General features: G+C 36.3%; 6 protein-coding genes across 10 annotated transcripts; 3 read left to right on the top strand and 3 right to left on the bottom strand.

Moving 5' to 3' along the window:
• Positions 1 to 11,272: 11,272 nt before the first annotated feature.
• On the bottom strand, positions 11,273 to 18,065 carry spata18 (spermatogenesis associated 18). 2 transcript variants are annotated; one of them, XM_016294294.1, is made up of 13 exons: positions 17,833 to 18,065; positions 16,398 to 16,503; positions 15,552 to 15,667; positions 15,241 to 15,359; positions 14,469 to 14,564; positions 14,213 to 14,347; positions 13,896 to 14,127; positions 13,505 to 13,663; positions 13,083 to 13,258; positions 12,796 to 12,919; positions 12,422 to 12,487; positions 11,835 to 11,841; positions 11,273 to 11,734 (listed from the first exon to the last, which is right to left on the bottom strand). In XM_016294294.1, exons 1-13 carry the CDS (start codon positions 17,917 to 17,919, stop codon positions 11,721 to 11,723), a joined length of 1,437 nt encoding a protein of 478 aa, XP_016149780.1. In that variant the 5' UTR covers positions 17,920 to 18,065; the 3' UTR covers positions 11,273 to 11,720. The 2 variants fall into 2 exon arrangements, with proteins under 2 accessions (XP_016149780.1, XP_016149779.1); XM_016294293.1 differs by lacking the exon at positions 11,835 to 11,841.
• A 1,110-nt stretch (positions 18,066 to 19,175) lies between these two features.
• On the top strand, positions 19,176 to 23,044 carry LOC107601954 (beta-sarcoglycan-like). 2 transcript variants are annotated; one of them, XM_016294326.1, is made up of 6 exons: positions 19,176 to 19,233; positions 20,577 to 20,786; positions 20,954 to 21,139; positions 21,242 to 21,433; positions 21,639 to 21,770; positions 22,700 to 23,044. In XM_016294326.1, the coding sequence occupies exons 1-6, from the start codon at positions 19,219 to 19,221 to the stop codon at positions 22,904 to 22,906; spliced, it is 942 nt and encodes a 313-aa protein (XP_016149812.1). In that variant the 5' UTR covers positions 19,176 to 19,218; the 3' UTR covers positions 22,907 to 23,044. The 2 variants fall into 2 exon arrangements, with proteins under 2 accessions (XP_016149812.1, XP_016149813.1); XM_016294327.1 differs by having other exon boundaries at positions 19,201 to 19,253.
• Positions 23,045 to 25,775: 2,731 nt separating this feature from the next.
• Positions 25,776 to 29,668, top strand: LOC107601925 (leucine-rich repeat-containing protein 66-like). The gene is made up of 5 exons (XM_016294285.1): positions 25,776 to 25,837; positions 26,199 to 26,630; positions 29,113 to 29,282; positions 29,520 to 29,597; positions 29,663 to 29,668. The coding sequence occupies exons 2-5, from the start codon at positions 26,210 to 26,212 to the stop codon at positions 29,666 to 29,668; spliced, it is 675 nt and encodes a 224-aa protein (XP_016149771.1). The 5' UTR covers positions 25,776 to 25,837; positions 26,199 to 26,209.
• Positions 29,669 to 36,782: 7,114 nt separating this feature from the next.
• dcun1d4 (DCN1, defective in cullin neddylation 1, domain containing 4 (S. cerevisiae)) lies at positions 36,783 to 44,948 on the bottom strand. 2 transcript variants are annotated; one of them, XM_016294324.1, is made up of 9 exons: positions 44,887 to 44,948; positions 44,457 to 44,544; positions 42,977 to 43,065; positions 42,155 to 42,228; positions 41,459 to 41,550; positions 41,249 to 41,357; positions 40,331 to 40,435; positions 39,112 to 39,214; positions 36,783 to 38,978 (listed from the first exon to the last, which is right to left on the bottom strand). In XM_016294324.1, the coding sequence occupies exons 2-9, from the start codon at positions 44,525 to 44,527 to the stop codon at positions 38,923 to 38,925; spliced, it is 699 nt and encodes a 232-aa protein (XP_016149810.1). In that variant the 5' UTR covers positions 44,528 to 44,544; positions 44,887 to 44,948; the 3' UTR covers positions 36,783 to 38,922. The 2 variants fall into 2 exon arrangements, with proteins under 2 accessions (XP_016149810.1, XP_016149811.1); XM_016294325.1 differs by having other exon boundaries at positions 42,155 to 42,225.
• Positions 44,949 to 49,733: 4,785 nt separating this feature from the next.
• Positions 49,734 to 53,197, top strand: LOC107601932 (OCIA domain-containing protein 2-like). Its single transcript, XM_016294292.1, has 3 exons — positions 49,734 to 50,095; positions 50,585 to 50,678; positions 53,010 to 53,197. Exons 1-3 carry the CDS (start codon positions 50,045 to 50,047, stop codon positions 53,159 to 53,161), a joined length of 297 nt encoding a protein of 98 aa, XP_016149778.1. The 5' UTR covers positions 49,734 to 50,044; the 3' UTR covers positions 53,162 to 53,197.
• Positions 53,198 to 58,242: 5,045 nt separating this feature from the next.
• On the bottom strand, positions 58,243 to 61,829 carry LOC107601931 (OCIA domain-containing protein 1-like). 2 transcript variants are annotated; one of them, XM_016294290.1, is made up of 8 exons: positions 61,599 to 61,829; positions 61,332 to 61,483; positions 61,076 to 61,129; positions 60,288 to 60,335; positions 60,029 to 60,161; positions 59,494 to 59,723; positions 58,740 to 58,895; positions 58,243 to 58,353 (listed from the first exon to the last, which is right to left on the bottom strand). In XM_016294290.1, the coding sequence occupies exons 1-8, from the start codon at positions 61,610 to 61,612 to the stop codon at positions 58,319 to 58,321; spliced, it is 822 nt and encodes a 273-aa protein (XP_016149776.1). In that variant the 5' UTR covers positions 61,613 to 61,829; the 3' UTR covers positions 58,243 to 58,318. The 2 variants fall into 2 exon arrangements, with proteins under 2 accessions (XP_016149776.1, XP_016149777.1); XM_016294291.1 differs by having other exon boundaries at positions 61,332 to 61,419.
• Positions 61,830 to 70,770: the final 8,941 nt, after the last annotated feature.

Genomic DNA, 70,770 nt, shown 5'->3' with positions numbered 1-70,770 from the left:
TACCTACCTCGATGTGCTCTGCTCATATCCCAATAAGCTGACAGCAGTCAACATGAAATCATTTAGAGCTACCAACATTTACCTTCTGTTTCTTTTCTTTTATTTGAATTTTAACATGCACATGAGACACTGCAAATATAGTGAGATACAAAACTCTGATACCACACTGAAACGTTTTCCGTTTCATTTTCATTTAAACTTGGATATTCCCTTTGAACAAAAAAGTTAAAAGAAGATATTTTGAAAGATGTTGGTAACCAAACAGTTGACGGTAGCCATTGTCTTCCATAGTATTTTTTTCCCATACTTTGTAAGTCAATGGCTACCATCAACTGTTTGGTTACCACCAACATTTTTCTAAATCTTCTGTTTTGTGCTCAACAGAAGAAAAAACTCCTACAGGTTTGAAATAAGTGCACGGAGAGTAAATAATGACAGAATTTCCATTTTGGGGTGAACTAATCCTTGAAGTTCAAAATAAATTTAAGTTTTAAAGTTTTTAAAAATTTCTTTTTTTTCTGATAATATATTAGTAATTAAATTAGTTAGTAAATTTAGTTTGTTTAAAACAGCTTGCTTACTTTTATACTGTTAAAGGTTTGTTAATTGAATAAAATACCCACAATTAATTTGATTAATACTGTATACAATGATAATTCCACCCAATCTATGAAATGCAGAATGAAAACTGAAACAAATTCATCAAAAATAAATGAAATAATAAAAAATGTAAACACAGTTAGTTTAAAAAATAAATCTTGATTAAAAAAGTAAATTTTGTATATACACAAATTACTAATTTATTGCAGTCCCCTGGGGACCTAAAAACTCTGGTCTAAAGCACTACACATGTAGCTTTCCCATTGAAGCATGCCCTGTCTGAGGCCTCATGCGGTGCTCTGAACATATTTTTTGTTTGTCTGTTACGAAACATTACTATTTCACCATTTTGACCTTTTTAACGATGTGCAAACAACACTTGTCTTGTAAGAAACATGGCCCCCTTCTCTGGCTTCACTATGCGGCATAAAATTCAACAATTTTAATTCAAATGATTTATTTTAGTGATTTCACAGCTCTTGTCCTGGAACTTTTTTACCTTTCCTTTTTTTCATTTGTCTCCACAGTTGAAGCCAAGCTTGTCGGTTCTCACCGTATCAGCTTATTTTAATTTAAGAACTGGGTGCTTTGAGGTGTGACTAATGGAAAGATGAAACATTCCTATAAAAGTCACAGCCCACTGACAGATCCCTTTTTTGTCACAGCCCCTTTTCAAGTTTTCAAGAAAGTCCAGCAGACTCAAAAGCTTTCAGCTGATGAGCAACTGGATGGACATTTCCAGAAGAAAAAAAAGGTGACTAAAACTAGCAGATGAGAAATGATTACAAAACATGACTAAGACTTTATTTGACCATGAGGACCAGAGTGGACTTAAGATTTTTATGAACTTAAGAACATTTTATGAAAGACTAGTAATTAAATTAGTTAGTAAATTTAGTTTGTTTAAAACAGCTTGCTTACTTTTATACTGTTAAAGGTTTGTTAATTGAATAAAATACCCACAATTCATTTGATTAATACTGTATACAATGATAATTCCACCCAATCTATGAAATGCAGAATGAAAACTGAAACAAATTCATCAAAAATAAATGAAATAATAAAAAATGTAAACACAGTTAGTTTAAAAAATAAATCTTGATTAAAAAAGTAAATTTTGTATATACACAAATTACTAATTTATTGCAGTCCCCTGGGGACCTAAAAACTCTGGTCTAAAGCACTACACATGTAGCTTTCCCATTGAAGCATGCCCTGTCTGAGGCCTCATGCGGTGCTCTGAACATATTTTTTGTTTGTCTGTTACGAAACATTACTATTTCACCATTTTGACCTTTTTAACGATGTGCAAACAACACTTGTCTTGTAAGAAACATGGCCCCCTTCTCTGGCTTCACTATGCGGCATAAAATTCAACAATTTTAATTCAAATGATTTATTTTAGTGATTTCACAGCTCTTGTCCTGGAACTTTTTTACCTTTCCTTTTTTTCATTTGTCTCCACAGTTGAAGCCAAGCTTGTCGGTTCTCACCGTATCAGCTTATTTTAATTTAAGAACTGGGTGCTTTGAGGTGTGACTAATGGAAAGATGAAACATTCCTATAAAAGTCACAGCCCACTGACAGATCCCTTTTTTGTCACAGCCCCTTTTCAAGTTTTCAAGAAAGTCCAGCAGACTCAAAAGCTTTCAGCTGATGAGCAACTGGATGGACATTTCCAGAAGAAAAAAAAGGTGACTAAAACTAGCAGATGAGAAATGATTACAAAACATGACTAAGACTTTATTTGACCATGAGGACCAGAGTGGACTTAAGATTTTTATGAACTTAAGAACATTTTATGAAAGACATATATATATATATGTCTTTATAAGATCTTTATAAGAACATTTTATGTTAAGAACATTTTAACATTCTTCTTTATAAGAACATTTTATGAAAGACATCGACCTTTGTTGAGAGGAAATAAGCTAATGTCTCAGTGGAAGGGTTGGACCATGACATCGCTGGACCGGACAGTTGTAATGTCATGGGTAATTGGGCTTTTGTTCACTGGGACAACTTGCCTTGCATTAATAATGTAAGCTAAAATATCTTGGCTGATGTTTGATATAACCTCATGACCTCATGATTGTCAATTCTCCTGCTAGTCATAAACTGCAGTTCAGTGGTCACTCAGTAGAACTGCAGCAGATGGATTTAACGGGCCTAAGGAGCTTGAGGGACTTTGCTCTGTGTTTGTGGGAATATGTATTTGTGATTCAGCTACACATTACCTCATTCAGGAATAGTATGCCAAGACATAGGTAACAGTCAAAAGTGTCTCATAAATGGCTCTCTCTATATTATTATGAGCCCATTACATTATACATGGGTATGTGCTTGTTTGTGAGTGTGAAAGAGGAGAAAGTGATTGTATGTGGGTGGGTACAGGGGACGTTCACACTGAATGCATTCTTGTATTGAAAAACTTGAGAAACAACACTAAAACGGAGGAACTTAATGCAGTGCAAAGGCCTGAGAGTATGGCAAAGCGCAATGACTGAAGACTCCCATCTAGTACAGGTTTACATAGAGGAAAGGAATTTATAATTTTATTCAGAGCCAATAGCCTCATGGGCAGCGTCCTTTCTGGTTGTCTCTTCCAATCCTGTCCCCCCTTTCACTCTCTAACGTGGCCCCATCTGCTTTTCATAATATGCCGTATAAATAAAAACAAAAACACTCAGGGAAAAAAAGAAATTACCAACCTAGTATTTGGCCATCATTGTGTGTTGCTACATTTACAATATTTCGCAGATAAGCACCATTTCTTTTAAAACAGCATTTTTTTAAATAGTTATATACTGTACATGCAATTGTCACTGCCATCTCTATTTTGTTTGTGATTTATATTTTTCTGTAATAATTAGCATATTGGTGAACAAAAGTGGTATCTTAGACATTACATATTTTTTTGGTTTATTATATAGCCTATTTCTGTCAGGACCACTATCATCAAAGATGATTTACAATTAGCATACAGTTTGGGTTGGTTGTATGGCTCTGTTCTGGGCAAGAACTCCCTGTGCAACCCCAGGATAACAGAACAGAACCAACATAAATGTATTCCAGAGATCATTAAAGGGTTAGTTCACCCTGGTGCCATTTTGGAGAGTATCCACTAAACGTAAACTGCGTATGCTAGTCTGTGTCAGCTGTGTCACTGTGCAGCATACTAGCATACGCTGTTTACATTCAGTGGATACTCTCCAAAATGGCACCAGGGTGATGTGGAGGAAACTAATTGTTGAATAACGTTGTTATTTTTGTTTTCTTGGCATACAAAATGTATTCTCGTAGCTTCGTAAAATTACGGTTGAACCCTGATATCACATGGATTATTTTACCGATCTCCTTGCTACGTTTCTGGACCTTGATCGTGGTAATTACATCGCTGTCTATGGGAGGGTCAGAGAGCTCTCAAAATTCATCAAAAATATCTTAATTTGTGAATTTTCATTTTTGGGTGAACTATCCCTTTAATGTTCAATGATTTAATATGCACATTTTAGAAATTAGCCTGATTCAAAATAGAATCAAAAGGCAGAATCCTGTCAAGACGAGAGGAGGAGCTGGGGATGGAGGAGGGTCATTAGCTGTTGACCAACGCAAAAGGTGCTGATAATACTGAAGGACCTTATATAGGAATGCTGAGATAGGCATCGTATTCCTATAGGTAGATGGGGATCAGCTGAGAGTCAGCTGATGCAAGCTTGACTAAACTTGAACTGCTAGAAATAAAGCTACGCTTGATATTTAAAACTATATTTAAATTCAAATAAAAAGAAGTCATAGGTCTGTCATTAGGATATCAGCTGGGCATTTTTATTATGTATTTTTATATACATTTGTATATATAATTGTATATATTTATTATGTTATTTTTTATTACCAACATGAAATCACTACTCTTTTAGTCATCACTTCTGTTTTTTTATTTTCTGTTCTTGTCCTCTTTTTTTCTCTCTCTCTGTATCATTCTGACTATCCACTCCTTTTTCCTCTCCTCCCTTCATGATTTTTATATCACTGGTGATTTATATTGTGTGGTGCGGTCACCTGTAACCCTGTCTGTGTGTATGTAGTGATATATGAATGTGTTAACGCTGGACTTCAGGGTTCAGCCCAGTTTTCAGACTCCCATTTCGAAAGAAAGAGCTCATAGCCAGCCAAAACACAACTCACAAAACACAACCGGGACACATCAAATGCCCCTTCATTGAGAGATTGAGAATTTGTCTGATAAAGTAGAAAATGGAGGGGGTTAGGTAGTGCGCAGAAATATTTTGGGTGAATGAAACACTGACGGAGTTCATAAAATGCTTTAAAATGAGAGAATATATCTAATTACGGGAGACAAGAGGGCCAATCCATCATGAGTATCAATGATATCATGCACTTTATTCTCATGCAAGCCAGAGAGGCCCTCTGCTTCATGAAGAAGTACGTTGTCACACCGAATCTAAGAGTAAATGTGTGTGAAAAATGTGTAAAAGGTTCTAGTGGCAGAGAGGCCACTCTAAAGGCTGGAAATTTGTCTCTAGTGGCCATTAGCTTGTGTTTTTAAGAGCTGACTGTAGATCTTTAAAGGCTTTGATGCTCTGAATGCTGCACTTGGCCTCAGGTCTAAATGGGTTTATCACATGCTGAACCACAAACATCCAACCTCTCAGGTTCAAACTGCGGCCCCTGTTAAGGCTGCTCACCACTGACCAGCCATGCACTACCAGTAACCTGTTACATAAGCTTCAACCATGAGGTCATGCTTGCCTTTGAGCATCTCACAGAATCAAAAATATATATTTATATTATATATATTATATTTGAAATTGTAATATGTTGTAGAGAACTGAAAGATTGAATATTATTTCTCTGTTTTTTTTTTTGTGTGTTTTGTGTGTGTGTGTTTTTTGTGTATAAGGCAAGCTAAACTTATCAAAGAAGTCAGATTGGATGTCATTTGGTTATTATTGGCATTTTGGTTTACATAATAAACAGGACAAATGTAATATGTAATATGCAACCTCTATGGGTCGGAAATAAATTATCATATTCATCAATGTATTGATTTGAAAAGGTATTGTCTCAAATGATTTATTGCAGTCAATCTATAGTATTGGACATTTGATTAAAGGCTGGTGCAGTGCCTTCATCCTTAAAGAAGGGCTTTGGTAGGAAGATTAGATGAAAGAGCTGTTGATGGATGCCCTGTTGAACTGATATATGCATGGCAGTGGGAGGACATCTCTAAACACACTTATATGTTTTACCCCCTCCTTCAACACAATGTCGGGAAAGTACAGTGAGATGCAGGCCCCTGCAGAGCTTACCTCCAGTGAACAAGCAGGAGGTCTCTGCGGTTACCTTTTCCTGTCTCTCAAACCACAGCACAACTGGATAAACATTCCACTGGATATGTAACGGAGCGTCCAGTCCTGATCAGCCCAGATGCCTCTGACCTACACCAAACCACACCAAGCTTTTCCAACCGACCCTTGTCGGAGCATTTCGCCCAGTCCAACCCGGCAGACCAGTTGGACGTTTGGGTGTAGGAACACTCTGGGCTGCTGTTTTCATCATGGAGATCCCAAACGTGTGCCCTGGATGGAAATTTCTATAGACCTCCAGGGAAAAGACAGGAACACAAACAGAGAAGATAAAAGGGGCAATTTCAGGTTGGCCCATGGGTGATCACCTGAGCAGCCCTCTAAAACAGAAGAGACTCCAGAGGAAGAATTGTCTGTTTATCTTGCCAAACACGGGATTGCAACATGTAACATTAAGAAATGTTCAACATTTTCAATCCGTTCCAAAATAAACTGTGGTTTGGAGCATCTAACAGCCACACTTCTCCACATCTCTTTGGCTTGTTTCAGCAGACATATTCATATTTCCAAATGTCTTGTAGGCTAAAGTATTTAGCCAAATGCATGATCCAGTACACGGCTTACGGAACACCTTCCAAGATAAACAACATAACATAAAATCAATCTCTGCTGGTGTTACAATACAAAATCCTAGTTAATAGGCATGAAACTGTTTTTCCAGCAACAGGCAAACACTGGATATAATGAATCTGTAAGACTAATGGATCTGCACATGCCTGCAGACATAACTACTGAAATCCATCAACAAAAGCCAGATGAGAGCGGATGATATGAACTCTGCCTTACTAAACTACACTTATTGGAGTTCAAGTTCCTTTTATCTTAAAATATTAAAACGTTTTAAAATAATAATAATAAGCTTATTATTATTATTATTAATTAATGTAATTAACAATTCATTTAATATTAATAATAAATTATAGTAATTATGGTTCTGAATATTGTTATTATTATTACATTAACTAGATTATTACTATTATTATCATTATTATTATTATTATTATTATAAAAGATACCCTTTGGCAGTCTGATCAAATAATGAATGATGTAAAAAAAAAAAAAAAAAAAAAAAACACAGGGCTTAAATACTCAAACTAAATGAGATAATTAACAAACACAGGTGGATACAAATGAACTAATAAAGAAACAATGAGAACAGGAGCAGGATCATAACCAAATATGGCCATAAGGAAACACATGGGGAGCAAAACACACACAAAACAAGGAACAGAGTCTGACACATACATGTTACTTCAGAAGAACACTAATATGCTATTATGTTATGACTATGCAATTTCAGTGTTGGGGAAAGTTACTTTTAAAATTAATGCATTACAACATTGCATTACTCCATAAAAAATAACTAATTGCATTACTTAGTTACTATTTATTTAAAGTAACTCACTACTTTTGCGATGCTGAGCTGGGCTTGCTTTGTTTTTTTTTTGTTTTTGTTTTTTACTAACAAAATAACCAAAAGTTATTTTCTTGTAACTGTAAAGGCCCTTATTTGAAAAAGTAGCCTAATTCAGATATTTCTTGTAAATTTCAAATGCATTAAGGAATGCATTACTTTACTAGTTACTTTAAGTAATTTAAATACATAATGCATTACCCCCAACACTGGCATTCGTCATTTGAATCTAAAAAGTGATTCTCCTGAAAGCTAGATTGATAATGCTGATGGTCTATATTATCTAAGGATGAACTCTTGTTTCTGCAGTAAACATGTGTTCTGTGCCCTCTTGCTCACCCTGAAGTGTTAGTTCATCTATCTTCCTGACGTTCTCTTTCTTTAAGTCTCTCTCCAGGCAAAAGCCCAAGAGATGCTGCCAAGCTTTGCTAATAAGCTTGACCGAACAATTCTGCTCATTAGCGTGTGGCAATTTCCCAGTGTTAATTAGCAGTTGTGAACAATGACTCCACACTATTGCTGGCATCACTATTGGGACTTAATGAACTCAGGCAAGCCAGCAATGAAAACTGTCCAGCATTCTAAAACACAACACTGTAATCAGCTACAACAATCTTCATGTGCAAAAACCTAATGGAATTTTGTAGTGCGACTATTACATATTATTCAAAAAATGACTATTTATCTTTCTTGAAGTCTCCTGCTCTCTGTCTTTCTCAGTCAGTTTGTGGATGAGACTCTAATTCAGTTACACACTCATATGCTTTCATTTCTGACTGAACTTGAACTTGGAGACTCAAGGAAAAGCCTCAAACTTTTATTCCCTCTCCACCCTTTCTCTCTCGTTCTATTTCTTTAAAGAGCACACAACCTATTATTTATCATAATTCTATGACTATTTCCGTCTCATTCTGTAAACTTCTGACTCTCGTGGTTCATGCAATGAGCTGATGAGTGTCTCAATCTTAACGCAAGATCGCCTTCTAGTGGCTCAACATGATTTACTGGAACTCGTAGAGTTTTTAGAGCATAATTTAAACCAATGTTTCCTCAATACAGCAAAAAATGCAATGATCTTCAGTTAAAATAAGAAACGGCTTTTGATAGTCTTCATACCCTGTCTGTGAAAAACTGTTTCAGGAAAAGGTATATGATGGAATTTCCAGAATTGTGGGTTACTTATGTTTCCTTACATATTTTGTGTATATGTATATATTCACAATGCAGTTTAGAAAAAATGTATGTGAACCCCAACATATCAGTTTTGTTTTATGACTAATTTATGTCCAGTTCCTCCAGCTGTATTAAACATTTTTGTATTTTTGTATTAAAAAATGTCCAGTGTTTATCCAAACCAATGAAACTTTGAATGATGAAGAGATTTTAGCATATACAGCTTTTTATGCATGCAGACTTTAGACTTCTCTAACCTTGGGAGGTAGAGCTGAGTCTGCTTCAAAGGACAGTCCAGGTTCGGCAGCAACTGCACTCAAAATAACAGCTGGTTGGGGTATTTCTAGGACACAGAGCAAAATACAGCATCTGTTTATTTCAGGAAAATTATAAAGTAGCCATTGAGCATGAGTTCATGCTGCGCCAGTCTGTATTACTGATCCCTGCTTTATCATTTGTTGGTATGACTTGGCCATGCAGTCATTCTACAATTACACCCCTCGCCATCCTCTCATCCTGTCTCATCCTTTAACAGCAGGAGTTTATCCGATGCCATAGCAACTATATAATGATGCAGGAAACAGGTGTGTGTGTGTGTGTGTTTATGTGGACACAAATTTGTGTAATAACATGGGTATGACATAGGTATTACAACGAGAAGGTGATTTATGAGGTCATTTTCAGTGTCCCTGTAATTCAAAAGGCTTATAAATAATTCAGAATTAGTTTTTTTGAAAATCTAAAAATGCAGAAAGTTTTCTGTGAGGGGTAGGTTTAGAGGTAGGGTTGGTGTAGGGCAATAGAAAATACGGTTTGTACAGTATACAAACCATTACGCCTATGCAGAGTCCCCATAAACTATAAAAACAAACCTGTGTGTGTGTATGTGTGTGTGTGACAGTGGATACTGTGTGGTTAAGACAAGAGGGTCTCAATGAATCCACTCTCCTCTAATCACGTACATGGCTTACCTAGCAATTTATTTTACTTCATGGTTCCACTCTTAAAAATCTCCTGTAATTTCTCCCTTTCTCTATTTTTATTACAGTTGAAAATCCATACTTTAAAAGAACACAAGTAATGTTTTATGTTGTTCTGTCTGTCTAGAAGTTACACTAAGTGTCATTGTAGAAATTTACAGTCAGTCAGCCATGATTCATTTATTCTGTGAAAAAAAATGTCCAATAACAGCGTTACAGAGATAAAGTGAGTAATATTTGGCTGGTCATGTGATCTCAACAGGGTAATCCGCATGTAAAATCAAACAGCTTTTGGTTTGAAAAAGCTGAAACTATTAAAAATAACTTTTGTTAATTGAAATAAAATTATATATATATATATATATATATATACTGTGTATTACTTGAAGAACATATACCAAAAAATGTTGCTTTGGCAACTAACTGAAACTAAATAAGTTGAAGTACAAAATCAGTCAAACTGAAATAAAAAGAAATTAAAGCAAAATACAAATATTCTGCTTTTGAACAACAAAAACAATTAATACAAATGAAAAAGCACATAATTGCTCTAAATAAATAAATAAATAAACATAAATAAATAAAAGCAAATTCAAAATATGAATAATATAACATTTAAATTATTTTAAGCTATTTATTTTATACTAAAATAACAACACTTTTATTAGGATGCTGAAGTTGCAGAGTGTACATTATTTTTAAAATGACTTTTCAGAAGAAATAAGAAAAACTTTTTTATTTATTGAGTGGACTTTTAATATTATCCCAGTTTCCATGGAATAATGGAAACGTAATAAATCTGTGTTCTCCTCAGTTTAGTAGGATGTGAGTGACTTCTAGTGGTGACGAGTGGAAGTGGGTACAGACAGAATAAGGTTTTTGGACTAGGTGACCTTTTGTGCTCACATTATATTGACGTTAGTAAAACCCATCTTTTATGTAACCTTGGCTTCCTTTATATATTCCATTATGACTCAAGGAAAACTAAATAATAGTATACATACATTAATGGTATGACCACTGTTGAGTAATTTTGTGTGTTTTATTATGTGCACTCAGATAAATTATTTTACTGTATGAAAATATCTGTTAACAATATAAAACCAAAAGTGTTAGGTCTGTTACTAATGATTCACACTCACACATATTTGTATGATTAGACAAATTTAATGAATGATTTGAGTAAACATGACAAAATTAGGAGAACAGACTGAGCACCTTAAACTTATACTGTAAGATTGAGATTTTGAACAGCTTAAAATCTCAAAACACTGCAGTCGGATTCTTTTGAACCAAAGTTTTAAAAAAAATAGCACCAGCATTAGGAAAAATTTTAATTGACATTAAAAGTGGCCTTAAAGGGAAAATACATTCAATGCATTCTGTAAAATATTTTTTTTAGTGTCTACAGATTATGTACTACATAGAAGAAACAAATTAATGACAGTTCAGTAGAAACACTTCACATGCAGCACTTATATTTAGAGTGATGACAGAAATACAGATCTCATTACAAAAGAGCCAATTAATATTCTTCAAGGAATCTGAATGACAAAAGTGCTGGTGTGCAGGTGTGACTTAGAAGACAACATATTTTCTATTTCCTACTGTGTAGATAAAAATCACATAAATATATGTATGAAAACACTACATACTAAAAAAAATAGAAAGAATAGCACCTCAAAGGACTTGTCCAGTTATCCCAGACAAACAGAGCACCTTAACAAGCACATACACCACCATTCAAAAGTTTATTAAAAATATTAATAAAAAAATGGTAGTGTAATGTGCAATGGTCCTGTTAGACTCACTGAGTAAAATGTTAACGTTTAGAGTGCTGTTACCTCACTTTGAGTCACAGATCAGTATAATGCATATTCATGGTGCTGATCAAATATAATTAAGGTTTAACTGGCCAATCAAATCAAGTGCAGTCAAGTTAAGTGCAGTCCACACAGAAAATATTCAGAGTCAGTAATAAAAGGTAATTGTTTTCCACTTAAGTTTCTAATTCATCCCACACATAGAAAAGAATGTTAAAACTGGGAAAATGTTTTTTTTTATTAATCTGCTTCTGTTTGGTTGTGTATCCAGCGTGAAGTGAGGTCAGGTATCAAACTTTAAAGTCGATTACTTGAGAGACGTCCAGGGGAAGGGCTCCGACTACGACTGGGCATCTGACAGAGAGAGAGAGTGAGACGACTTAAAAGACAGCAGAAATTATTTTGTAAGAATTTCACAGCAGAATAGAAGAATTTGCAGAGAAGTTGTACTAACCCACAGACTCGGGGAGGAAGCATGTGCAAGAAAATGAAGAAAACTTCATTTCTAAACGAATGCGCACAATGAATTGTGGACTGTATACTATATTGTGGACTATATAGTTTTTCTTGTGTACTTTTGGGAATGTTTAAGGAATAGTTCGCAACAAAATGAAAATTCTGACATAATTTATTCACCCTCATTCTAAACCTGTATGAAGCATAAAAGCAGAGGTTTAGCAGGAAGTCTAAACTGCTCTCTTTCATACAGTGAAAGTGGATGGGGACCAGGGGTTGTCAAGCTCCAAAACGCACCATAAATTAACTATAAAAATATGATAGCTTTGTGTGAGGTACAAGCTTACTTAAATCATTATTCACTGAAAATCTTGCTTGACAGCTTTGGTCACAAGTCACTTTCATTATAAAGAAAACGGCACCTTAGACACTGTGCTATAAAAAACTTTATGTCCCACAGAAACATGAAACTCATACAGGTTCCAAAAAATGTAAAGGTGTGTAAATAATGACAATTTAATATTTCCAGGTCAATTATTCCTTGAATTGGAAGACTAACTGTTGGAGTTGTCAGTAGAAACTCACAAATGTGCGGCTGGGGCTTCCTGAGCGAGAGCGAACAGGACTGGAGCTACGACTCCTGCTTCTCCACTAGAGAAAATATCCACACAAACAGCATTTCAGTTTCTTTAAAAATTTCAATTCAATTCCGTTTATTTAGTTTTATTCCGTTTCAAACTCCTAAACATTTTTAATATTCAATCATTTGTAATACTATTCATTTATATTTATTAATATTTACAAATGTAATAGTTCTTTAACAATAATGCATAAAACTTATTCAAAAGCATTAACAAAAATATCCACAAGTTAAGTTTTTTTCTCTTTTGAAGTATGGGTCAGTCGTGACTAGCATGAATGCTATTTAGATTGATTTTCTCTGAATAGCCTCCACATACCAGAGCTCCTCTCCTAGTGACCGCCTCTCCCTTCAGTATGACAGTGTCTCCCTCCAACAGTGCAGGCCACACGTGATACGCCACAAGCGGAGCGGTGAACTCCGAGTCAAAGCTGCGCCTGTACCTGAGAGGAAGAGAAAGTGTATGTGTTTTTTTTAAGTGTAATATACATCTTTAAAAAAGTTCTGCAAATTCTGTGTGAGGAGATAAAATATGCATCTCAAGACCCTTGCTATGTGTTGATGAGTATGTTTGAGTGTGTCTGATGTATTATTAGCTCCACTTACTTAACGTCACTGTAGAGTTCTCCATCTGAGCTGAAGGCCAGGTCCAGTGCTGGGTCCAGAGTCTGCATAGCAAATGCTATTCGACATGCTTCCCTAATGAAGCTACTGATCAGAACAAAGTCCACCTCGGGAGGGAAAGAGATGCGTGGGTTTACGTTCATCGCGTTGATCACATCCTGTAGATGGAAGTGAACAATGAGCAAATGAAATGTTATTCAACAACACTAAAGGGAACTACATTTACTGTATATGAACACAGCAGTGTTGCTACTAAAACTTTTAAAAATAAAATATACCGTTACAATAAAAAACTATTTTATAAATAGGCTTATAATAAATCACATGAAAAACATTTAGAATTTCAGAGCTACCATAATTAATCACAAAAATATTTCAGTGTTTGCAACCATGGTCAAACCTACATCAACGCTTGTCTGCACATCATACAGATCCAGATTTCTCACAATGTAATCCACCACTGCATCCTCCAGACTCTCAGGACCAATGTGAGTGGAGGAAAGTGTCTTCCTCACACGCGTTTTAAACTGCCGATAGGCCATCTTAGCAGCCTGAAATGATTCCTTTTGGACAACACAAATGATTATAACACAGCATATAATATAATATAATATAATAATTATAATAATATAATATAATATAATTTATCTTTCATTTTGGATCAGATTAGATCAAATTAAGTAACTGCTGTGTTCTTTACTATGTTCTATAATTTTAGAAAGCACCATAACATTATTACTAGCCTACACTGGTTATCTATTTCCATCCTGTGATAACCACTAGTGTTATTCTTACCACAACAGCGATAAAAAGGATCCTCTGGACTGTTTCCAGATCGTCAATGTATCTGCGCAGGAGACTCTGGGACTCCAGTCTCTCTGTGACGTACAGGTCTGAGAAACGGGACACCAGCCGTGCATGCCGAGAGGAACTGGTGAGCTGTGCGCGTGTAGGAGACTCACCCCTCACAGGGCTAACGGAGCGACTCCGGCGGGGAAGAGGACTAGGTGAACGGCTCCTGATCAATCTGGACCAACCAGTCAAGAGAGTAAGCTAGGCTTGCTTAAGTCTCATTTGCACTAAGCAACGAGGTGTTTTCATGTCAAACGTACCTCTCCTGTAGAACAGTTTTTTCAGCGGTGAGAAACGAGATCTCGTCTCGTAGGATTCTGACCTGCCTCTCAAAGTCATCAAGTACATCCAGCTTTCTCTTATACAGATCAACCTGATCTTGAGCAACTCGCAACCTGACACAAATACATAATTCAGTAATTTAACAAAAAATACATAAACATTTTTATGTAGTATGGTTTAATCCACAAAGAGAAAAACAGACATTTAGACTAAAGTTCACCATCTCTGACTCACTCTGCCTTTAGATGTAGTATTTCATCCTCTGTGGCCAACAGGGTGGTTGCAGATTTATTCTTTGTGGAGTCCAGTTCAATCTGGGTGTCAGCAAGCCTGGAATCGAATAAACAATACAACTGACTTTGATTGATTTGTATGGAGGAGTATAAAATGTAACATTGACTCTTAAGCATATCTGTATTACAATGCATTGTGTAGGATCAGGGTGCAATTTGTCGGGGGTTAGGGTTCTGTTTATACGAGCCCTTAACTTTGCAGTCCAATTCACACTTTTATTTACATGTGCATTTATGTATTATGAACAAAACTTGAGTACGTATGCAGTGCCTCAGTCACCGTGTTCAGAACTGGAGAAAGCCACAGCTATAATATTACCGGAGCTTAGTATAACTGTTGTTTTAACCTTGATGACAAAGCCAAAAAATCTGAAATATATGTCAGAAGCAAAAATATTAGTAAATATCCAGTCTCCTCAAAATTGACCAGTTTGTAAAACATAATATAAAAATTAGAAAGATGTTAGAAAGGTGTTTACATGAAGGCTTTTCAGTCCGATTACTGACTTTTTGGGTGCATGTAAATGTACTGTAGCTAGTCATTTTTAAATATTCCCCCATACCTCTGTTTTTCAACAAATTGCAACCTGATTAGGATGTTGGTAATAAAGGAATATAATTTTACGAAGAAATTCATACAGAATTCCATATCCCTACTGACACTCTTAGCACCAACTATCTCATTTAGACTTGCTACTAGAATTGATACCGACTCCTGTTTAAATGTATCCAACTCCATACGTGTAGAACACAGCTTGTCTTCTATTTTCTGCATGTCGCTCTCATGAACTGAGGATAGTTCACGAATCTTCCGATCTTTCTCCATAGATTCCTGATTGGCACACACAAAAGTATACAAGCGCCAACACACATAGATGCACACACATGCATGCAGGTATGGGTACTCAGAATAGTTATTTCACTCATGAACACCACCATTAAACACAAAACACATACTGGTGGTTGCTAACATGTGGAACAAATGTTAAAGACAGCAGCAGAGGATTCTGGATATCCATCTGACCTGAATGAGGCTAAGGCTGGTATCTGTGGAGACAGACGAAGCTGCAATGGTGAAGCAAGAGCCAAGCCATGGCAAAAGGCGAGATTTCAGTGTGTCAACACCTGAATAATGTCCCCCTGAGGAAGAAAGAGGACAGAGAATCTGCTCGAATGTTATTGTTAAACGGTCAGCTAGAGGAAATAACCATGTGACACGCTAAAGGTGAATGAGACTATACTGTATTGAAATACTGAAAGTCAAGATAGGGGCAGGTCCATTTGTTACCTTCTTGTGCTGTAAGGTTGAGTATGGTGAACAATTGACCCTGAATTTTAGAGGTGAGCTCCACTAGCTCACAGCACCTATTCAGGTTCTGGTCACAAGAGAACACCTGTGAGAAAATATGACCAAAGGATGTTATAAGATGAGGTATAGCAAGTGAAGTAGCATTTGTGGAAACACCCCCAAACTGCAACAATGGGCTGAATCGGATATCGCACTTCCTGATCAAGCAGTATGAAAGCAATACCTTTTCATTTTTGGCATTGCAATAATGCCTTGCTAATAGTGACAAATAGGTATAAAACAACTCATTCTGATATTCCAAATTCTTTATATGCAAACTTTGTATTCATGTTAAAAAAAAATAAAAAAATAAAAATAAATATCAAGAATCAGAAGTCATAAAGTTACTTCATTTGACCTGAACAAAATGTGCCTTTTTAATTTTTTTATTTTTATTTAAAACAATCAAACACCAAAACATTAACTTTTAATTTAAATTAACCATGTGACACGCTAAAGGTGAATGAGACTATACTGTATTGAAATACTGAAAGTCAAGATAGGGGCAGGTCCATTTGTTACCTTCTTGTGCTGTAAGGTTGAGTATGGTGAACAATTGACCCTGAATTTTAGAGGTGAGCTCCACTAGCTCACAGCACCTATTCAGGTTCTGGTCACAAGAGAACACCTGTGAGAAAATATGACCAAAGGATGTTATAAGATGAGGTATAGCAAGTGAAGTAGCATTTGTGGAAACACCCCCAAACTGCAACAATGGGCTGAATCGGATATCGCACTTCCTGATCAAGCAGTATGAAAGCAATACCTTTTAATTTTTGGCATTGCAATAATGCCTTGCTAATAGTGACAAATAGGTATAAAACAACTCATTCTGATACTTTATATGCAAACTTTGTATTCATGTTAAAAAAAATTTTTTAAATAAATATCAAGAATCAGAAGTCATAAAGTTACTTCATTTGACCTGAACAAAATGTGTCTTTTTATTTTTTTTATTTTTATTTAAAACAATCAAACACCAAAACATTAACTTTTAATTTAAATGTAATTTTTAACTTACAAATTAAAACAAAATGGCTTCTTGTCACACTTATTTTGACTTGGTGGACAAACTTACAAGTAAAATTGCTTAATATTTTAAAGAAATAGCAAAAGAGTATGTCAAACTTCTACATTTCTCTCTTTTTCTAGAATTAGGGTCCCTTATCAAGAGACGCCAACTAGACATTTTTGACCCCCAAAAATATCCAAATTCCTAAAAAAAACTAAAAACATGTTTAGCATATAAAAAATAAATTCGACTAATCTCTTCTCAACACACTCTATTTGACTTTCATTTCTTAACGTTTTTTTTTTTTTGAATACATGACTGATACATAAAATAAACTACGCTTCATTGACCCATGTGTGGTTAAAATCAAAGTCCCTATAGATTGTTAATTATGAAGATAAAATTGCATTACACAAGAAGAGAGTATAAACTCATATGACTCCCTCCATTCAAAAACACAAGCCTAACGGGAGCGCGCACGTTTGCTCTCAGCCAATCAGAAGTGCTCAGGAATGGAGTCCCAGTTGTCCTGACAACGAGCGTCCATAGAAACCAAACTCAGCCGCAAAAACAATGTAATAAAGCAAATATTCCAACTCAGGTCTGTTGTTATAAAAGCACAATGCAGGACACTACTGCGCATATTAATTCAGGATGCTTGGCAACTACTCCAGTATATTATGGCCATCTAACAACTGCAGGTTGCTGGGCATACTGAGTTGTGCAAAATTCCAACAGATGCATCTAAATGGTTTAAATACATGTGGTGTAAGCAGTCCCCAGACAGAATCTCAAATACCACAATCTGAAATCAGTGAATCCTAAATGTGTGCACTTGATATTATACACATACCTGACTAAACAGAACGTAAAGTCTGTGACTATAGTAAACTACTATTGTGGTTGATCACAGACTAAGTGCAGCTTGAATTATTGATGACTTACATGATAGTCTTTGTACCAAGCTTCCAGTTTGTCCTGCAAAACACCGTACGGAGATGAGTTGACCAGTCGTCGTAAAGTGTCAGCCATAGCTGCTGTAATCCTGCTTCAGGACGTCCCAGCGCACTTAATCCAGCAGCGCGGCTGCGCTCTTTGTATTTATACCGCTAAAAGCCCACCATTCACACCCTCGACTTTCACCGAAACCATGGACGCGCTTTTAGTTGTAGCAACGGTTTGCTAGACTTCACAGTTTGAGGAAATATAGCTGTATAAGCACAATGTGGACAGCCTAAACCATACGAGCTGTGTTTTTAACACGGCATCTTATGTTACTCTCTGTCTGAAGGTGAAGCTCAGTTCTCAGTGATGGAATCTCACACTGTTAAGTAGGTGTCAGATGTCAAGCGCAGGAGATCTTTATTTACATTCTCTTGAAGAACAGGTGAAATGCCCTAATTGATTTTCCATCATTTAACGTTATACCACGTGCCAAAGTTACAAGCCTCTGTCCTGATCTCAAATTTAATTAAAAAAAATTATTTAAAGTATTGCATTGTAACTGTTGCATGACTTAATTTAATTATCCAGCAAGTGTGACCTAGTAAAACAAAGAGGTAACACATTGGTAAACACTCAAATAATTCAACAAACGTTAAATAAATAGCATAACTGCAACACAAAACACCCAAATGCACACAGAACTGATCACTTTATATTTAAATAAATAAATAAACAGACTGTTTACGCAGGGAAATGTTACTTTTGCTATCAATAATGCTTTTGACTAATTAAAAACAATTTTAACAATATTTTACTGTAATCTCAGAAAATTCTGAGGTAATTCGTATACTTTTAAACTTGAAAAAAAAAATATTTAACAATATATTGTATATGTCTTAAAATATAGGTTGTCATATTCACCATTTGTTGTATTTATTTTATATTTGTAATTTATTTGTATTAAATTTTGTCAGTGTAAACTGAATTTTTAACTAAAAACAAAAAATGTTGGAAATAAAGACATAATAGAACAAATATCATAGCAGGCGTTTCTTGTCATTTTCATTTAATGATATGCTCTGTCTTTATTTGTACTTTCCTTATGCGGCGAGATGTGACTCAGTCACAACTGGCTCTTTATAGCGGAGGAACAAACCATCTTACATAGTTAGTGCTCCCTTAAAAGTAACTCATTTGTTCTTCAACACTGGCCTGTATTTATGGGAAATTTCATTCTAAATGTCATTTAGCCAGGTTTGAAGTGTTTAATCCATGTGAAGGTTTGGTGTTTGAAACGGTTGTTCGGATAACGGCTCTCTCGCGGTGGTTTCTCCTCAGGCTGTGTGTGAAGCTGTCAGTACAGCGGTCTGGAGAGGGAGGGTCAACATGGCGTCGGAGCAGGTCTGTTTTCAACGTGAATTGTAAATGTTTTCTCTTTTGCATTGCTTTTCAAGCGATTTTGAGCGTTAAAGCGAGCGATGTATAATAACTTTTAAATTGTAACTATGTCTATGGCGATGGCGATGTATGTGAATGAATAACGATCATCTGCGCGATTTATGCCCTGTCCGTTTATGGACAAATGGACTCATTATTGCAGGGTTAGAGTTTGCTGTGGTTATACTGGATGGTGATGCTTTGGAGCTTTAAAATAAAACCATTCGCTCGTGTTTATTACTGAGGAAAGGGCTGCGTGTCATTTATTTTTAGGCATACAGACACACGGACTCATCTACTGCATTCCTGAAGACAGCAACACTGCTTTCTTTTTTAGCCGTCACACTGTAATAGCACGAATGTACTTATTGTTAATTAATGTGTAGCGTTAGTTCATTCTAAAAGAATATGCATTTGGCTGGGGAAATAGAGAAATTGTTGTTATAGGCCGAGATTTATGTTATTTTTTTTTGCATATTCCCACATCAGACAATCAGACTCCCTTGTGCCGCAACTCAAAATCATTTGTCACTATTTAGTGCTCTATCCAAAATTATATATACTAAATAAATACTCCAAGAGATAAGATAGAACAAAATATTAAGTACTGAGAATATGAAGTATGATTATTACACACTGTAATACTGGTCCCAAAAGTATTACAGCATTTAAGACATGCATAAAACTAACATTGAGTTACATAATTAAATATAAATGATTAAATTATAAAATATTAAACTGAAATGATATTTATTGTAAGCATATTCAAAATAGATATGCTAGGAATTAAATGATACAAAGTGATCAAATGTTATTATATAAAAGATATGTGCTGTTTAAATTCAAATTAAAAAGTATTTTGACATTGTGTGGTTGTCAATCATTAGTGAACATGATAAAATGAACTATGCCGCTGGTTATTATGCTATTACACCTGTGTGAACTTGAGGATAACTGAGTTCATGTATCTGCTAAAAAATAACCTTGAAAACAGTTGCTGGAATGTATTTGGAAAATACATTCTCAGAAAAATGAAACATTTTAAGTGTATATGGGCTACCATAATAATTGAATACATACTGGCATAATTGAAATTTTACACCCAAATTCATCACTGAAGCCTAGGAAATATCTTAATTGCAATTTTGCAAATCATTTAAGTAAAGCTGAGTATTGCTATATTTTGAAGGGGTTCAAAATGTAATGGTAATCCTCTTGTAGCAGTAATGGAGTGTCTAGTAAATGTGCAGTAACAGACAATAATTGTACCAACTAATGTACCATCTTATTTTTCCTTATATCCACAGGAAATCCCAAATGCGCCGGTGAAGAAGTCTATGAGGGAGAAGGCTATCGAGCGCAGATCAGTTAATAAAGAGCACAACAGTAATTTTAAGGCTGGATATATTCCGATTGAAGAGGAGAGACTTCACAAAACAGGACTGAGGGGTCGCAAGGGCATCATTGCCATTGGCATAATCATCCTACTTTTTCTGCTTGCGCTCATCAACCTCATTGTGAGTTTATCGGCTCTTTGTTGGGTCTGTGATATTAATATGATAGGATATACTATAATTTTAAACTATAAATAAAATTAGCATCAAATAATTTTTCATTTAATTTGAGTTCCATCTCTACTGCTCACTGAATACAGAGACACTTATACATTATCTGTGATTTATAGATAACACTGGTGATATGGACAGTGATACGGATAGGTCCTGGAGGTTGTGAAAGTATGGAGTTTCATGAGAGTGGACTGCTACGCTTCAAACAGAAGGCCGATATGGGCGTGGTCCATCCACTACACAAAAGCACAGTGGGCGGCAGGAAGGACCAGGACCTTGTCATTACTGGCAACAATAACCCAGTCAGTCAGCATAGTATCTGACTTTCTTTCAACAAGTCTGTATGCTCTGAGTGATGACATGAGAAAGTGTATTGATTTAGGTGTTCTCTGTGTGAGTTACAGGTGGTGTTCCAGCAGGGCAACACCAAGCTGAGTGTAGAGGAAGATAAGACGTCTATCGTCAGCGACTTAGGCATTTCCTTCACTGACCCCCGCACTCAGACGACTTTCTTTAGCACTGACTTTGACACACATGAGTTCCACCTGCCCAAAGAGGTCAAGGTTCTCAACGTGAAGAAAGCCTCTACTGAGAGAGTAAGCAACAGACCTGACTCATAGTCTTATGAAACCTGAATAATTGAGTACAATTTTTATCACATGGCATACATCACTTATATGTCAGGACAAATCTTACATATGAAAAGTCTTGATATGAGATTTATGATCGTCTTAATCTACGTCTTTTGATTAGTCAAACATGAGGTGTGTTTGTACAGTGACTCACTGCCATCTTTTGCAGATCACCAGCAATGCATCATCTGACCTCACTATCAAAGGAGATGGTAAGGCCATTATTCGTGGCAACGAGGGAGTTTACATCATGGGCAAAACTGTGGAGTTCAGCATGGGTGGGGGCATTGAGCTAAAAGCAGTAAGTAGTTAAAAGCGTTGAAAAGTCTTCCTTGAATTTTTTGTAAGTCAAATAAATTTTTCTAGGGCTGTCAAACAATCGTGATTAATCACATCCAAAATAAAAGTTTGTGTTTACATAATACATGTGTTTACTGTGTATATTTATTTTGTATATGTGACCCTGGACCACAAAATAAATAATAATAATATAATAATAATCGCTGGGGTATATTTGTAGCAATAGCCAAAAATACATGGAATTTGTCAAAATTATTGATTTTTCTTTTATGCCAAAAATCATTAGGACATTAAGTAAAGATCATGTTCCATGAAGATATTTTGTAAATTTCCTACCATAAATATATCAAAACTTAATTTTTGATTAGTAATATGCATTGCTAAGAACTTCATTTGGACAACTTTTAAGGCGATTTTCTCAATATTTAGATTTTTTTTGCACCCTCAGATTCTAGATTTTCAAATAGTTGTATCTCGGCCAAATATTGTCCTATCCTAACAAACCATACATCAATGGAAAGCTTATTTATTCAGCATTCAGATGATGTATACATCTCAATTTCGAAAAATGTACCCTTATGACTGGTTTTGTGGTCCAGGGTCACATATATAAATACACACACATACATATATAAAATATATATATATATATATATATAAACGTTTATTTTGGATGTGATTAAATAGATGAAAAAAGATCGTCATCTATTAAGATATCAGTGATTACTCCAGTCTTCAGTGTCACATGATCCTTTAGAAATCATTCTAATATGCTTAACATTTCTAAAATAACATTTCTAATTACTATCAATGCTGAAAACATTTGTTCTGTTTACTGACCCCAAACTTTTAGTATATATACTGTATATATAAAATCTAAACATATAAATAGGAGTGTGTGAATGTTGTTTTTTTCTATTTTGTGTGCAGGAAAACAGCATTATTCTGAATGGCTCAGTGATGTTCAGTCCTTCACGTATACCGAACTCCTCTTTAGGGGGAGACCTGTACTTCAATGAAGGGCTGGAGAGGTATAAACTTTGCATGTGTGCAGACGGGACGCTATTCAGAGTGCAGGTCAAATACCCCAACATGGGCTGCCAAACATCCGACAATCCGTGTGGAGCAGCACACTAATGAAAGAGAAAGGAATACCACTGGAAAACACATACTTATGCTCATTAATGCCTTCATATGAATATGTAGTGTGAACTGCCAAAAGATACAAAGATGGTAATATTTAGTTGTTTATTTTCCGAAAAACTGGACAATAATTATAATCAGAGGCGTCATGCCCATTCTAAGTGATTTATGTATATGTAAATGTTCTTTGCTCTCTTTCTGTACAATGAAAGTGCTATGATAAGTAGCCTAACGTACAATGTTTTTATTCACATTAACTTTCAATGTTAAATTCACATTAAATATAAAGTCAGTCGTATTAAAACTATGTTATGGCATGACACCCATATCTCTTACTTAAAGGATTAGTTCACCCACAAATGAAAATTAGCCAATGAATTACTCACCCTCAAGTCATCCTAGGTGTATATGACTTTCTTCTTTCAGACGAATCCAGTCGGAGTTATATTAAAAATTGTCTTTGATCTTCCAGGCTGTTTAATGGCAGTCAGCAGGTGTTGCAGTTCATCAGTCCAAAAGAAGTTAAATAAAGCGCATCCATCCATAATAAAAAGTGCCTCACACAGCTCCGGGGGGTGAACAAAGGCCTCCTCTAGCGAATCGATGTGTTTTTGTAAGAAAAATAACCATATTTAAATTCTAGCTTGCGCTCACTGTTGTACACGGAAGCAGCTCCGGGCGGATGATGTAGGACGTCGGCGTTGCGCATGCGCCGCTCAGAAGTGACGAACGCGGAAGCGCAGGGGATCAAAACAAAACAACGGTCATGAATTAGAAGTACAAAACGAGGATTCATAAAGAAGAATGTCGGAGGATTTTAATATAAGCCAAGAGGAGACTGGTTTTTCTTTGCTAAATTAAGGAAACTTTGCTTCCTTTGCTCCTGTAAACAAACGTTGGTTTTCACGAGACTCACCAGCGCATGAGCAACGCCGTTGGCGCAAGCTAGATTAAAGTAATTATTAAGTTTTGAATATGGATATTTTTCGTACAAAAACGCATCGATTCGCTACAGGAGGCCTTTGTTCACCCCCCGGAGCTGTGTGAGGCACTTTTTATTATGGATGGGTGCGCTTTATTTCACTTCTTTTGGACTGATGAACTGCAACACCCGCTGACTGCCATTAAACAGCCTGGAAGATCAAAGACAATTTTTAATATAACTCCGATTGGATTCATCTGAAAGAAGGAAGTCGTATACGCCCCCCCCCCCACTCATGCCCCCTCAAAAATAATGAGTGCATGATTATAATATTAGTGTATACACATGCAATACACAAAAAATGCACACTATCCACCCTCACACTCCCACCCACTAGGACAGTTTTTCTACACACCCACTCAGCTTTATTAGAGTTCTAAGAACACACACACATACCTCTATGATGATAATGGCTCCCTTATAACCATAAATCCGACCCAGCACAAAGAGTACCGTTTTCTTTTATGGCCGAGAGCTCTCTGTGCATTGTCATTGGCTCACCTCAGTGTTTTACAGCCTTTAAGCTTCCTGCTTTCAGCCTTCACTGCATGTGATTTTTATATTGTATTGTAACAGAGTAATTGAGTCCAGTGATTTTCTGAGCAATATTATTACACTCTTTTACTATCCCCTCCTGTTATTAATAACCATCAAATGGGCACATAAAAAGAGGGGGGTTTGACTGATACAAGTGTTAAAATAGTTTGTCTATCATAAACCTTCGCCATCCTTTGGTCTGAAAAACTAGTTCTACATGGCCAATGTGGCTTTAGAAGAGGGGATTTAAAGTGGCCAATATTATTAAACAGCTCAGATGTCATTGAGATTTTTTCAGGGTTGGTTTTTATAACACAAATATATATTTTTTAATAACCTCTATCTTCACTGAAGCAGGATCAGCACAGCAACTGGCTTTATGCTGCATTTTATATAAGTAACACTGTAAGTCTGATCCTGAAACAGTGGATAGTGAGGCATCACTTCTGGAACATATTTTCAAGGCTTATATTATAGTGCCCAATCACCTTCTCTTGAGTGCTATGGACTAATGAGAAATTACTAATGAAATATTCAGAGGTGTGTACCAGTATGAGATCTTTTGATAAGAAAAAACAGGAAACTTCTATGATATATAATTGAGTTACCCGAGTGTGGTTTTGTGCAATATAACCTTCTTGGCCTGGTTCATCTGGGTATATGTGTGGTATTTATTGTTGTTTCTGAACATAGGATATTGTGATGTCCAAACTAAAAATCTTAAGAGACTGTCAGACCCTATAATGGATTAGTCGGTTAATCTGAAACCATCTGATCATCTATGGTTTTAGATCTTTTCAACATTGTCAGAAGGGAAGTCACAAATAAATGCTTTCATATTGCAGTGTTTTTGTTAATAAATGCAAATGCGGTTTTGATTGAAAAAAACTGTGTATTGTGATTGTTGGGACTGTTAGATGCATCCATCTCAACAATAACAAATATTAGAACTGCTAACTATATCATGTGACAACTGAGTTAAGATATTAATTTACTTGTCAATTATACATTTTGGTCAATGATCTAGTGGTAATTCACTAATATATCACTGCATAGTGCATACATTTGTAAAAGCTGTTTATTCTTATTTATTGAACAATAAATAGGATTTTTATTTATTTATGTATTTTCATTTATTTATTTTACTTTTTTATATTCTTAAAATGCTTGGGAGGGAGCAAACCTGAGTAAAACATTAACTCAGGCAAGTGAGTGATTGTAGAAAGATTGTTCTTTGTGTGTGTGTGTGTGTCTCTGGTGCCATAATGTTATTTAGACTTTGATCTTAGGAAAGTTGGAGTTAAAGTCAAAGAATTTCTCAGTTGGTCTCAGTGTTTTGTTGGTAATTATCCAGAGCTACAGACAGAACATCGCCTGAGCCGAGTGGAGAATTGCTACCCTAAACGGTTAGTTTTAAACAAATCTACTATGTATTTTTTCATACAGTCTATCTGAGAGTTGTATAAAAGTTTTACTTGAATTTTCCCTTAAGCTTAGGCAAAGGATTAGTGTTTAATAATTTAGACTCTCTTTAACTGTATATGTGTGTGTACATATGATTGATTTAATTGATTTTGTGGTGCAGCAATGGATTTCATGAGGGAGTATTTCTCTGCTTTCATCCTAACAGCTCAGTAAAAAGGAATAAATAAAAAAATGCATGTCTTTTCTATCTATATAGTACCCATACAAAGGTGAGTATACAATGTTCTGTCAGGATTATCTTTCCACTTCTCCAATTTGTTATTTGTTGTTTATATCATTCAGGGCTGACTATAATGTCAGCGTACATCTCAGTGCTTGGTGTGGCAGTGTTGCTCCTCCACCTCTGGGGGACACTTTCTTTCCCCACCCCTGCCTGTCCTGTTCCCTGCTTGTGCCAGCGCGGTCCTCTCCTGAACTGCTCTACTTTGGGTCTGACTGAGATTCCCACACGCATACCACCAACTGCGGTTTCCTTGAACATATCCAATAATGCCCTGCGTTCTCTGGCTCCTCTCAGCTTTGGTCATGTAAAATTGAAGGGACTTCTGCACCTTTGGGTGGGAAGTAATGCTCTGGAGAGCCTGTCTCTGATTTTGAAGAAGGACCGGTCAGGCACTAGGACCCTGTCAAGTGGAGAACAGAAATGCATGTCCTGGGCACCTGACCTTCAGTTGCTGTCTGCTGAAAGAAACCATCTAAAACATCTACCAAAAGGTATGTGCCACATGAGTATGTACCTTACAGCACATGAGTATTTACCTTACAGCAATAGTAATTTATTCAGCACTCTTACTGTAAAAAATAAACAGTATCTGGCCTTCCTTTGACCTGAAAAGCATATTAAAATAAAACAGGAAATGATAGATAGATATATACTAGGACCCTGTCAAGTGGAGAACAGAAATGCATGTCCTGGGCACCTGACCTTCAGTTGCTGTCTGCTGAAAGAAACCATCTAAAACATCTACCAAAAGGTATGTGCCACATGAGTATGTACCTTACAGCACATGAGTATTTACCTTACAGCAATAGTAATTTATTCAGCACTCTTACTGTAAAAAATAAACAGTATCTGGCCTTCCTTTGACCTGAAAAGCATATTAAAATAAAACAGGAAATGATAGATAGATAGATATATATTGACTGACTGACTGATTGATTGATTGATTGATTGATTGATTGATTAGGTGTCCAACTACTAAAAACAATTAAATTAGCTTAAAATAGAATCCTACTTAAACTCATTTTATTATGTAAAATTCATAAAAACATTCTCCACCCTGTGGTAAATGATTGTGGTAAGTGGAACTTTGATCTGTTGTAATTGCACACTCTTCTGACCTGTTAAATTCCTCTTAAACCAGTCACAGGATCCTCCCTCAGCATGAGGTGAAAATAAATCACCTGTGATCTAGTCACAAGGGTTGGGCGCTGGCATTCCTGTGCTTCATAACGGGCTGTAAAAGGGTAATAATGGTCTAAACACATTCCAGAGAATTAATTTCACTATGGCCTTGTATTTTGACCATCCTTCACATAAGTGTGTACATTGAGTCCTCATGTTTCCAAAGGTGTCTTACAGTGCAGGATGGCTATTTAAGGTTTTGTAAGCTTAAAGCGCTTCCCGATTTGTGTATTTATGCACTATTCTATGACATTTTGTAGTATAAATAGTGTGCGTATGTTCACACTCAAAATTCCAAAAAGGAAAAGTGCACTTCAAATACCCAGATGACTTAACCCAAAAAAAAAAAAAGGTATTGAACACTTCATGTACTCAACTATCGTAGTTTTCCTTATAAGGGCTATCAGACACAGATTTTGGATGACAAAATAACCTACATAAATAATGTACATAGTGTATAGTACTGTACACTATTTGGGACACAACTATAATGTGTTATATACAGTAGCCTACCTGCTGTAATACAATTTAATCAGTCTTGTTAGTTTGGATTATAATAAAAACACCATTAAAATAGACAGCAAAAAGCATTTTGTTCAAATGTTTAGAGAAATTTAACTGGAGGTGTTGAACGTTGGGGAATGGAAATCCAATTCAAACACTTACCATTCTCTTAGATTTGAATATTGTCTCTTATAGGGTTCTTAAATTTTGTTTCCAGTGCTATTCTAATGGGATGGCTAATTCTTTCATTTAATTTCTGAAATCCTGTTCCAGGATGTGATTAATAGCCAGCTGATAGGCAATTTTGGCAGGGTTTTAATGTTTCTGTGTCAGCCTTGAAACTTATTTTTTGTTTGAAATCCAAAGGGACTTGTTAACAAAGACCAAGAATCAGATTTTAAATTGTGCTCTTAGCCTTAGCAGATCCCAATCCAGCCAGCCTGTAAGCAATAAATAAATGGTGGCACCTCAATGTTTTTCAGCTCTTTGTGATTCAGAGCACAGCCTCAATGTTTCTCTCTGATAAACCCCTGTCCAGCAGACCCTCGTTTCAGCTCAGCAGTAAACATGGTTTTTAAAATAGGCAAAAGACTTCTCCATCTCTTCTCTGACAGAACCTTTGCAAGCCTTCCACTCTAAATCAACTCAATTCTGTTCCTGTGTGTACAAGGACCTTTGTTATATACTGGTTTGCATACTTTTTCATTATTATGAAGTTTTCATTTAAATATTAAGACAAAAAAATATTAGCCACTAAAATGCAAATAGTATTTGTTAATAATGAGAATACTATTACCAACATCTTGAGAGAAAAGTTCTGAAGTTATTCAAGCAGTGTTGCTGCAAGAACCTCCCTGATTTGAACAAGCGGTGATTCACGTGGCACTCCATAACTCCATAACTAATGCTAGGTTTTGAACTTACAGCCACAGATATTGGCACAAACAGATGGGGTCAAAGCAAGCTGTAACAGGTAGAGCTCAGATTTAAATCTGGGCGCAGCCAAACACTTAATTTATAGGACATCTATGAGCTACAGAGTTACTTTTCAGCCATCCACTGTTTTTCTCTGTTTAATGCATTATATTGCTTTGGATTTGAACTATTACAACAATGTATAACTGCAAAATGTCTGACTTTGCTAATTAATGATTTAAAAATGCAACGCCTGTCAGTGACTCAAAGAACGCACTGATATTTAACTAGAAACTAGTTTATCAGTGCATGGTTGTTAATCATTGCATTATGTTTACCTTTTGATATTCTGAATATACATATCGCTTTCAGGGCTGGTCTGCATGAAGTCTCTACAGATTCTTCAGCTGTCATATAACCAGATATCTAAGATAGGTCTTACTGACCTGGACAACTGCATTCATTTGAAAGAGCTACATCTCCAGCATAACAGCATCATAAGCATTCACCCACAAGCTTTTATAGACCTAAAACAGCTGCAGGTAACATCTCATAACTATTCAACTTATTTGAGTTTAATTTTAATACCTGCCACTGGCTATTGTAATCTTATCCTAAAGGGAAATCATTTTAAGAGCAATTTTACATGTTTGTGAGTGTGCTCCCCCTAGTGGCATGTCTTTTGACAGACTCTGTAGTTACTGCATAAATGAACTTATCTAACTCAGCATGCATTAAAACGTGGAAAACATTTTCACTGACTGACTAATTCCATCCAGGTCCTTGATCTGAGCTATAACCTGCTGGTCACCATTCCTGTTCCTGCTTACCAGTCCCTGCGAAACCTGAATGCCTTGGTAAATGTCTCCTTCAACAGATGGAAGTGTGACTGCAATTTGCAGACCTTGAGAAGATGGATTAGCTTTGATACTGAAATGGGAGATGCTTCCTGGCAAGTGGTATGTGTCTCTCCGCCACATCATGCTGGAAAAGATCTGCTTCACCTGAAGGATTCAGAGCTTACTTGTCCAACACATGAATCCAGCACATCTGGTCACTATCATAACATGATTGTCGACGAGGGGATGCAAATATCGATTCCTTGCAGCAATGACAGTCAAGGTGCTACTTCTGCTTACTTGTCTGTATCTTAACTGAAGTTATAAAACAACAGTCCAATTTACTGAACCAAGACCTATTATTCAAAATGTTTTATTCATAACTTGTTAAGCTATGTAACTCCTAAAATGCACATGTAATCAATGTAAATGCTAATGCACATTTAATGATGAAATTTCATGTTATTTTTATTCTAGATATCATGCAGGTTCATTGGTGGACTCCACATGGCCAAGTCACAGATAACCAACCAAAACTTCTAATTAGGGACATTACAGAGCAGCATGCAGGACTTTATGTATGCATTTCAGGTCTCCAAGGGGATCACATATCAGTATTTGATCTACATGTCTATAAAAAAGGCAGTGGCTCAAGACTACGTAGGGAAGCAGCAACCATCTTGGATCAGGAACAAAATAAAAACGCACCAAGGAATGATCCTGTTGTACGGCAAACAAGGAGCCAGTCAAATCTTGTCCTTGCCGTCTGCCTCTCTGTCATCATTACATTTATTGTAGCCTTTATCCTAGGTGTTCTTTTGAGACCACTCTTAGACAAATTATGGAGAAGGATACGATCCAAGAGACAATCTACACCACCACCAACAACAACCTCCTCCACTGGGCCCCAGCCGTATGTGAATGAAGGGTACTGTGATGTAGAAGACCAAGAACGAGAAGTAAGAGTAGGTTCAAGAGTTACATTTAGTGGAATCACAGAAGTGGAAGATCAAGAGCCTTACTACGTTACAGTAGAGAATGATCAAGCCGATGGCTCCTCTGAGAGCAACACAGAAGTTGAGGCTTATGAGACCATTGAAAAATATAAATCCTCAATAACTGGGATACAGCAGGCCCTTGAGATGGAGGTTCACAGAGGAAGAGCAGACAGCAGTAGTAGCAGCTCACTACAGGAAGGGGAAGTGAATTCTTTAGTCATAGATGGTAAGAAGCTACCACACTGCTCAACCGAAGACATGGAATTTGAGCCAATTCCAGATGCAGATGATATTACCCAGTTAAAGAGAAGGGGCAGTTCTTCAACATCATCTCAGTCAAGTCAGGAAGGTAACTTCTCAAGACAAACTGAACAAAGTGTTGACCCTCCAGCTGTCACTATACCGACAAACAAAAACACAATAGGTAGAATTCCAGGATTTAGTACAGAGCCGTTTTCAGAATGGTCAAGCAGACTGACAGAACAGAATGTTGATAGTTTGGACCCAGAGTTGTGGAATGACAGTGGAGAAAGCTTTTCTTTCACTGAAGGCTCTGAAAGGTCAAGTATCCGGGACCTCTCCAGCTCTGCTTTAGGACACCCACTGAAGGATGATGACACATGGAGGCAAAGCAAAGTAGAATCACCTTCAGACAAAATAAACCTGGATTCAGAGGTTCTTGATTTCGACAAACCTTTTGATAAAGAACTTCCTGTTAATGATGTAAAGCAGTTTGTGCTCTTTGACACAGTAAGCTCCTCTAATTCAAGTGAAAGTGGTGAAAGTGTAGGTGGACCAAACAATTATGTTGTAAACCCAGAGTTAATGGATGAATCCAACACAGAGAACTTGGCCACTTTAAAAAGATTTGAAGATGTCACCTTAAATAAAAGAATGCCTAGTGCTGGCATTCTTATAAGACAAGAGACTATCACTCTGGAGCCATCAGACAAACATTTGTCACTTACTCATGGAGACAGTGTTGATGAGAGTATGCATATTTATGACTTCCCAAGAAAGAGTGAAGATGACAAATTTGGGATATGTGTAGATGTGGGTCTTGATACAGTGCCAAAGATTAAAAGGTATGTTGAATTTAAACAGTTCAAACCTCATTTTGGACGTCCAACTCTGCCATCATTTTCTCCTACCTCAACAAAGAAGAACAACACCTTATCAGATATTGAAATGAAATCTGAAGCTAACACTGATGCATTCTCTGGAGACAACAAATGCTTAACACAAATAGAGGTTTCTCCTGATAGAATTCAAAAAGTGAAGAGATACATTCACTTCAAACAGCCTGAACCTCATTCCCCAACTCTGTCATCATCACCTTCCTTCACCAAAAAAGATGATATGCTGGAAGCAAAAAGTTATAGCTCATCCTCAGATGATGATGCTGAACTGACAACTAAAGGTGACAATTTTGATGTATCTTCTGATGGAGTTTCAAAAGTAAAAAGATATATTTTATTTAAACAGATTGAATCTTCTTCCCCAACTCTGTCAGTAGCCAGACCTAAAACTGAGACCACAACTGAGCAAGCAATAAAATCTTTGCAACCAAGCACCACACCTAAAGATACAAGTCAAGATGTGAAGAAATACCTGTATATTAATCAGCATAAACAGCATTCCTCATCTCTGCCATCATCACCTACTTCTACCACGAAAGGTTTATCAGGAAAAAAGTCTAAACGCAAAAAACAACAAGATCAATCATACTATGGAAGTTATGATAGTCTGCCACTATACCATGTCCATCCTGTCTATAGGTCAAGTATAAACAGACTCAATAGAGGCTATGATACTGACAGATCGTCTTCCAGTGAAGAAGAGGATCAATTTTTGGAGTACCCAACAAAGTTAGAGATTACAATAGCACCTGGGGTAAACAGAGGACCCATCATACCAGATAAGAACACAGACAAAGTCCTCAACATTGACTTTGATAACTCCTCCAGCAGCACAGATGTATTTGACAAGAAACGGTCTAAAGGTTTAATGAGATTAAGAGCATTAAGTGCACGACTGTTCAACAGACATGAACATGAACCAGATGAGGGGAATCTTCAATCACAAATTCAAACTAAGTCAAAAACTAAGGTGACCACTAATGAAGATAATCTCTTTGGAAAAGGTTTATCCCTTGATCATTTACCAAAAGTGAAGAGATACCTTCAGTTTTCACACTCCGATTCCTATCCTCAAGTCCAATTACCATCTCCTCCACTAACCACTGGGGTAGTCATGCCTGAATTTTTAGCGACAACTGAGTCCAGGAGATCTAGTTTCTCCTCTGAGGATGATGTCAAACAAACCACTGAAGATAAAAATTTTGTTGGACAAGTTGATGCATCTTATGACACTCTTCCAAAAGTAAAAAGATATATTCAATTCTCAAATGCTGAACCTTGTTCGACAACACTGCCCTTGAACAAAGAAAGTATATCACCTGAACTAGTGGCACAACCCGAATCAAGGAGATCAAGTACGTCATCTGATGATAATATCAAACTTACAACCAATGAAGACAGTTTCTTTAGGAAGATAGGTGTATCTCTCGATACAGTGCCAAATGTTAAAAGATACATTCAATTCAATCAGCCAAAACCTTACTCTCCAACTCTAACATCTTCACCTATTTCGACCAAGAGGCCTGAGGCAGTAGTGGAGACAAGTTCCAGCAAATCTGTCAAGTTGGATGACAAATCTGATGCTACAGAAAACATTTTTTTGGGGCAAATAAATCTTGATGCAGTATCAAAGGTTAAGCAATATGTTCAATTTACACAGTCCAAACATCATTCTCCAACTCCATCAGTTTCATACTCTACAAAAGTCACAATTGATATGGCAGTGAAACCTGAAGCTACAATTGACAGATCCTCTGGAGACCAGGGTTATTTAATGCAAAGAGAGGTATCTCCTGAAAATATTAAAAAAGTGAAAAGATACATTCCCTTCAAGCAGTCTGAACCTTATTCCCCAACTCTGCCATCACCACCTTCTTTAACTATGAAAGATGCTATACAGGAAACAAGGACATGTAGCTCATCATCAGGTGATGATCAACTTACAACCAAGGAAGACAATTTCTTCAGGAAAATAGATGCATCTTCTGATGGAGTATCAAAAGTAAAAAGATTCATCACATTTAAAGAGTCTAAACCTTCTTCCCCAACACTATCAGTATCCAGTCCTACTGTCACAACTGAGGCAGTAAAGTCTATGCTCACTAGCACCTCTAAAGATGATGTCAGATCTCAGAATGACAGTGATCATTTCTTTGGTAAAATAGATGTATCTTTCGATGGTGTGCCAAAAGTAAAGCAATATCTTAAGTTTAAGGAGACTGAACTTCCTCCACAACACATTCAGTCAACATCTTCACCTTCAACCTCAGGAGTAGTTAAACAAGGGAAAGTGGAAAGCGAATTCTTTGGAGAAATCGGTATTTCTCTTGATAGAGTACCACAAGTAAAGAGATATATTCAATTTAAACAGCCTGTATCTCATCTTCCAGTAGTGTCACCCACCACTTCAAATACACTGCAAGTCAAAACTGAGGTGAAAACCAAATCTGAAGCAAAGAGATTGAGTACTTCTTCTGAGGATGATGTCAAACAAACAGCCAATGTCTCTGGACAAACAGGTTCTCTTGATAGAGTACCAAGAGTTAAAAGATACATTCAGTTCACACATCCTGAAATTCAATCTCCAGCTCAGACAACAACTGGTCTCTCATCTGAAAGAGTCAATGTAACTATTGTAGCTAAAGAAACAAGGAGATGGAGCACTTTATCCGAGGAAGATGTTAAACCGACTAGTAAAACAGAGAATATCACTGAAGAAACGAGTGAATATCTTGCCAAAATCCCAAAAGTAAAGCGGTACATTAAGTTCACACAATCTAAACCATACTCCTCAAATCTGTCACAATTTCGTCCTTTAACCATGGAAAAATCCACAAAGTTTACGGAAACTGAACTGAAACAACCAGCCACTAGGGAGAGCACTTCATCTGAGGATGATGTTCAGGAAGACAATGGCTCTGGGAAAATAGGAGTGTCTCTTAACGTAGTACCAAGAGTTAAGAGATACATTCAATTCACACATCCTGAAAGTCAATCCCCTGCTCAGTCAACATCTGCTGTCTCAGCTCAAAGACTTGGAACATTGGGGGTAGTTCAAGACACAAGGAGATCAAGCACTTCATCTGAGGAAGATGTCACACTAAGTGCTAAGGAAGACAATGTCTTTGGACATACCGGAGCATCTCTTGACAAATTTCCAAAGGTAAAGAGATATATTCAATTCACAAAGCGTGTAAGTGAACCTCTTGTTCAGACAACAACTGCTCTCTCAGCTAATAGACTTGGAATATCTGGGGTTGTTCAAGAAACAAGGAAATCAATTACTTCATCTGATGATGATGTTGAGCTATCTACTCATAATGATGATGTGTTTAAACAAAGAGGTGAATCTTTTGATAAAATCCCTAAAGTAAAGAGGTACATTGAATTCACACAATATGAACCTTATTCCTCTGCACAGTCAAAACTTCCATCTTCAAGTGTTGCTAAATCCATAAAGGTGACAGCAACAGAATTAAGGGGATCCAGCACTTCAGTTAAAGATTATGTACAGCCATCTACTAATGCAAAAAAAACTGCATCAAAGACACAGATCACTTCATCTGAAAATCTTGACAGAGTACAGAGAGTTAAGAGATACATTCAATTCACACCTATTGAAAGTCTAAATCCTGCTCGGGCATCAACTGCTGTCTTAGCTGAAAGAGTTGGAATATCAGGGGTAGCTCAAGAAACAAAGATATTGAGCACTTCAGTTGTTAAACCATCTGCTAATATAATTGGAAATTCTGACAAAAATTTATTTCAAGAAACTGGTGTATCTCTTGATAAAATCCCAAAGGTAAAGAGGTACATTGCATTCACAAAGAGTGAACCATCTTCTGTACCAACCAAATTAATGAAAAGAGCTTTAACACCTTCAACAAATACAGACTTTGAAACCACATGGTCCAGTTTATCATCTGAGGTGTCACCTCCTGCCTCAATGAAAAAAGGTTCTGCATTAATAATAAAGACCCAATCAGAATCATGGACCTCTGAGTTTACTTCAAAGGACAACATGAAAGGAAAGCTTATGGACAGTTCAGTAGAACAGACTGGCCTGAAGTCAAAGGTAAAGAAGTCAAGTTCCTCATCCAGTGACGAACACTCTGTAGGACATGAGGTTGTGGATGTGGATGTAAACGCACCACAAGATGAGCCACCAGCAGTTTCACAGACATCGCCACCTCCCCTAGAACAGGAGGGTGCCAGAGAATATCTCAGAGAGAATTCTGAAATCCGTCAAAGGCAAGAACGCAGAAGATTACAGCAGCAAAGGAAAAGGGAAATGGATGAGTTCAACATTGTATCCCTATCCTCCATTCAACAAGGCGACCAGCAGGATAGCTCACCAGCAGATTATGGAGAAGTGCCACCATTCCAAACAGAACATATTTACAGCAGTGTTTCTACAAGGAACACATTAACTTCCAGACACGCAGGAGCCCAAGCCCCAGTTTTACAGAGCCTTAAAACTAAGAGTGCACCAACACTTGGTTCCAAGTCAACTCCAAAGTATAGGGAATATTTAATTTAGCTAGAGTTCATTTTGACTCACCCAGACAAACAATCTTGAGTGAGTTTTTGCTGCTGCTTTCAAAATCACAGCTTTTGAGGATGGGGATTTGCTTTTTACGAAGTATTGTAAATACTGTTATATAACTATGAACATAACCTAAACTTCAGTATTTCATAAGTTCTGTTCTTTTTGCATTGAAACAATGTATAACTGTACAAAATAATGTGTATTGTCTAAGAATATAAACACTGTATTTATTTTATCAGTCATGATGTGCAATACTAAAAAAAAATCCAGAGGCTATTAACTGCACTCAATGACAACACGTTATATCCATTAATGAGGCAATAAACTTTCTTCGTCCCTTTTATTAAATATTAATGTTTTTTGTTGAATACTAGCTTTCCTGCAAACAGGGGGAAGGTCTCAGCATGACTTCAGCATAGTTGTTAGTCTAAGTCTTCCATCCCTTTATCTAAAACAAATAAAAACGACTCCACATTTCGTTAATAAACCCCTTTATATATATTGAATGTAGAGAGGTTACAGTGAAAACAAACACATATACACACACATCCATACATATATACAGTCAGATGAGAATGCTCAGCCCTCTGCATTACATACTCCCCTAACAAAAGCAACAGTCATAACAACACAGGGAACTTGTCTATCTGTTGAAATAATGAATTTTGAAACAACTATTTCCCTCAGGCACAAACAGGTGCAGATGAATGGGATAATAACAAGTGTCTGTAGACATTTTTCAAATGGATTCTGGCGAGCATGCGCAGCATACATAGACTGTTGGCTTCTTAGATGCTGGGTGAATACTTGATAAATAATTTATGATGAGCAACCTTCATCTTTCAGAAAAAGTAGAAAACATTTTTTTAAATAAAACAAAAATATCTTGTAACCAGAAAATAAATTGTTACCGTAAGTAAGCTTTAATAAAGTTTAGGATTTTGTCTGTCTCTGTATGACATGACCATAAAATTAATATGTTTCCATGGAACTGCAGATACTGTATACTGAAATGCTGCAGTCAATTATGTACATGGTAGTTTAGCACTTGGAGATGGTGGAGAAGGCAATGCAGAGAAGAACATCTCAACAGATGAGGTTACAAGTGTGTTTAAGCTCTAAATACCATCACACAATCATGTTTTTCATAAAGCGTTAAGACTGCATGACCGCGAATACCCAAATTAAGCACAAAAAAGTCAATTTCTACAAATACCTGTACAAAAAAAAGAAAAAACCTCATTCATTCACAAAGACGGCTCTACTTGCAGAATGCATGCATGCATTTTTTTTTTCTTGTTCAGATGACAAGTTAGCTTCACGCCACAGCCATAGACAAAACTCAACAGTTTCACAAACATAACTAGAATGTTAAATAGTTGCTAGGCATTGGTCACTATGGGTTAAGGTGATCACATTTTACCACAAGATCTGTGGAAGAGGATGTGGCCAAAGGAGTGTCAGTGTTGAGGGCAGGATACCTGTTTTTATATTTTTGTGGCAATTCATCACAGAAATCAAAAGTGCACTTTAACAGCTTTCTCTTGTCGTCTCTCCCTTAGATCCACATCCTGTCATTTTAACCGTGACATGCACAGTATAGTTACATTGCAAAGGAATCAAATGATATAGTGAATGCATTCCACAGTCACTTTAACCTGCTTACACTCCTCTACAAGATGGCCATATCTTGCCATTGCAGTGCGAATACACAATGGTCATGCGAGCCAGGAAAAAGATTCCTGGCTCTACGCTCATAAGTATAACCCACTGTTCTTCATGTTGTGAACAGTAAAGCTGTTCTTGTTGATCTCATAATCAATATCAAGAATGTAAGTGATGAAAGGTATACTGATACAACACCACTGGAAGTACTTGCAGCAGAATGTCTATGATACTCTTGCATGTGGTGCGCTTTATTAAATGGCATCCAAGTGCAGTGAGACTGGTAAAAATAAAACTTATGGCAAAGGTCGCTGTGTATCTATGGTAACATGCTCTGACTGTCAGCATCCTCCAACATAAAAACCGTAGTAAACAGTGTTTGGACCACCATCAGCAGAGCGACACTGTAAGCTATTTCCATTTTGAACCTTAGTAATAAGTCACTGACCTTCAGTAAAAAGCCAAGCAGGTTCTTCTTTTTCCTTTCCTTCCAGGCCTAAATTACCTAAACTTCAGACAGTATAGGAGTTTTTACCTATCCTGCCTTGTGGAGAATCCAAATTCATCCTCCTTATAAGAGCCTATTGAAACATTCACAGCAATATGAAACATCACAGTGGGGTAGGAAGGCGGCACCAAGACTGGCCGTGTGCTTACCCACAATGCATTGTGGGCTATGGGGAACATTAGGTGGAGTCGGTGAGGTGCTGTTTCTCCAACACACAACCACCAGTGACCCTCCTATGGCCCCGGCTAAAAGGGCGACATACAAACATGTGCATTGATAATTACATTCTATGCAAACACTCACACACTCAAGCCCTCAGCACCAGGGGCCACCATCAGTCTGTCCCAAACACTTCAGCTTTGATTTGTACTTTGTTTTCTAGATGTTTGTATCAAAGCCGTTTCTGTCGTCATTGTCATGGTGATTGTTGGCGATTAGTTGGTCTATCTAGTTGGTGATGGTGGTAGGCATGGGGAAGCTGTCGCTACGACATCTCTCGGTCTTTATACCACTCCACAAACTCATCCAAAAGCACTGGCCCTGAGGAAAGAGGAAAAATGAGTCGAAAGACAAATCTGATGTACTTCCAGCTGCATTGTACAAAAGAATGATGGATGTCTAAATTGGGGTGTGATTAGAAGAAGTATGTTCAGGTGTGAGTGCTTGTACTCACAGGCCCCGTCCTCATCATAGTTACTGAGATCAAGGTTGATAGTCCTACTGAATTCTAGAACATTGCACCATTGATCTTTATTTATAACCTTATACTTAGATTGCTGTGGAAAAAAGGGGGAAATTTGTCAAATTTCACAGACTTGAAATTTAAGATAATATGTACTGATGCACATATATCTGTATAAACAACCAGTCAAATATTTGTACTCCCTAAATTAACTGAATGTGGTCATAAAAAACCTTTTGATTTGAAGATTTATGGTGAATTTGATTTTTCAGACAAACACAAAATTGTGGCTTCATGTTGAAATTTTATTTTTTTAAAGGAATAGTTCACCCAAAAATGAAAATTTTGTCATCATTTACTCACAATCATGTCGTTCCAAACCTGTATGAGCTTCTTTCTTATGTTAAACATAAAATAATATATTCTGAAGAATGCTGGTAATCAAACAGTTGATGGTCCCAGTTGACTTTCATGCTATTTATTTCCCTGCTATGGACATCAATGGGGACCAACAACTGTTTGGTTCTTCAAAATTCTACAAAATAACTTTGTGTTCAACATAAGAAAGAAACTTATACAGCTTTGGAACAACATGAGAGTGAGTAAATGACGATTTTCATTTTTGGGTGAACTAGCCTGTTCCTTTAAAGGATGAGTTGGAACAAAAAAAAAGCAGCCTTTACAAATGATCAGTATACATGTGAACTCTCTCTCAGTACTGCTTCAAAAGCATTGCATGATGTATCAAGTTGGAGGACCATCAAATATATGCGCAAATATTTTTTTTATGAGTTTTTCCATTGTTATTTGTATGACTTTAAAGGGATAAATTAAGTGAAATGTCATCATTTACTGAGCCTTGTGTTGTTCTAAAACTGTATGACTTTCTTGCTTTTTGGTAAAAGAAGTGTTTTTGTTGTTGGTTTTTTTTTTTGTCTATACAATGGAAGTCATTGGTAACCAAAACTGTTTGGTCACCAACATTCTTCAATATATCTTCTTTTATGTTCTACAAAGGTCATACAGTTTTGGAACAACATCAGGATGAGTAAGTGATGACAGAACGTTAATTTTTGATTCAACTTTCCCTTTAATAATAATAATAATAATAATGAGTAGAAATAATGGATATGAAGGTGTGTTCAATCATTTGACTGGTCATGTAAAATAATTGAAGTGACACTGATAGACTAAAGATTAAAGTATTTACTTCTAGAAACTGGTTAAACACTGGAAACAATGGCCAGGTCTTCCCAAGCAGAAGTCCCAGCATGCACTTGGCGGTATTCAAGTCTAAACTCCTCTGATCCTTCTCCTACAAAGGGGTGGAAGCATATTAAAGTTTAAAGAATTTGAATAAAAGTTCACACATCACAATAAAAATACTTAGTTGGCAATTATGGTGGTGACTGAGGTGACAATCTGTAAATGACCCATTATTGCCAAGGTACTTAAAACCAGGTTGCTTCGCTTTGGAATTAAGTGTACTGTGTACTCTATACTCAGAAGAACTTGAACATATGATAATACAAGCACCTGAGGGCAGACATGATTAATGTCCCTGCACCTTGATAAGCAAAAATAGATATTAATGTCTTTTAAAAAATCACTCTAACTGCCATAATATGTTACTAGTGCACAAGAAAGGACTAAATGCGCTATTCAAAATTAGTCCAGACATAAACAATTCTGTTTCATCTAGACAAGATGAATGTCATGTTATCCATTCAAGGTTGCCACAAGCTATTTATTTGTACTTCTCCACTTTATTGGCCCCTATCGAATGGCTCCAGTAAGAGCTTCACTCAGCAAAGGTTCAGTCGCTTTACAATTCATACCAAGGGAGTGAAAAAAACAACTACTGAACAAGAGATACTTCTGCTGAGCAGACAAAGAGGTAAAATAACCCAAAATAGCACCATTTCTCAGCAGTCTCAAGCCCTTGTCTGCTGTAACTGAAGGACTGTGATGTGCCCAGCATGCACCCACAGAAAGGTTCCAGATGCACAGCCACTGGCAAAACCAAATATAGTGTTGATGTATTAAAAGAAGACCAGAGCTTCTAAAGTGAACGGTGATTAATGTTCATCAATCATCTGTCCTAATGCATATACACAGTCACTCCTACCCTGGCAAAGTCGAAGGCATATCGGTAAATAAGCTTGAAACTGGTGGCATCATTGAGGACAGACCTCAGGTAGTCTAGAGAGTTCCTGAGTTTTTCAGTAGAGTCACATCTGCATATGACAGAAGAAGAGAAAAAGTGAAGGTTGGGATGAGAATAAGTGTAGTAGCATGGTAGTAGATGCATTTAAGTTCCATGTTTTGCCAGACATACTGCAATGAGCCCATTCCCTTGAGCCACTCCTGTAAAGTGAAGTAACCCATACTCTGGGCATCAAGCTTCCAGGCCAATACCAGCATCACTACCTGCGAACAAACATACATTAAAGGGTTAGTTCACCCAAAAATGTAAATTCTGTCATTAATTACTCACCCTCGTGTTGTTCGAAACCCGTATGACCTTCGTTCATCTTTGGAACACAATTTAAGATATTTTTGATGAAATCTGAGGGCTCTCTGACCCTCCCATAGACAGTAAAGAAACTACCATGTTCAAGGTCCAGAAAAGTACCAAGATGATCGACAAAGTAGTCCATGTGACATCAGTGGTTCAACTGTAAAGTTACGAAGCTACGAGAATACTTTTTTGTGCAAAGAAAACAAAAATAACGACTTTATTTTTTAAAATATATTTTTTATCATCTTGGTAATTTTCTGGACCTTGAACATGGTAGTTTCTTTACTGTCTATGGGAGGGTCAGAGAGCCCTCAGATTTCATCAAAAATATCTTAAATTGTGTTCCGAAGATGAACGAAGGTCTTACGGGTCTGGAACAACACGAGGGTGAGTAATTAATGACAGAATTTCCTTTTTGGGTGAATTAACCCTTTAAAATGTAAAGATAATGACAAGATTTTTTTTTTTTAGAGTAAACTATGAAATCATATTAGATCAGGTTAGTTTTCTTACATTCTCTGGCTCCACTCCAATGTCTTCACAGAATTTCTCCATCCCTTCTGGTCCAACAACGTCATCGCACCCTACTTACACGACATATTCAGACACAATTTACTATTATATACAGTGGCCCCAAAAAGTGTTTAGACAATTAAGCCACAATTCAATCAAAACATTTTACAAGTTTGTTAACTTAGGTTTCAAAATATGAAGCAATAGGTATACCGTTTAAAATGAAAACAAAAAGTCTTGGACACTTTCTAGTTGTCAAATTTCTGTGGAACATGTTCATATGTTAATGTGCCAGGGTACTTTTAACTTAATAGGAACTGACTTTATATATTCACAATTGAACCTATAATTGTGAAATTCACAATTTATAAGACCAATTGGTTATAAATAACTGAAAAAGTGAAGTTCGTCCTAAGAAAAGCTTTTTTTTTTTTTGCAGATGCTACTTGGTTTGATATTTTTTTATCTTTATATTTGATATTTTGCATGCAATGAAATTCAAACATTTTTAAGTGTGACTTAAGTTTCCAAATACATGTTAGTATATACTTATAGTCATTCTATTTACATCTTAACTTCATTTGGAAAGTGTCTGAAGCCACAAAGATAGAATTCTGAATCCAAAAAAGCCTACATTTAGCTGACATTATTCACTGCCTTCTAGACAATATCAAGTCAAATTATACAAGTTTACCAGATTCTGATGTGATTTGATTATACTCTTTATAAGACCTTACTAATAAAATCAAAGTGATATAAATTTGCAACAGTTCACAGTATTGTGACAAACTCAATATGACTACAAACGGGATGCCCACGTACCTGCGTATTCGTAGAACCATTCTAGACATCTCTTGCTAGAAAAAGCTTCGGCTTCCTGGATTTGCAATGTCTCCTGTTTTCTGTAAACACTGAAATGAATAGACAAGGACTGAGCGGAGGGTATTTAAATACACATTAACACACACTTGTATACACATTAAAGCCCAAACGTGCTACATCTGATACAAACAAGAAGATACACTAGGCTTGCCGTGATAGACGGTGCTGACGGTGATACCGTTGTTAAGCCGCAAGACCGGTTACGTCCACCGTCGGTTAGATTTTTTTTATAGTAATAAAAATCATTTAGTTCAGTAAAAGAACAGACACTACAATTAAAAACTGAAAGCGGCTGCTCAAAGCAGCGTGCCGAACGATTATCCGGTGAGGAGAGCGAGTCGAGCTGACTGACAAGAAGAGTGAGGTGAGACAGAAAAGCGATGGCGGATGATTTAGTTTCAAAACGAAATGCAAAAGCGTCTGTTTGGCAGTATTTTGGATTTTGAAAAGCCTGTTGACTTTTGCTGTTTATCTAAGGAGATTTTGAAAGTGTTTTTAAACATTTGTTTCTTATTATTTGGTTCCACAGTGTTTGCGGATTTTTACATTATTTAAACTTTGTGTAATTTGTTTATTTTATTTGACATCAAGGTGTATGCCGTGCCTCCAAGCTTTCTTATTCGTTTTGCTAATAAACTTTCTACGTTTCTTATTTATTTGGTTATATATTATACATGTTTACATATTTCCAGTTTTGTATAGGCTACCTATTTAAACTTTATGCAAGTTATTTGTTATTTTATACTAGGCATAGCCTGCCCTATAGCATGGTGTATTTTTATTCGTTTTGTTAATAAAAGTTCTGTTTTATATATAGGCTAAAGTGAGTTTGACGTTGTATTTTGTTGTTGCATTCAAGCAATTGACGCCGAATTGCCGCTAATTCGAAACACAGCACAGTGCTTTTAAGCTATTTAAAAGCGAAGGAAAGCGAGGAAAAGTTCAAACGAACTAAAAACGAACAATTGCTTTACGCCGAATTGCTGCTATTTGAAAGTGAAAGTAAAATGCGCACGCCGCTTTTGCAAGCTATTTAAAAGCGAAGGAAAGCGAGGAAAAGAGGAAACGCCCCTGCCCCCGCGGTGATACCGGTATTCTCGGTGTTGTCGCACGTCGATTAACCGGTGGGAAAATTTCCTCACCCACACAAAGCAATCTGATGGTACAATTAACAGTTATGATAATCTCAACTTTCTTTTGACATTATTTTATTATAACAACATTCAGTTCCTTCTGTGCATAAATACAGAATTTCTTAAATTGACATACTTTAACAGACAACTAGTTTAGTTGTTAATCAAGAAGTTAGATAGATGGATAAGCGTGTATGTTTGAGTGAATTAAAGGAAAGTCAACGGACACATGGAATGGACAGAGATGAAGGGCTGGAGAGATGGATGGATGAATGTTTTGAGCATACTTATCCTGCCGGCTCTTCTTAGCAGACAGGTCATCTCCAGCAGTGGGTCTCCTCTTTTTCCTGGGGGGCATGGCTCTGGAGCAGCAGGCTGGAAAAGAGAGACAAACACAACACAAAGATTAAATGTCCTCATTTAATTTGCTTAAGATGGCCTGCATGTTTTCAGGACTGTTTGATGAATAGAAAGTTAAAAGGAACACAATTTATTTGATACAGAAATATTTTGTAACATTATAAATGACTTTGCTGTTATTTACGATCAATTTAATTTATCCCTGCTGAATAAAAGCATTAAAACCTTACCGAAAAAAGATACATATGATGCAAGTTTACAGAATGAAGTACCATTTAAAAAAAATTTTGTTTGATATTAGTTGATAAGGTTATGCAGGGATGGAGGAGCATGCAAGGTCAGATTTAAGGTCACTACCTGTACCGTGAGTCTCTGGGCCGACGTCTTCAGTCAGGTTCTATGGGTGAAAAAGAAACACCCACAATCACTCTTTCTCTCTCTTACTCAAACAACATTCTGCAGCAGAGTAGCAGCTATTAGCATCTCACCATAAAAAAAGAAAGTAAGCATGTGTATGTGTGTGATGTAGGTGGCTGATCATCTTATTTTCTTGTAACCTTTACAGATGCTGCCTGTGCTCTTCTCGGAGAGGAAATAAGCTAATGTAGAGCAAAATTCTGTGTGAATCAGGGTTATGAGGGTAGTTATTTAAGTAAATGACTTGATCAAAGGTTAGTATGTAATAATGCTGTTGAGTGTCCTAACCTCACATATAGCCAAACACTGCTATCCCATAATGCTAATCTACCAAGACAAGCAACACTGACCAGTCCAGCACTGTCAGCTTTTGCATTAACCTCAATATAAGAACCACAACTGTCATATAACCAGGGAATAGAGGTTTATGGCCTGGTCTAATAATATTCACACAACAATATCTGCTGTCATCACAGTTGCAAAATTCTGCATGCTGAAACAGGTTTACAAGGATATACTTAACACCAGTTGGACAAAAGGTACACAGCAATATTCCATAAGCTTGTAGTTGTAACCTAACACTTCAGAAGATGCATTAATTCATTGTATGTGATCATGTGATTAAATTTTATTGTTTTCGAAGGAAGTCAGTAATGCCAATTCCCTTTCGGTCTTCAATTTACCTTTAGATCCACAGTTTTTCATTCAGGGTATTCTTCAAGATAATATAGCCTAAATATCAAAAATGATATTCAGATATGAATAGATGTGCATTGTGAAAGGTCACTGGCATCTTTTTAAAGGTCCACTATACATCAATGTATAAGAATTGTCCTCATGCAGTGCAATGGAACGAAATATCATATTCTAAAGCATAAAGTGAATGGATCTTATTTTCATTTGTTATAATGAAATTAATAACATGGTGAAGGTGGATCAGACACCAATGTGTACAGAACATTTAGGATGTCAGACAAAAAAAAACTACTAAATAATGACTTGTTCTGATAAATTGCAGCAAGTGGAAGAAATAATACTTTCCTCTTTAACTAGTTTTGAATGATTTCAGTAACAAGTACAAGCAAGCCATCAAAGTTGTTGGATTCTTTGTCACAGAAAGTAAACAGTTTTAGTTAGATTTTTACTAGAGGCCTGAAGGACAGCCTTGATGCACACTGTGTGTCAGGTTCTGGGCAGTTGTTAGCCACTGGCAAATAAGCTTCTGAGCAAATATGGCATTCTTGTAGCTTACTTTTAATATAGTTATACTATTACATACATTTAGGGCACCTAATAAAAAATATATAAAGTGTAGATTCCCCAAACATGGATACGTGTTTATCTCGTCCAAAGCCATTTGTCTCTTAGCACAGATAGCTCTTACAAAGAGAACCTTTCTATAAACAGTTCTTAAAAAAAACAAAAAAACTTACTAAATAATGACTTGTTCTGATAAATTGCAGCAAGTGGAAGAAATAATACTTTCCTCTTTAACTAGTTTTGAATGATTTCAGTAACAAGTACAAGCAAGCCATCAAAGTTGTTGGATTCTTTGTCACAGAAAGTAAACATTTTTAGTTAGATTTTTACTAGAGGCCTGAAGGACAGCCTTGATGCACACTGTGTGTCAGGTTCTGGGCAGTTGTTAGCCACTGACAAATAAGCTTCTGAGCAAATATGGCATTCTTGTAGCTTACTTTTAATATAGTTATACTATTACATACATTTAGGGCACCTAATAAAAAATATATAAAGTGTAGATTCCCCAAACACGGATACGTGTTTATCTCGTCCAAAGCCATTTGTCTCTTAGCACAGATAGCTATTACAAAGAGAACCTTTCTATAAACAGTTCTTAAAAAAAAAAAAAAAACTTGTTTTCTTAGTGTAAAGAAAATTGTAATAATATGAAGAACCTTTTCCACTAAAGAATATTTTGTGCAGTATACAGTGGTTACCAAGGATGTTAAAAGGCTCTTCATGGAACCATGGACCTTAGGGTAGACGCCATATTAAATTTTACGTGGGTAAAAAACAAGGCTGTGAGTCTTTACAATGTGCTATATAAAGGGCTTAGATCACATGCAATTTTCACAACTTTTAAAAACCGTTTTGCCTACTGAAAACCTATCGGAAAGATGTTTTGTCAGCCGAGCAATCCGTATGTTTTTAAGCAATCCACTGAACCCCTCTGACTGTGCATTTCCAGCCTTGTGTTCATTCCTGTCAGAAATTATATATTGTGCTATCTTGACTAAGGTCTATATATTCCAACAAAAAACCTAACAAACTATGGTTTTGTGGTACATTTATATGTTAGTATTTACATTTTGTCAAAGGTCTCTCAGAAAGAACTCGAGCTGTCCACTATTGCTATGGTTATATTTTCAAGCGAACAATTGGCCAGCACGGGGGGGAGGGGGCGGGCAGTGTGGAGGGGCATTTAAAGACAGTCACGTGTCTAAAGCAAGCATACAGCCTCTCCACAGTTTGAGCTCCCAGAATGCATTGCACTCTCAACTTTAAATCGTTAGTATCATATTTAGTGGTTTATATGCTGATGCATCTTAAATACCAATTATGGTAGGTTTATTTGTTTATTATATTGTATTGATTTGGTTGGTATTATTTCTAAAGGTCGCTTACCGTCATTGATGTTTGTGTCTCGTCTCCTCTCACACTGAACCCGGAGCGTTTGTTCTCCAGTACACTCATGTTTCACCTCATATCGTATAAATCTTTCGCCTTTTACTAAAGATTTCCGTGGGGAGGAACACAATGAGTATTAACTAATTTTTTGATGCCCCGCACTTTGCGGGGCTGGTAGTGTGGTTAACAAAAGATTTAAAGATATTGTTACCAACGTGTAAATCTCGCAGTGTTTACAGCTAGCAGTGAGACGCGACGTTAGTTCGAGACGACAAGCGACACAGTATCTTCATGTTGTCTCTTCGTGTCTCCGGGAATATGCAGGACGTTCATAGCGTTTCACTCGGTTGTGATGACAGATAGTTTCATTTCTGGTCGAGTAAATGTTTTGCCTTCTGCTAAATATTTTTATGGGGCGTAGTATGAATTTAAAACAGTTTTGACACTCCGCAATTGGGGTTCTCGTTCTTGTTTGAGATAATGTTAGTTTGCCTGCAGTATTATACATTTGTATGCTGTTTAATGCAACTCTTTTCTCAAGTATCTATGTTTCAGTGTAATAGGCTGAGTAGACGCTAACCCGAGCAGATGAGTCACGTGACGATGAGCGTCCTACTTGGTTCGCTGTTTTAATACAAATTCAAAGTACAGTACTCTTTTTACTGTAAACGTAGCTCCATGTGTTTGACTTGAAGTTTATTTGAAGTTGAAGTCATTTTGTAGTAGCTCCCCGTCTCTGAGATTCATGTTTCCGGTATTTGTTCATGAGCAGCACTAGTTATTACACTTACGTTGTACCGCAGAGAGTAATTCTGTCGGATTTTACTAACAAAATTGAGTAATTTGAACAATGAGTAGAAATTATTATTATTAGTATTGTGTTCTGCTTCATAGAGGAGCAGTAGGCTGTCAGTTAACATAAATAAATGTACTGTACTGAATGTTGAAAATATAGAAATGATTATGAAATCATTATCATGAGACGTTATGGTAGCCCATATCTAGCCTATACAAGTGGTTTCTAACGCTTTTTGTCATTTCACTTTTCTGTCATTTTGAATGAAGCAGACAAGAAATGCAAAGTATGTCTACTTTTCATTTTAAAAAGACATGTTATGCTTTACTTGGCATGGATCAGTGTAATTGTCTGCCAGTGTTTATTTTTTAACAAAGATGGGTTCACTGTCATTTGTTATTGTAAATCCACATGGGGTTCAGAGTATAATTTTTTTTTTATCCACATTAATTTTACACTTGTCTAGTACAAATACGTCGCTTTGTTTCATAATTACAGTGTATACATTTTTCTTTATTTACCCTCAAAAACTGGAAGTGAAATGTGACAACATGCCCCGTAGGTGGGGTACATTGTAACATCTGAGGGGCAGGCAGGGCTGGACTGGGACAAAAAATCAGCCCTGGCATTTTTTTGGTCCAGGCGGCCCACCACCACTTCAATATATATATATATATATATATATATATATATATATATATACACTACCAGTCCAAAGTTTTTGAACAGTAAATTCTTTAATGTTTTTTAAAGAAGTCTCTTCTGCTCACCAAGCCTGCAATTATTTGATCCAAAATACAGCAAAAACAGTAATACTGTGAAATATTTTTACTATTTAAAATAACTGCTTTCAATCTGAATATATTTAAAAATGTCATTTATTCCTGTGATACAAAGCTGAATTTTCAGCATCATTACTCCAGTCTTCAGTGTCACATGATCCTTCAGAAATCATTCTAATATGCTGATTTGCTGCTCAAAAAAACATTTATTATTATTATGTTGAAAACAGCAGAGTAGACATTTTTCAGGTTTCTTTGATGAATAGAAAGTTCAGAAGAACAGCATTTATCTGAAATATTTTGTAACATTATAAATGTCTTTATCATCATTTTTGATCAATTTAAAGCATCTTTGCTAAAATTATTAATTTCAATAATTTCTTCACCCATGTCTTCTGCTAGTTAGCGTAGGATTTTAAAAAAAAACAATCTAAACTCATAAATAACAGATTGGAGATTAAAATAATAGCAGATTTGCCTAATTTTAAATGAATACTAAAAACTGAGATGAAGAATTTACTTAAGCCAGAAATTTACTTTTACTATGGAAAAATAAATGTTCAGTGATATCTTCAAAATATTTTTTAATTTTGGCGCACTTTTTTCTCTATATAGTGTTGAAATGGTAACTAGTAAATACCATACATTTTGTTATGCTAGCATGTGTGGAAATATTCAAACCACGTGTGTTACAACTATATACCCAATGGGAGGTGCATTACACAGTTGTTGAAGGAGAGGAGGAGCTCTATGAGGTCAAAAGAAAACAGCAAAAAGAGTGACTTTGTAGTAGTAGAAGAAGAAGAAGCATAGCAGACAAATAGAAAAGAGAGGAGCGCATGAATGAAAAAGTACAGAAGGAAATCAGAGTATGGGTGGAGAAGGAGTGGTGGACGCAAAACCTGGCCAGTCTGGGTGGAAGGTAAGAGAGTTTTGAAAAGTTTGTTTATCTTTCAGAAAGACTGCAGCTATAGGTATTCATGTAGCTGCTTATAATAATGAATAAAAAGATCTTTAACATTAATGTGGGCCTTCATGGAGAGCAGTATTCGTTGTGTCACATTTAGCATTTGTTTGTTCAGACCAATGTTCACGTGGTATATAGCACGTAGACTGATAGTAACCAGATGTTCACCTCACTTCCTGTGATATCAGGCCTGCATTTGCTCTATGGTCACTTAAGTTTACACAGAGCCATAAAGCTGTAAACTAAGTTTTGTAGATTTTGTGTGCTAATGTGGTCGAAAGTACAGAAGATCCTTTGAAACCAGCCACCAGGTTTCAAAGTACCACGTGATGATTGTTTAACATAGGGAAATAGCTTGATGAATGGGGCTTCCTGTAACCCATATAAGCATCTCCATTAAGAAAGGATTTACAGTAATTTTCTATGACCTTTTTGCTGTTACAGCAGTTCCAGTGCCCCATAGCTGATCCACGCTTTCCTAGGGAAGATATAAAGCAGATAGGGAAGGAGTGTCAGTACGAGAGCTTCTGGTATCGAGGTAAAGAAACAAAGACACATTTGTACTCATTTACTATCCTTAAACTGAAAGTTGACCCGAAAATCATTTACTCACCCTCATGTCATTCCAAACCTGTATGACTTACTTTCTTCTACTAAACACTAAAGAAGATATTTTGAAGAATTTTGGTAGCCAAACTCTTTTGGTTGACTTTCATATAAGCATGCAGATTTCTTTTGTTCCACTGAATAAATATTTTAAATTTTTGGGTGAACTATCCCTTTAATAGAGATAGACCAGATATGATGTTTTTGTTCACCCTTACCAAAAATAAGTATACTTCAAGTTTATTTTATTAAGTATACTTAAGTATAGTTCAAGTAAGTTTTAAGTATACTTTATGTAGTAAGTATACAAATATCAGTGTACTAGTAGTATACTTGTAAGTGTACTATTTCAATACTCATTGGGACTAAATTGGCCCACTTTCTAGTATATAAAAGTATAATTTTAATATATGATAGTTTACTAAATAAATACTTGTAGAATTTTTAGGACACTCTGAAGTATAGTCTCAGTAAACTACTAGTTTAGTAGTTTTATACTGCAAGTATACTTGTAAGTTTTCTTTAAGTGAACTTTACATCATACTTTAAGTATACTACTATGTCCCTATTTAGGTATTAATTTGTATATATTTGGTTATTGAATATCTGAACATATTGTCTCATCTCTGTTGCTAATGAGACCCACTACAGTCGTGTCATCCGCAAACTTAATAAGGAGGTTGGAGTTGTGTTGGAGTTTGATACAAAACATCAAAAGAAAGAACAGGGTATCTGCTTGTAAACAAAAACACTTTATTGTAGCTTCATGCATTCTTTTTTATAAACACTTGAATGTGGGTAAGTTTCATAAATAAAAAATTAATAAACATTTTTAACAAAAAGCTGAAAAAAAGACAAAATTTTGATAATCAAAACATAGATGGAGTCGTTCAACATCCCAAAGCTTGACAGTCATTACCTCTTCATGGGTCGACATTTTATTCCATAATGTTACACAGTTTTGATGCTGTTTTATGTCTGTCTGATCATGTTAGATGAAGCATCTGTTGTTTTGGTTTCTTCTTCGCTTGTGTTTTGGAAATTTTGTACAGAAGGTGTGTAATAGCGCCCCTACCGTATAACAATGAAAACATGGATTCCCGAATTCCACAAGTATAGCTCAAACATATTTAGACTTTTTCTTAGTATAAGTCAGGTATACTTAAATGTCATTTTAAGTATATTTCTGAGAAGTACATAAAAAGTAGACTGAAAGTATACTTTCCTATTTTTTTGTTTAAAAGAAGTATACTAATAGCACACTTGAATAAACTTCTTTCTTGTAAGGGCAGTTCGGTTGCATTTGTATTACAAAAAGTAAGTTTCACAAGAAAATACAATTTCAGTATTTTTACTTCAAAATTGAATGTTTAATTAAGTGTATTATCTGCGGTTTCTTTGTAATTATTTGTATAGGAGATCATGAACCGCACTCACAAGAGTCTTCTTTTTACGTTTTATTTTACATTCTTCATTGATGGGAAAAGACAATTAATTATTTGTAATTATATGTGAAATACTAGCAATTTCTGAGTGAAACTGTTTTGTATATCAGTTTAGTTTTTTATTGTAGTAGTGTAGTAGATGGGTTGGGTTATACTTTAAAAATGTGTATTTTGGACAAAACATTGAGTGGTTCCCCTCTGAATCATCTTCACAGGTTGTTTGCTTTTGTAAAAAGGACTTGACAGGTGTGTACATGTTTTTTTTTTTTTTAAGAACATTTGTCCAAAAAAGGGCTAATGGAGCAAAGCAGTGGTGCCTTTATTATCAAGTGCTTATGTTTTGACATGCATGGCTGGAATTTGGTTTTACCCTAGCACTGTTTGTGTTGGGGGAAACATGAGCCTCATGTTAAGTCTTCCAGCTGACTGTGATCTGCGACCCAGTTGTCCATTGTAACCAAATATTCAGAATTGGGTGGTAAAATGAAGATGTAAAATATCCATCATCAATGCACTTATACAAGCAACATTTTATCTGACCAGCCCCTCTGGTGTATAGCACGGATAATTTCTACCTCTGAATCATTTCTAGAGCCTCGTAAGTCATATTTGAAACACTGAAGTGTCCTCAGATTGCTTCTTGTCTTGCATCTCTGATTGAGAATTTACGTAGTTACATTGAGTGTGACTTCTGGATCTGATTTTACCAAAGGAACCATTTGGTATTTAGATGTTGAATGTTTATATGAATGAATGAATCTAGATTTGGAGTAATAATGTGTTGCTTTTTAACCTCTGACCTGTTCATGTCTCAACAGCTCTTCCACTGTCTGCCAGCAGCATGGCTGTGACTGGTGGCCTCATATATAGCGGTAAGATTCAGTCTACAAATAATGTAATCAAGATTCATTACACAAAGCTGTTGGCTTTGAGCCGTGATTTCAGGAGCAGTTTGGGCCGTTTTGTTTAAATGAAACGAAATAATATATACAGTTAAGTCCATATATATTTGGACACAGGTACAATTTGTATTATTTTAGCTGCTGACCAAAACATATTCAAGTTATATAATGAATATGGGCTTAAAGTGCACACTCTGAGCTTTACTTTGAGGGTATTCTCATCAAAATGGGAGGAAAGGTTAGAGAATTACAGCTCTTTAATATGTACCTCCCCCCTTTTACAAGGGACAGTTGACTCAAAAGCTGTTTCATGGACAGGCGTGGGCTATTCCTTCATTATTTCTACATCAATTAGGCAGGTACAAGGTCTGGAGTTGATTCTAAGTGTGTCATTTGCATTTGGAAGCTGTTGCTGTGAATCCACATCATGCAGTCAAAGGATTTCTCCATACAAGTGAAACAGACAACTGTTAGGCTTCAAAAACTAAACAAATCCATCAGAGAGATAACATGAACATTAAGAGTGGCCAAATCAACAGTTTGGTACATTCTGAGAAAAAAAGAACGCACTGGTGAGCTCAGCAACATAAAAAGGCCTGGACGTCCACAGAGGACAACAGTGGTGGATTATCTGAGAATCCTCTCCATGGTAAAGAAAAACCCTTTCACAACGTCCAGCCAAGAAAAGAACACTCTTCAGGAAGTAGACGGTTGATTCTAAGTGTGTCATTTGCATTTGGAAGCTGTTGCTGTGAATCCACATCATGCAGTCAAAGGATTTCTCCATACAAGTGAAACAGACAACTGTTAGGCTTCAAAAACTAAACAAATCCATCAGAGAGATAACATGAACATTAAGAGTGGCCAAATCAACAGTTTGGTACATTCTGAGAAAAAAAGAACGCACTGGTGAGCTCAGCAACATAAAAAGGCCTGGACGTCCACAGAGGACAACAGTGGTGGATTATCTGAGAATCCTCTCCATGGTAAAGAAAAACCCTTTCACAACGTCCAGCCAAGAAAAGAACACTCTTCAGGAAGTAGACGGGTCACTGTCAAAGTCTACAATCAAGAGAAGACTTCACGAGAGCAAATACAGAGGGTTCACCACAAGGTGCAAACAAGGCCAGATTAGACGTTGCCCAGTTGTCCATTGTAACCAAATATTCAGAATTGGGTGGTAAAATGAAGATGTAAAATATCCATCATCAATGCACTTATACAAGCAACATTTTATCTGACCAGCCCCTCTGGTGTATAGCACGGATAATTTCTACCTCTGAATCATTTCTAGAGCCTCGTAAGTCATATTTGAAACACTGAAGTGTCCTCAGATTGCTTCTTGTCTTGCATCTCTGATTGAGAATTTACGTAGTTACATTGAGTGTGACTTCTGGATCTGATTTTACCAAAGGAACCATTTGGTATTTAGATGTTGAATGTTTATATGAATGAATGAATCTAGATTTGGAGTAATAATGTGTTGCTTTTTAACCTCTGACCTGTTCATGTCTCAACAGCTCTTCCACTGTCTGCCAGCAGCATGGCTGTGACTGGTGGCCTCATATATAGCGGTAAGATTCAGTCTACAAATAATGTAATCAAGATTCATTACACAAAGCTGTTGGCTTTGAGCCGTGATTTCAGGAGCAGTTTGGGCCGTTTTGTTTAAATGAAACGAAATAATATATACAGTTAAGTCCATATATATTTGGACACAGGTACAATTTGTATTATTTTAGCTGCTGACCAAAACATATTCAAGTTATATAATGAATATGGGCTTAAAGTGCACACTCTGAGCTTTACTTTGAGGGTATTCTCATCAAAATGGGAGGAAAGGTTAGAGAATTACAGCTCTTTAATATGTACCTCCCCCCTTTTACAAGGGACAGTTGACTCAAAAGCTGTTTCATGGACAGGCGTGGGCTATTCCTTCATTATTTCTACATCAATTAGGCAGGTACAAGGTCTGGAGTTGATTCTAAGTGTGTCATTTGCATTTGGAAGCTGTTGCTGTGAATCCACATCATGCAGTCAAAGGATTTCTCCATACAAGTGAAACAGACAACTGTTAGGCTTCAAAAACTAAACAAATCCATCAGAGAGATAACATGAACATTAAGAGTGGCCAAATCAACAGTTTGGTACATTCTGAGAAAAAAAGAACGCACTGGTGAGCTCAGCAACATAAAAAGGCCTGGACGTCCACAGAGGACAACAGTGGTGGATTATCTGAGAATCCTCTCCATGGTAAAGAAAAACCCTTTCACAACGTCCAGCCAAGAAAAGAACACTCTTCAGGAAGTAGACGGGTCACTGTCAAAGTCTACAATCAAGAGAAGACTTCACGAGAGCAAATACAGAGGGTTCACCACAAGGTGCAAACAAGGCCAGATTAGACGTTGCCAAAAACATCTAAAAAAGCCAGACCACTTCTGCAAAAGCATTCTTTTGACGGCTGAAATTAAGATCAACCTGTACCAGAATGACGGGAAGAATATCTGTTCATGGTTTCCTTTATACAGACACTGCATCCATGTGTGTGAAAAGTGCAAACAAGAAGAAGCACAAGCCGCAGCAATAGCGCCTGATCCACCCACTCAGAACTGAGGTGAAGAAACACAACACACCCGTCTCCCATATACCTAAACACAAAACTCCACCTCACTCAACACCTGCACACTAAACCACACCCACGAGCTACTATTCATTTACATTCTAAAAACACATGCCCACCAAAACACCCCTTACCTGGTGTCGTTCAAAGGAAACACAAATGTAATCAATGCTCAAGTTAAATCTATTCGTTTTTCTTTTGCAGGTTCTCTGAGATCCACAGGACATCACTCATTACCTCGTCATTTTTTTCAATTAAAAAAAATTAACTAATTAAAACAGAAATCTTTAGTTCTTTTGAAAATAATGCATAACAAAGCAGCTAAAATCATCTTGAATGGACCTTCATTTGAACTAACCAGCAGGGGGCGCCAAGACACTATGGCAAGGCAAGGCAAGTTTATTTATACAGCACATTTCATACACAATGGTAATTCAAAGTGCTTTGCATAAAAAAAATTATCACAACAATAAAACAAGGAATTTAAAACTTTGAAAATTATTTAAAAATTGATTTAAGAGGTTTAAAATTAATTTAAAACGGTTAAGAATAGAAAACGATTATACATATAATATAGTGCAATCAGTTCGGACATCGCACAGTGCTCATTCAATAAATGCACAGCTAAACAAATGAGTTCTGAGTCTGCATTTAAATGTGGCTAATGTTTTAGCACATCTGATCTCTTCAGGAAGCTGATTCCAACTGCGGGTGGCATAATAACTAAAAGCACATTCCCCTTGTTTTGTGTGAACCCTTGGTATTTCTAACTGACTCAATCCTAATGATCTGAGTGGTCTGTTAGGTTTATAATCAGTGAACATATCTGCTATGTATTTAGGTCCTAGGCCATTGAGTGATTTATAAACAAGTAAATGACTGAGACGCTGCAGCTATCTGGACAAACTAGACAACCTTTTTCGCAAATTGAAATAGTCTATTTCAATAATTGTGAAAAAGGTTGTCTAGTTTGTCCACATAGCTGTGTCAAATAGAAGTAACATTTTAGCACTAAGAGATGTAGTGTTCGAGTTGGATTTGAGGGAACAAGATAATAAGAAATGTATGCTGTCGTAGAGTGTCAAATCTGGCATAAAATAATCCACCTCATAGAAATCAGTATGATGTTATTTTTAAGTTCTTCTAATGTTATATTCCAATGATATTCGCTCAGCTTTTATTTGTTTAGAATATAGAGAAGGGAATGGAGGTTTCTGTTTAACTTCATGACAGTAAGCAGCTGCCTTTTATCAGAGTTGAATCATAATATTGTACTGCAGAACAAAGTCATGCAGATCTGACACGCACGCACGCACGCACATGTCAGATCTGCATGACTTTGTTCTGCAGTACAATATTATGATTCAAGTATAAAGTGTATATTACCTTCACAATCAAGAATCAATGTGCAGTGAATGAATTACATATGTCATAGGCTTTATTTGAAATGTTCAAATGTTAATTTAAATGTGAATTTTCATTAAAAGAATTAAACCGCAAGTATATATTTATCTCCAGCACAGAAGACTGTAACAACTGTAACATCAGTGAATGATGTCATTATTATCATGATGGGTCCAAGTCAAAACACATCTACTCTCATAATACTACTCTTGTAATTGTCACTCGTGCACAGCTTTTAGCATTGTGATGGACTCAATTTCCAGTGGAGAATCAAACGTGATGCTGTTATTTATTACATCTTCTTCTCTGGGTTTATATGAAACAATATAATGTCTATTGTTATTATATAATTGTATTTATTTATTAGCAAGTCTCAAGCACATCTGGCCAGAATTTCCTAATCAATAAAAACACTGATTGTTAAAATTAAAATTAATCTTAAGTCTGCTTAAAGCAGGAAGTCAAGATGAGAAACGTTTTGTTCATACCACAAATGTGCTATCAAAAGAAAATAGAGTAATTTTGTTTTACTCCTTAAAGTACATTCAGCATTTGATTGCAGCTTTTGGTCTAATCTGGCAGAAGGAATCATGACAACTCCACAGAAGTCACCGCGTTCAGATCTTGAGCTCCTCAAACAGTTGATTACTATTCCCAAGAATCTCCATATTTGTTCTTTTTAACTGGAGGGGGAAGAAAGAAACTGGTTAACAGATTAAAACATACACTGTTTGGATAAAATAAGGACACTGAAATGATAAAATATTGATTAACTATACCAATACAAACACAAAATTAAAATCAAGCTTCAACACTCATGCAGTGGAGAATCAAACGTGATGCTGTTATTTATTACATCTTCTTCTCTGGGTTTATATGAAACAATATAATGTCTATTGTTATTATATAATTGTATTTATTTATTAGCAAGTCTCAAGCACATCTGGCCAGAATTTCCTAATCAATAAAAACACTGATTGTTAAAATTAAAATTAATCTTAAGTCTGCTTAAAGCAGGAAGTCAAGATGAGAAACGAATACCACAAATGTGCTATCAAAAGAAAATAGAGTAATTTTGTTTTACTCCTTAAAGTACATTCAGCATTTGATTGCAGCTTTTGGTCTAATCTGGCAGAAGGAATCATGACAACTCCACAGAAGTCACCGCGTTCAGATCTTGAGCTCCTCAAACAGTTGATTACTATTCCCAAGAATCTCCATATTTGTTCTTTTTAACTGGAGGGGGAAGAAAGAAACTGGTTAACAGATTAAAACATACAAGGACACTGAAATGATAAAATATATATTAACTATACCAATACAAACACAAAATTAAAATCAAGCTTCAACACTCATGTCAGTTGAAGTGGGCGTGTCAACTAGTGTATTTGCCATCATCTACATCAGTGGTTCAAAACTAGACTTGCTTCAGGACCTTTATGATACATTGAACATCAGTTGGCAACCCAACACAGTACTGTTTTTTAAATAATTCATGGATGCCTTGACATTTAGAGGTTAAATATTCAAATTGATTGCCTTTTAGAATCTTTACAAGTCTCACAAATCATTACTTGTATAGACCAATTCAATTTTTAGGGAAATCAGTTACTGAAGCTCACCTTCCTTCTTAGGTACTGGTGCCACTGTTTGTGGTCTCATCAGTGTTTCAGCTTTCTGTGTGAGAGTGACCTCATAGTTCTCTCTATTCTTGCTACGCAGTTCCTCATACAACACTTGCTTCTTTTTGGGCACATCCTCATCTGGATAGAGCGGAGCTTTGGGACAAATTAAAACTATTGGTTAAACATCTACTAATCAGATGACAAATCCTTATTCAATGACAAATGTCTTCACCCAAATGTAATCAAATTTAAGATTTATTTATATACGTCTATACAATTATACATGTTGTTTTGTGCAGGGGTGGTAGTACCTTGAGGAGAAATATCATCCCTGATGTTAACAGGACCAGAATCACTAAATCCAGAACTGAAAGGAGTGGGGTCGTATGATTGGGAGGGGCTGCTGTAAGGATAGTCACTGGTGTAACTGCTGTCGCTCTCAGGCATAGAACTGACTTCTGTCGAAGGTTGGAACGCTGACTCCGAAACAGACTGTTGAGATTCTGATGGGTTTGGATCCTCAAAATCTGACTGGTTTAGCCTAAAAAAAAAAATTAATCACCATGTGTAAATTAATTGTCAAAGGGAATTACTTCAAATATATTAATGTGTGTGTGTATATATATATATGTGAAATGAAACAAAACACACATACATATACATACAGATAACCCAAATGTAATCAAATTTAAGATTTATTTATATACGTCTATACAATTATACATGTTGTTTTGTGCAGGGGTGGTAGTACCTTGAGGAGAAATATCATCCCTGATGTTAACAGGACCAGAATCACTAAATCCAGAACTGAAAGGAGTGGGGTCGTATGATTGGGAGGGGCTGCTGTAAGGATAGTCACTGGTGTAACTGCTGTCGCTCTCAGGCATAGAACTGACTTCTGTCGAAGGTTGGAACGCTGACTCCGAAACAGACTGTTGAGATTCTGATGGGTTTGGATCCTCAAAATCTGACTGGTTTAGCCTAAAAAAAAAAATTAATCACCATGTGTAAATTAATTGTCAAAGTGAATTACTTCAAATATATTAATGTGTGTGTGTGTATATATATATATGTGAAATGAAACAAAACACTAGGGATGCACGATATATCGGCCACCATATCGGTATCGGCCGATAATATATTAATGTGTGTGTGTATATATATATATGTGAAATGAAACAAAACACACATACATATACATACAGATATGAGCAATTTTATATTTCTACCTATAAAAACCAAAATTTTAATATATTTTTTAAATTCTTACTTAAAATTGTTCTTACTCTGAAGGCATGTGATGCAGACGTCCCTGTCGTAGTGCCTCTCCCAGTGGGGAGTTCTCCAGTTTTCTAAACTTTTCTTCACAGACCCTCATGTAAGACATTTTCCCAGTAATGTATCCAAACATGCCAGCAACTGCATAAAAATCACAAATACTCAAAGTACTTAAGAAAATGTAGCCTTTGAATATCCCTTATCATATATCCTTGGTTTTAGCTGTGTTTTATCAAATTTGTGCTGTCTATTGTTCTTGATACTTACATGCAACCTTGGGAAGAGAGCCGAATCTGGGTGATGGAGTAAAGATTCCTACAGATAAACAATAACAGTATAAGATTTTACATTTTTGAAAAATGAATTTGTTCTCCCTTTTGTTTAAACTGTTTTACCGCCAAAATCCAAACCCATAAAACTTGCTCATATTCAGAATACAAATGAAGAGCATGAACAGTTGAGTTTCGGTTTACCATATTTGACGTGCTCTGTATATGTGCACTGTTAGATGTTTCTATGTGAACAAAAGTCTAAATGAAATCGGTTCATAATCATCATACAAAATGATTGTGTCTACTTCGAATACTTGGATTAAACCACTCTATTCATACAGATTTCTTTTACAATCTCTTTAAGGAAATTCTGAAGCATTCAAATTTTGGTGGAATGGACTTTTAATGGAGGAATGTCAATCTCACAGGTTTCATTAAAAATATCTTCCCTTGTGATTCAGAGATGAATGAAAGTCGTATGGGTTTGGAACAACAAAAATGAAAAAAATGAATGACAATTTTCATTTCGGGTTGAACTATCTCTTCTTCATGACTTCTCTAAAACTCTTGTAGTCATTTGTGATTACTGGGTAATGCTTTCTTAAATCTTTTACTTTCCAGAGCTCTGAGTATCTTGGGGGGTTATAATTAGCCTACTATTATAAGTTTCATTACTTAAGATTTGATTCTTTTTAATGACTTTTCCCATTTTTTAAATTCCCTGATAAATCTAGGTTTTCCATGACGATGGGAGACATGAGTACAAACTCGATGTGAACGTACCTCTTGATACCATTACCTGAGTGGCTGCAGTTGCAATGGCAGAAAATGGCAAGGCTGCAAATAACAAGAGAGCAAACGTTCACAAGTTCTTTCTCATCAGAAGCATCTTGAGACTATACCTTGCAAAGTAATTTTGGGGAGGAATAAAACGAACAAAATTAATAAAAGGAACGCAAAAAAGATGTTGGCCAGCATGACAGTCAAGTGCTATTAAAAATCATGACAGCTTTCATCACTAAAGTAGAGCACTGCTCACATCTGTACCAGAAGCTTTCGGAATTGCACTCTCTGAAGACACGCCTCTCTTCTTCATTGGGAATATACGAGGCATTACTAAAAGAACCCTGTGAAGACAGAACTGAGCGTGAGGACACTTTCTGGAAGTCCCCTATCAGAGATCTATTTGTCCTGTAAACAGAAAACCGCACACACACTTTGCTTTTCAAGTACTTCTGCATGAGATAGAGCAGTAAGGGACAGAATATGTGGTTTATAAACATTGTCAGGTGAATTTACTGCCTACCTTACTAGACCCATGTGGGACTTGAGCAGCCGGAGTGAATCCAGACGAAGCTTGCGACATGACTGATCCCAGAAGCACAGCACGATTATACAAACAATAATGTTTTTGCAGTAGCCATGGGATTACGAGTCAACAAGTCCAGAGACACTTTATTACTTGACCTCTAACTCTTAACAACAAACAACACTAACCCGGAAGTGCAGGAGTTAAGCCGGAAGCACCAATGAAATGTCTCACAACAACTCAAAAATATGTGGAAATATGTCTTATAAGAATATATATACATATAATAATGCCTTATTGTAAATTCAACACGGAAAAAAGAACAAAACAAAATATAACTAATTGTAATTTCCGAACACATTTTTTAAAAATAAATGAAACATTTTATAACCTAAATATCAAAAAATCTGTTTCTCTGCCTTAATATGACTGTATATGTGAAGTTTTAATAAGATTTAAACATATGATTTCATAGCGCATACATATCTAATATGTAATAAACATCAGTTCAACTTCATACATTTGAATATTCGTATAAATAAAAAAGACAAAGAAAAATAAAGTCTAAAATTTAAAGCGTTCTGACAAACATGAACATATACATGTGCATGTATATGATACTTGACGCATTCGCCCATTTACAGCAATTATTATCATTATTATTATTAAGCATGAAATGTAAAAACAAATATAAAATGGTTGTCTGAACTGAGAAAGCAACTAGATTAGATAAGAACTGATCAGATGTTTGTGAAACGATTTAGAGAAGTTTAGAGAAATCATAACTTGTGTCAATATGAGTATTAATCACTTTTAGTGTTATGTCAATAGCCATTTAATTGCCTCATCTATCGATCGACCTCGCAAAGAAAAACTAATCCTCATAAATAACTGATCTAAAAGTATTGATTTTTACTTACGCAGTGTATTTTGACAAACCGAAGGAATTATCGAGGAATCTCCTTTCAGCCAATCCAGTAGCAGTGTGTGTTGATTGATAGCTCAATCAGCCAATAGAATGGTCCGTTTGTTGAGCGTGTGAATAAAGTGCATTCATAGCTGCGAGCGCAGGGCGGGGCTTAGCTCCGCAATCTTGACACCGCGACTCCCCTATCAGAAGAGCGGATTGCCAAAGCCGTTAGCCAGCGCTGCTCCAATCTGATGGACAGAGAGGTGGGCACGTTGTCATTCGTCGAGTTTTTAGGTGTTTTGCGAAAAAAGACCGAGAAGATTAGCTATAAGATCGAACGTTAGAGGTCAACGGATGTGAAACGTTGTTTTTGTAAAGCCGGAGTCGTTCTCGTCATCTTTTGGAGAGAAGAGCCATTGGGATTTCAGCGCTAGCGCGAGCAGGCTAGCGTTAACTGACGAGGAAAAGCGCAGCTGCTCTAAAAAAAGGTAAGAAGGGCCGAATTCTGTTCGACTAACCTCAAATACCCAACGCCTTGTGTAAGACCGAGAGAGCCAGCTCTCACTTTTAACGCTCGTCGGTTGTCCTATCAGATGTACTTTCCTTCGCAGGATATTATTATCAGTTAGTAGTCAAGTTATGTTATGTTGACCTGCATTTGAAGTGAAGACGACTGCAGTCAGTGGCTGTGTTACAAAATCTAGTGAGCTGTCGACCTAGACAGCGTTTTTGGACACCGTTGGTAAGGTAGATGAGTTGAGCAGGCCATATGAAACTAAAGTCTTAATGCACAGGGCACTATGTGACTTTTCATGGAGTTTTGTGGGCTAACATGAGACAACATTGCGTTTAACCAATCAGAAAAACTGGAGAAATTGTCTTTGGGCAACATGTATGAAAGCTGAACTGAAGGTAGAGACTATTACAAAACTGCAGTTTGGTGGAAATATCAGTCATAATATAAAGATCCGCGGTATTAGTAACAGGATGCTGTTAGGCTGAGTTTAAAAACCCCCAAAGTCGTGTTCATTAACAACTCTTGTTTAGTCTTAAACCACCAAATTATATAAAACGATCTTTTGATTTGATTTCTGTTTAATTTCCTTTAGTGGAAAAGTGTGACATTTGAGTAAAACCCTGGAGCTGAAACAAAAACATGGTTTTGTTTCAATCCAGACCACATCTTTCTCATTTATCTTTTTCAGCTAATAAAATCTGGCACTTGAAAGACTCATTGATGTTTATTGCTTGTCCTATGCAAACATGTGCATGAGTCATAAATGATGTTAACAGCTCTAGTGTCCCAGCCAGCCTCTCAGCATTTGGTGAGAGAGCAGCTTGTTCATCAGTGAGCAGAGAAGAGTTCACACTCCTGATCTGAGCTCTGAGAGGAGTGTGAACTCTTCCTGCTTCCTGCTGAACATGCTGCTCTGAGTGTCATGACAGCAGTGTGTCTCTTGTAAACAGTAGTGGGGTTTGGTGGGAGACTGATGCATGGGATTGTTGCATTGGAGTTAAATGCTTAGACCTTCTTCTTTCAATTAATGCTCCTAAATGGAGATGTATATAGATATAGAAGCATGCTATTTTAATCTGAAATCTCTGCATGTTTCAAGTGAAATCATATGTCAAATAATAATAAAAAAACCTTATACAAATGATATAATTACATTGTCAATAACAGTAGCAGTGAAATTTCATGATTATTGATGCCAGTTTGCAGACATCAGCTACTAAAATGCTAAAGAATTGAAAAAGCTGTCGTATTAGTATAAATAGTAACAAATTAAAACAGTGGTTGTAGCTGTCAAATTAAGTAATTATAATTAATAATACATTACTATTTAAGAGTTTGAGGCCAGCAAGATTTTTAAAAAGACATCTATGCTCCTATTCAGCAAGGATGTGTTATGGTGTTGAAAAGTGACAGCAAATATTTTTATATTGTTACCAAAAAAAAGTCAATTTTAAACAGGCTAATGCTGTTCTTTTATAGTTTCTATTTATCAAAGAATCCTTTGCCTCACATAAATATTAAACAACTGTTTTCAATAGCTAATAAGAAGAAATGTTTCTCGAGCAGCAAATCAGCATTTTAGAATTATTTCTGAAGGATCATGTCACACTGAAGACAGGGGTAGTTGCTTCTGAAAAGTCAGTTTTGCATCACAGAAATAATTAGCATTTTTAAAATATATTAAAATAGAAATTATATATAATTGTAATAATATTTCACAATATTACTGTTTTTACTATGTATTGATTGAATAAATGCAGCCTTGGTGACCATAAGAGACTTTAGAAATAATATATATATATATATATATATATATATATATACTCAGAAATTTAGAGCAGTGAGTGGTTGTTTTTCTTGTCAATATTATGCAACCCTACAAGACCAAGGTCTTGTATATCAAGATCTGATATGACTGATATATTATCCTCCTCGACATCATACGATTATAACTTTTACCACACAGGGAACTGCTTGAATATTTCAAGAACCCTTTCCTATTCATTTTTTTTTTACAAGCATCCTAGTGACAGATACTGTGCTATTTGCATTGATAACCTAGTAAATTACCTTGTTTAAGATGTGTTCTCAGTAATTGCTTCTTTGCTGGAACTAATGCTCCTTGTTAATTAGTCCCACATAAATGAAAGAGATATACAGTGCAATATAGTCGTAATCCCATGGGATCATTTTGTCATTTAAGAGGGAGGGGAATGGGATGAATTGGTTCGCTCCTCCGTCCTAATTTTAATCTAAATGTGCCTTAGGTTGCAGTGTTTTTACGCCCTCTTGAACACCCTCTTCTTGTTTAATAAGTTATTAAGGGCATAATCACAACAGCTGCAATCAGAAAATATGAAATAGGCTAGTTCATATTACATTCATGTTTTACATGTTTGCATGGCATGTGAAACAGATTCTTCACTTCTTTTTCTCGTGAGAACCTTGTTTTTTAATATTTTTGTCATGAAAGAATGAAACCAGAAACAGTTTCAGAAACAGAGGGCTTTTGATTTGAGTCATCCGTTGTCTGGTACAGTAAAGGGTCTTGTAAGAGTGGGGCCGGACTGTCTGGTGTAGGTGGCAAATTAATGCACATGTGGGCATTTTGGAACTCGGGCCTTACAGAGCTGGATTTTTACCACAAATGAAAGAAGCATTTTAATGGCCTATCGTTTTTCCCATGAAGAAATTAAATTGCCCCTGGCCCCTTGTGCCCTTCAGGGGTATTGTGTAATTGCATTAGTGAACTGACACGGAGTTGTGTATTCGGCCATCCGACGAGCGTTGCGGATGACCGTCATGACCATATTTTCCATACGCCTACTGTGCTTGTGACACTGCAGATCTGCCGTCAGCTGTCTCGTGGAGATTGCCAAGAAAATTAACACAGCATTCTTCTAGATAAAAGACTCTGTTATAGTACGGACAAATGACGTGATGGTTATTCCAAAAAATGTAGTCTGTTTGGGATGATTCCCAGGAATTCATAGATGGATAAACCGGCGAGATTGACAGCTGTGTGTTGCACATGCACATTACTATTTGTGTTTGAAATGAATTTCATTTTGTGAGGAGAACCGCATTCTTATGGTGCGTAAGAATGGTAAATGCATAATGAATGCACATAGGCATGTGTCTTCTCCTTCTCGTTTATTTTATCGAATGAGTTCTCAACGGATTTAATTTGCATAATTAAAATAAAATTGACCTGCAGTCAAGCTATAATGTATTTGTTAGTGGTCATGTATGTAAAAAATCAGGGATTAAAGCCGCAGATCGAAATAAAAGAATACTTAGACTTTTTAAAATGAGAGATTTCACTGCCTATTTTGAATTTATAAAGAATGCAGTTAAATTTTTTTTGTTTTGTCTGCAGAACAAAATGTATAGCCAAAACTTTTAACTTGCAATGTTAACTTACAAATAATTGGAGAAAATTACAAAAATGATGTTGGACAAGAAATGTACGTCTTACCACAGCATAGTCGCACATAAACAGAGTGACACGGTTTGCCATCAGCATTCATGTTATTTTTTCATTTGTCATTTTTTCCCTCAATATTATCAATAATCGTTTGTTAGCTGACTTTGCAGTTAACATTGGGTATTATTGTCGATATATGATAATCAGCACATATCACTCAGCACTACTAAAAAAACAGTTACTTCCTCTACAGTCAAAAATCTGGGTGTTATATTAGACAGCAACTTATCTTTTGAAAATCATATTTCCCATGTTACAAAAACAGCATTCTTCCATCTCAGAAACATTGCCAAGCTATTAGGGTTGTGACGGTGAGGAAATTTTCACTCCGGTTAATCGACGTGTGACAACACCGATAATACCGGTATCACCACGGGGGCGGGGCGTTCCCTCTTTTCCTCGCTTTCCTTTGCATTTAAAGCTTGTAAAAGCGGTGTGCCCATTTTACTTTCACTTTTGAATTAGCGGCAGTTCGGCGTCAATTGCTTGAATGCAACAACAAAATACAATGTCAAATTCACTTTAGCGTATATATAAAACATAGAACTTTCATTAACAAAACAAATAAAAATACACCATGCTATAGGGCAAGCTATGCCTAATATAAAATAACAAATAACTTACATAAAGTTTAATAGGTATACAAAACTGGAAATAAGTAAACGTATAATATCTAACCAAATAAATAAGAAACGTAGAACGTTTATTAGCAAAACGAATGTCAAATAAAATTACACAGTTTAAATAAAGTAAAAATCAGCAAACAATGTGGAACCAATTAAATAAGAAACAAATGTTTAAAAAACTTCCAAAACCACCTTAGATAAACGGCAAAAGTAAACAGGCTTTTCAAAATCCAAAATCCAAAATATTGCCAAACAGGCACTTTTGCATCTAGTTTCGAAACTAAATCATCCGCGATCGTCTTGTCTGTCTCACCTCACTCTTCTTGGCAGTCAGCTCGACTCACTCTCCTCACTGGAGAAATGAAATCTGATCTGTGATGCAACTGTCGTTCGGCATGCTGCGTTGAGTAGCCGCGTTCAGTTTTTAATTGTAGTGTCTGTTCTTTTACTGAACTAAATGATTTTTATTACTATAAAAAATCAAAACGACGGTGGGCAAGTGACGTAACCAGTGTTGTGGCTTAACACTGGTATCACCGTCAACACCGTCTATTGCGGCAAGCCTACAAGCTATGAAACATGTTACCTGTTTCTGATGCAGAAAAGCTAGTTCATGCATTCATGACCTCTAGACTGGACTATTGTAATGCACTGCTAGGTGGTTGTCCTGCATCTTCAATAAACAAGCTAGAGGTAGTCCAAAATGCAGCGGCTACAGTCTTTACCAGGTCAAGAAAATATGATCATATTAATTGTCGATTATTCCCTTGAAATTGTAATTGTGATTTATTAATTATGATTATCACAATTTACATTGATGTTTATACCATTGTTTAATGCAACTGCATGCCGTATTTTTATATGAAAATAAACAAGCTGAAAACACTTGCTTTGCTTTGCTATTGTATTAAGCCTCAAATGTCAACTATACATCGGATTGGTTTCTTCTTTAAATTATAAAAAAGTAAAAATATGAATGGTATTATATAGAGATGCACCGATTCCAATTTTCTTGGCCGATTTGACATTCCGATTTTTTTTGTTTAGTGTGATCTGCCGATACCGATTTTTGCCGATTCTGATTTTCATTCTAAGAACTATAATTGACATCATATACAAACAAAAATCTACTTTTCTTCAACGCAAAGTTTTATTTTCATTAAAAAAACAGGTAAAAGTCAGCAATAAAATAAGAACAAATAAAAAATTGCAAACAACAGCACAAATAAATGCAATAGAATAAAGAGAGCTATGAAACTAAGTTTTTCAGGTTAAGTAAATTTTTATTCAGGTAAGAAATACTACATAAATTAAAGTAATCAAATGTAAAATAACACATCCAGTGTTACTTTACATTTGATTACTTTAATTTCTGTAGTCTTCATTGTAAAAATTAAATACAGATTAATGCTTACCATTAAAGTTATTCAGTCAAAAACGTATTCAGTCAAGAGCAGAAAGTGATTTTCTTTGTCTTTTGTTCTTTGATTTACATGACAGACAGCAGCAGGAATATTGCACTGCGGTCCCTTTAAGAGTTTATCCACGGACCCAATATACTGTTACACATCATGCGTTCTCTTTCTCAACTATTTAACGTTCCAAAGCTGACTGTGTTTAGCTGGATACTCGCCAAGACATCCATCAATTATGGCATCCATAATTGTAATTGCGATTAGAAATTTGATGAATTGTGCAGCCCTAGATCATATTACCCTAATTTTACAGTCTCTGCACTGGCTACCTATTAAGTTCCGTATCAGTTACAAAATATTATTACTTACCTACAAGGCCTTTAATTGTTTAGCTCCTGCGTACCTAACTAGTCTTCTACCACGCTATAATCCATCACGCTCCCTAAGGTCGCAAAACTCTGGACTTTTGGTAGTACCTAGGATAGCAAAGTCCACTAAAGGAGGTAGAGCTTTTTCGCATTTGGCTCCCAAACTCTGGAATAGCCTTCCTGATAACGTTCGGAGTTCAGACACACTCTCTCTGTTTAAATCTAGATTAAAGACTCATCTTTTTGACCAGGCATTCAAATAATGCATCTCATAATCTTGGACTGCAGTTATATCTCATCAAATGCACATTATTATCCTTTAACTTGGGTTAAACAAATAAATTTTACTTGGTTGGAACAGCAGCTACGCTAATGATGTCTCTATTTGTTTCTGCTGGGATTGACATCCCATGGTAACTAGGGATGGTAACCTGAGAAGAGATGATGCCCAACCTCTCAGAGGACCTCAGATGATGCCAACCCTGAAACAACATACACAACTACCAAATTTTGCTATAAGTTTGATTGCATCATATAATAATTGCTGTTAATAGTGTTCATCGTCTGTTTGATTACATCTTTAATTGATTTCCATACATTTCTGCCATATGTATATAAACTGACAGTCACCACTGATAAGCTACTACTAAATATTGTAGAAACTTAATTTTCTGTAAAGTTGCTTTGCAACTATTTGTATCATAAAAAGAGCTATACAAATAAACTTGAACTGAATTGAATATGGACCAACTTATTGTTGAGCCCTGCTGTGTATATGCTGAAGTTTGCATTGGGTGCTGGTGTGATGCACTGCAGTAGGGGAAACTCTATCAGTGTGCACAGGGAACAGAGTGCATTATTAATGCCCAGGCTGCGGGTTCTGTCCGACCCTGACCAATCATCTTCCTCTCTGCCCAACAGAGTGGCATTTCCCCCTATAATTCATCCCTGTGGCTCATCTTCTGATCTCATGCATGCTTGCATGATCTCTGCTGCCTGGTTCTCTCTCCATAGTTAAGACAAGAACAAGGGATTACTCTCACTAATATCAGCATATGAGAGAGAGAGATTTACAGAGGAATCTGTCCTCTGTAAATGAAAAGCAGACAGAACTATTTCTCTCCCTAATGCAGTCAGCAGCTGCTGCCAACCTATAATCTGTCTGTCACTCAACATGATTTTTGTTTTTGTGTTGTTAATCATAAAAGATCTTGCACAACTCCCTGGGTAAAAGCAAAGTCATAGCAGTAGTCTAATTTAGAGAAACTAAACGTTTAATCTTGGTATAGTTTCGGGGTCGAAGGTCCGAGTGATGACCTAGTTGGCTGGTTTATTTCTTTTTCGAGCTTGGCCTTAACGACATAGCATTTTATTTGCGTATGTGTGTCTGAACGTAGGTCTATAAAGGTTTCTTATCAGGTCTTACGGGAAGCATGAGTTTAGTGTTTTATGTTCTGTGGAGTTCATTTGCATTGTCATTAAAGGTGCTGTATGGAAAATGACTGATGTTATGTTTAAGCTTATTTCTGTCTCCTACAGATGTCTATTGATGAATCAGGTGCAATTTGAGAAATGCATCTCAAAGCAGATTATTTTTCCCCACTGAATTTCCCTGATGTTTTATGGTAACCAACCATTTAACCAATGGCTTAGTCTGCGCAAGACTTTTAGGCGATGTGCCCGAAGCGTGAATCCGTATTCAGAAAGGCACGTAAGGTGCAGGGCAGGGGGGCCTCCAGGACAGGTTTGGGAGCCACTGGCCTAGTCTAGCACTAAAATAAATATTTTAAGCGCCCAAAGTGTGGATAAGTACCCTTCTTTTTTAGGTGTTCCTCCATTGTTGTTC

This window comes from Sinocyclocheilus grahami, unplaced genomic scaffold, assembly GCF_001515645.1.
Source record: "Sinocyclocheilus grahami isolate Dianchi unplaced genomic scaffold, SAMN03320097.WGS_v1.1 scaffold315.1, whole genome shotgun sequence".
NCBI classification, from domain to species: Eukaryota; Metazoa; Chordata; class Actinopteri; order Cypriniformes; family Cyprinidae; genus Sinocyclocheilus; species Sinocyclocheilus grahami.
Note: the sequence above shows the minus strand (reverse complement) of the source record. Positions and strands in the feature narration are given on the sequence as shown.

What these genes read in the sequence shown, in the direction of transcription:
- LOC107601954 (XM_016294326.1), top strand. An exon ending in TTACTGGCAACAATAACCCA is followed by an intron (nt 21,140 to 21,241) that starts GTCAGTCAGCAT and finishes TGTGAGTTACAG; the next exon opens with GTGGTGTTCCAGCAGGGCAA. An exon ending in GGGGCATTGAGCTAAAAGCA is followed by an intron (nt 21,771 to 22,699) that starts GTAAGTAGTTAA and finishes TTTTGTGTGCAG; the next exon opens with GAAAACAGCATTATTCTGAA.
- spata18 (XM_016294293.1), bottom strand. Translation starts at nt 17,919, where the DNA reads ATGGCTGACACTTTACGACGACTGGTCAACTCATCTCCGTACGGTGTT. An exon ending in CAACCTTACAGCACAAGAAG is followed by an intron (nt 15,668 to 16,397) that starts GTAACAAATGGA and finishes TTTCTTCCTCAG; the next exon opens with GGGGACATTATTCAGGTGTT. An exon ending in GAACTCTACAGTGACGTTAA is followed by an intron (nt 12,920 to 13,082) that starts GTAAGTGGAGCT and finishes TCTTCCTCTCAG; the next exon opens with GTACAGGCGCAGCTTTGACT.
- dcun1d4 (XM_016294324.1), bottom strand. Translation starts at nt 44,527, where the DNA reads ATGCCCCCCAGGAAAAAGAGGAGACCCACTGCTGGAGATGACCTGTCT. An exon ending in AAGGGAATGGGCTCATTGCA is followed by an intron (nt 41,358 to 41,458) that starts GTATGTCTGGCA and finishes TGTCATATGCAG; the next exon opens with ATGTGACTCTACTGAAAAAC. An exon ending in ATGCCTTCGACTTTGCCAGG is followed by an intron (nt 40,436 to 41,248) that starts GTAGGAGTGACT and finishes ACCCCTTTGTAG; the next exon opens with GAGAAGGATCAGAGGAGTTT.
- LOC107601931 (XM_016294290.1), bottom strand. An exon ending in TCAGGTAATGGTATCAAGAG is followed by an intron (nt 60,336 to 61,075) that starts GTACGTTCACAT and finishes GTTTATCTGTAG; the next exon opens with GAATCTTTACTCCATCACCC. An exon ending in GGATGATATTTCTCCTCAAG is followed by an intron (nt 58,896 to 59,493) that starts GTACTACCACCC and finishes TTTGTCCCAAAG; the next exon opens with CTCCGCTCTATCCAGATGAG.
- LOC107601925 (XM_016294285.1), top strand. Translation starts at nt 26,210, where the DNA reads ATGTCAGCGTACATCTCAGTGCTTGGTGTGGCAGTGTTGCTCCTCCAC. An exon ending in TCTAAAACATCTACCAAAAG is followed by an intron (nt 26,631 to 29,112) that starts GTATGTGCCACA and finishes TATCGCTTTCAG; the next exon opens with GGCTGGTCTGCATGAAGTCT. An exon ending in TAGACCTAAAACAGCTGCAG is followed by an intron (nt 29,283 to 29,519) that starts GTAACATCTCAT and finishes AATTCCATCCAG; the next exon opens with GTCCTTGATCTGAGCTATAA.
- LOC107601932 (XM_016294292.1), top strand. Translation starts at nt 50,045, where the DNA reads ATGGGTGGAGAAGGAGTGGTGGACGCAAAACCTGGCCAGTCTGGGTGG. An exon ending in CTGGCCAGTCTGGGTGGAAG is followed by an intron (nt 50,096 to 50,584) that starts GTAAGAGAGTTT and finishes TTGCTGTTACAG; the next exon opens with CAGTTCCAGTGCCCCATAGC. An exon ending in CGAGAGCTTCTGGTATCGAG is followed by an intron (nt 50,679 to 53,009) that starts GTAAAGAAACAA and finishes ATGTCTCAACAG; the next exon opens with CTCTTCCACTGTCTGCCAGC.